The sequence below is a fragment of the Dasypus novemcinctus genome, chromosome 14 (assembly GCF_030445035.2).
Source record: "Dasypus novemcinctus isolate mDasNov1 chromosome 14, mDasNov1.1.hap2, whole genome shotgun sequence".
Taxonomy (NCBI): Eukaryota; Metazoa; Chordata; class Mammalia; order Cingulata; family Dasypodidae; genus Dasypus; species Dasypus novemcinctus.
The window spans coordinates 20,831,983-20,904,071 of NC_080686.1; the positions used below are offsets into that span (position 1 = coordinate 20,831,983).

Consider the following 72,089-nt stretch of genomic DNA (forward strand, 5'->3'; position numbering starts at 1 on the left):
GCTCCTCAACTTCTGGAGGCCTCTCTCCATCTCTGCTGCTTTTTCCTTCTATTTGCTGCTTTTAGTCCTCCGTTTATAAAGGACTCCAGCAAGAGGATTAAGACCCACCCTGGGTCATGCAATCTAATCAAGGGCCCTTAACAGAAATAATTTAATCACAAGTTCCCACCTATAACAGGTTTGCATGCACAGGAATGGGTTCACTGTAAGGGCATGTTCTTTTTTGGGATCCACTGAAAGCTTCTAACTATTACAACCACCCTATTATTAACACCTTGCATTGGTATGAAACATTTGTTACAATAGATGAAAGCCCATTTTTATCATTTTAGTATTAAATGTACAGGAACAAGTCCATGGTTTAACTTAGGGTTCACTGTGTAGTGTAGTTCCATGGATTTTTAAAAAATTTTTTATTTTATTACCATATATACAATCTAGCATTTCCCCTTTTTTTTTATAAAGATTTATTTATTTCTCTCCCCTTCTCCCCTCCCCGCCCCCCCACCCCGGTTGTCTTTTCTCTGTGTCTATTTGCTGTGTGTTCTTCTTTGTTCGCTTCTGTTGTTGTCAGTGGCACGGGAATCTGTGTTCCCTCCTGTTGGAGTCATCCTGTTGTGTCAGCTCTCCACATGGGTAGCACCATTCCTGGGCAGGCTGCTCCCTCCTTCGCGCTGTGCGGCTCTCCTTATGGGGCGCACTCCTTGCGCGTGGGGCTCCCCTACACGGGGGACACCCCTGCGTTGCACCGCACTCCCTGCGCGCATCAGCACTGCGCATGGGCCAGCTCCACACAGGTCAAGGAGGCCCGGGGTTTGAACCATGGATCTCCCATGTGATAGACAGATGCCCTAACCACTGGGCCAAGTCTGCTTCCCACATTTCCCCTTCTAATCACATTAGTATATATGTTTCAGTGCTGTTAATTACATCCACAATGTTGTGCTACCATCACCACCATCCATTACCAAAACATTTCCATCATTCCAATAGGAACCCTGTACATTTTAAGCCTTAACTTTTCATTCCCTATCTGCATCCTGTCCACTAATAACCTATTAGTCTAGATGTGGACTTTCATATAAGTGAGATCAAATAGTAGCATTACTTGTAATTTTGGAATGTATGTCTCTAAATTTCTTCAAAAGTGCAATGATATCACCACCTAAATGGATGATTAGGAAGTATATTAGCAATCAAACAATTAAGAGTTGTGAGATTTCTTAGCATGTAGCCACTTCTGTCCCAAGTCCCTATACAGTTGAAGAAACAGAGGCCTAGAGAAGTGAAGTTACTTGTTCAAAGTTCATCATGTTAGCATCAAAAATCAAGCAGCGTTTAGATTCTGATCCACAGCTCAACACCAGCACCACCTAGCCTGCCTTTCCTTTCATATTCACTACAGCCAGCCAACTAGCAATCAGTCTCCTACTTTGTCTTCAACAACCAGTAGTTTACATCCCATGTCAGTGGTTCCATCACCACTCAACACCATGAGAGCAACTCTCCATTCTTTTTTCATAAGTACTCTTCTGCTTTCATCCTGGTAGAAAATGCTAGTGTTCACCTGTATCCTTGCTATGCCCTTTTTTTTCCTGGACACTCAACTGGAATGCATTATCTAGCCTCTACTTCAAGTAGGTGGGCAATGGGTCATGGGTTCTGGCCAGTGGAATGTGATGTGTCCCACTTCCAGGCCAGGCGCATAGAATTTTCCTACTTCCAGTTATTACGATTTCCTACCCATCAGCTAAAGGGAAAAAAAACCTGAGGACCTAGAAGGGGGTAGATCCATACAAAGATACAAAAGAAGGTGTCTCGGTCCTTGAGTGATGCTTAGAGCACAGCATCGTCACCCCATCACCTCTCCCTTACACCCAAACCCTCCTGAGTGACATTGGAAAATATGAACAAAATTAAAATTTATTGGTTAAGCCATGGACATATGAGGATTTTTATATTCCAAATATTTCAGGATAGCACTGCTATTTGCTCCTTCCTTCCAAAATAGAATGAGATAGTCTTTTATAATCAAAGCTTCTTTCATCTACCGTCTGAAAGAGACACATGTGTTGTGAAGACTTAGCATTTCAAGTAAATCACGAGAATGCAGGGCAGGGCCAGCTCCAGAATTTCTCCCTCTGAGGGCATTAGGAGAGGGCAATACAGTGGAAGCTGATCTAGGGAATTGTATGGAATGCTGGCACTCATTTTAAGATGTTCCCTTGGAGTGGCTTAGTTGGGAGAGGCCACAGATACCAGCCACTAGGACAGTCTTTGAGGAGTAAGGCTTTTGAATAACTTGAGACTCCAAAGAAATGGCACCTTTTGCAATCAGAATATCTGGAAAGAGCAAATAGCCTACAGAGAAAAAACACCAGTTGCTTTGAAAATGCTGACAAAGAGAAATTTCTGTGCACTGCTGATAGAGACTGAACTTCTATACATACATAAATATCTATTAAAATTTGACCACAATAATTTCATACCTTTTGATTTGGTGATTCCAAGTTCAGACTCTACAGATAGAAACAAATATTTCAGTACTTATGGACGTGTGTACAAAGAATATTTTTCACTATTGTTTGTAGAGGCAAAGAAAAGAAGACTATAAAGCTTCCCAAATGTATATCACTAGGAGAATGATTGAATATTTTATGGCACATAAGTAATGTTCATGATATATTATTAAGTGAAAAAAAGGAAGTTGTGATGTAATGTGCATTTTATCATCTTATTTTGGAAAATCAAAAAAAGAAACAAAATCCCTCTACATGGAAGAGGGAATAAAAATGTTGTGGAAGGAGGTGGACCTACCTGTTGTCATGGGTTGACTTAGACAAATGGTATATTGTGGAGAGATTGGGGGTAATATTGATATCTTCTTTATATATTTCAGAGGTTTTTTTTTAACTTTAAAAAATTATGCTTTCTGTCTTTAAAAGCTACTAGTTTGGAGAGACACTCAAACTTGGTGGCTAAGAGCAAGTTGTCTGGAACCAGGCTGCCCAAATCATTTCTCAGCTCCACCCATTACTAGTTGTAGAGCCTCAGACAAGACAATTCACCTCTTTAGTCCCAGTTTCCTCACCTATAAAGTGGAGATAATAATAGAACTATATCACAGAGTTGCCATGAGCGCTGAACCATTTAATCCATATGTGAAGCTCTCAGACATGCGTGGCCCATAGGAACTGCTCTGTTAGTAGGTTAGCAGTCATTTAAAAAGTGGGAAACTCTCAAGGGCCCACTTGTATTGTTTCATTAGGTGATAACCCCTGTGATAATTAAACTGAGGTGTACTCTCTTGGTGACTGATTACTAAGTCTTTTGCTAAGACTAGTTAGTTGCCCTGTCCTTTTTGATTTTTGTTGTTGTTGTTGTTTACCAAATATTCTGAGAATCGATATGTGAAGGGGGAAAGAAATTAGTCTATTATCTACTAACAGTGACCAGTGAGTTTTATTAGTTAATATCATTTCCCTGTCTTCCTTTCTTTAAAAAAACTCTACAGTGATGCTGGTTGAGTCAGTTCTTGGGAGCAGAGTCTTGAGTTTTGTGGGTGATAGAAGAACTAAATGCTTTGAGGGTGGCTTCACTTCTGAGTCTTGCTTCTAGTCTCAGTGCAGAATGAAGGAAACCCAAACACTTGAGTTCATCATAAACAAATCGTAAGCAATATGCATCTCTCTGCTTTCATCTCTGCCTATCTGACTCTCTCTGTCTTGCACCCCCACCCACCCCCCCACACACGTAAGTCTCTGCATTCATTAGTTATATTCTGCATGCATTTCTTCCCCTCACCTACATTTCCACAGGCAAGGCTTGAAGTATAGGTGCCATTACCTTACACTTGAGGCCTCTCTGATCTGACTATAAACCACTCCTACCTGAGGTAGAAAAGAGATGGCTTTTGTAACTTGATAATACAAAGCCGCTCCTCCTGGAGCAAAGCTTATCCTACAGCTCAAAGAGAACTGTGATTCCTTAAAATACCACAAAGGAAACTGACTGGAACTTCTAGTTTGCCCCAAGGCTTTTGTCTGCAAGGATATAATAGACCCAGGATGTTATTTATCCCAAGGGTAAGTGGCACAATCAGTTCCTCAGGAACCGCAGTCCTCTTCACTCATAAATGGCAATGGAATTCCAGCACATCTAATCACGGGGTCGCGTATTGGAAGTACCAGTTGAGCTTCTTATGGCTCAGGTACGACAGTACCAGTGTTGCTTCCTTCATATCCTTCCTCCAAATCTCCATCCTCAGTCTCATTGTTCTCATGAATACAGCTCATTCTTCACTGAAAAAAATTCGAATTTCTTATCTGTTTTGTGATTAGTGGCCATTAAGGGAAATGAACCTGAACTGGGCACAGTTCTTGTTTTCAAGGAGCTTAAAATCCACCTCTTACCAACCTGCTTTCCTTTTAAAATGACAAAACTATCCCAGAACATTACATGCATCATTTGCATTCAATCCAGGAATATTTATTCTAATTTATAATAACCAAAAGTGCCTTGGAAAATAAAGAGGACAGTTGTCCGTAAAGCTTTAGAATGTGAGCATCATCAAAGAGTGAGTAGGTAGGTCAGTACGCGTTCCTTTGTGCCTGTACCCAAATGTAAAGAAACCACAAATACTGCAGCAAATGTGTGTCAGACTGACTCATAGCGTATGTCATAAAAAATAACCCTGTGAAAATAGGACATCTTCTGACAAAATGGAGGTGACATAAAATAATTCGTATTTTACTTTAATTTCTCCGTGCTCTCTAAGGCATTTTAGAATATAGCACACAGAAAAGATGCTTAGTAAAGCAAATGTTTAACAGTATGAAATCTGAAACTAGTTTTTTCTCGTTCAGAACTCTGAAGTTGTCTTTTCACGTATGCAATGTTCTTACCCTTTGCCACTCTATCTCTGACTGCCTCTATTGAGCACAAGGAAGAAATGGAAGGGTCCTCTAATGGTTTCTTCTACACTTTTGTCTTAGTGTTTTTTTTATCCTTCTATATTTATGATGATTGCCCAATCTTGCATTTCTCTAATAATATTCTTTCAGATCCCTTTGATTTTACTTCTGATCTGGGCTTCTGTTAGGTTGACATGGAAGCTAGTTTCTGTCAACAAAGTAACTATCGCTGATGGTGTATCCATTGGTAAGGGAGCAGCCCGAGTTTGGCAGGTTGCACTATTGTGGGGCTGAACCGACCTAGAAGTGAGAAAACATCCCCGAACCCTGAGACAGAAATCTGAGTTTCTGCCCAAAGGTTATAAGGTTCACCTTGGCCCCTGATGAGGACGTTTTTCAATTTACTAAAGCACCAACTGGCCTTATCGCCATAACAAAAACAAAGGGAAGAATCAAGGCCACCATCTGAATGCTCCAGATAGCATTTTAAGGAGTTCCAACAATTAAATAAAGGAAATGAAAATAAAGTCCCTGGCCAGCCTCCCAGAGACATTTTGAAGACAGAAGAAATAATAACTGTGAAGGCTTGAAATCACATTGGAGGCAAAGGTTCTTTATATAAATTGTGAGCACAATTTATCTTATTTTTTTAATCATCACGTTGTTTACATGATAATTATATCTTAGCTCTGTTGGCCTTTGTCATGATTGCTCTTAAATTTTCTCTTCGCAAAGCATTCACTTTGCCTGTGCTTTTCTGTTATTTTTATTATTCTTAGAACATGCTTATGTATCATTTATTTAACATGTATTTCAGGAGTGCTGCTTATGTTCCAGGCACTGCTCTAGTAAAATCCAATGATCTGCCCTTGGAGAGTTTATAATCTAATGGGGGTGCCAAAAGATAAATAAGTTGTTTTCTTTAAAAGCACATTAGATAGCAATAAATGCTAAGAAGAGAAAGAAAAGCAAGGGAGGGAGCTAGGAAGTATTGGACAAGGGTTAGTGATTTTAGGTGGAATGGCTGGGAAAGACCTCACTGAGAATGTGGCATTTGAGTTAACACTTGAGGGAACAAGGGAGCCCGTTATGAAGATAGCAGGGGAAGAGCATTCCAAGAAGGAACAGCCAGTTGAGGGGCAACTGCAAGGAAACTGGAGTGGCAGGAGTGGAGGGAGAGCAGGGGAGAGTGACAGGAGATGAAGCCAGGGAGGCTACCAGCGGCTGGGATGCCTAAAGCTGAGTGTGATGGGAAGCCACTGCAGTATTTTGAGCAGAGGCATGATATTGCCTGAATTGTGACAGAAGAGACTGCCCTTATGAACAGAGCAAAAGGGTAAGGGTAGAAGCAGGAAACCCTTTAAAAAGTCACTGCAATGGTCCAGGTGTAAAATGAAGGTGGCTTGGACCTTCGCCGAGGTGACTTGATGAGAAATGGTTGGATTCTGAGGGTATTTTGAATGGAGAACCAGCAGAACTGGCTGAGGGATTGGATGTGAGATGTAAAAGGAGGAGGAGACAAAGGAGACTCCAAGGATTTCGACAGGAACAACTGCAAGGTTAGTAATGGTGTTAAATCAGAAGCAGGCTTGGGGGGTGAAACTCAAGAGTTCAGTTGTGAACATGTTAAGTTTGAGATGCCAGTAAGTAGACGAGTTGAATAAGCAGCTGAATATATAGTTTAGAATGCATGGGGGAGATATGGGCTATAGCTATAAATGTGGGGGTCATTGGAAAGAGATAGAATTTAAAGCCATGAGACCAGATGAGATCTCAAAGGGAATAAGTGAAGACAGAGAAGAGATCTGGGGTGCTCCATCCTTATGAAAGAGGACGTAAAACCAGCAAAGAAGGCCAAGAAAGAGAGGACAGAAAACCAGGCCTGTCATGTCCTAGAAGCCAATGAAGAATGTATTTCAAGAAAGACAGTGATCACTGTGACAACTGCTCCTGCAAGGTCAAGAGGACTGACCACTAGATTTAACAACATAGAAGTCACAGGCAATGTCGATGAGTAATTACAAAAGCATGGTAGAGGCAAAAGCCTCATTGGAATAGGTTCAAGGAGGAATGATGGGAGAAAAACTGGAGCGTCTAAGTTTCTCAACTGCTTTGAGGAATTTTGCTGTAAAAAGAAGGGTGGTAGCGAAGGGGGATATAGAGTTATGGAGTTTTCTTTTTTTTATGATAGGAGAAATAACAGCATGTTTATAAAGTGTATTAGTTTCCTGTAGCTGCTGTAACATATTGCCACAAAGTCGATAGCTTAAAACAACAGAAATGTCTTCTCACAGAAATGTATTCTCCCACAACTCTGGAGGATTGATGTCCGACATCCACGTTTCAGCAGGGCCACACTTACTCCAAAGGCTCTTGGGGACAACCCATTACTTGCCTCTTCCAGCTTCTGGTGGCTGCTGACATCCCTTACGTGCGTCCACACCTCTCTAATGTGGTCACGTTGCTTTCTCCTTTTCTGTATGTCTCAAATCCCCTTGTTCTTATTAGGATATTTGTGATTGCATTTAGTGCCAATCTAGAAAGTCCAAGATAATCTTCCCATCTCAAAATGTTTTTTTAAAAATAATTAGAATTTTACTTTGTTTCAGAATAAGTTTATAGTTGAAAAAATATCTTTACTAAACCTACAAAATTATTCACATAGACAAAATTGTAGAGCAAAACCTTGATATATGAGCATTAGGAATTTGAATACAATATGGATATAGCAGGTATTTAAAAAGCAGAAATGATGTAATTGGGCACAATATAGATGCTTGCATTGGGTCTGCAGGCATTATACTATAGTTCATTACATGTGATCCAAGAAGTTGTGGATTTTTCAGCACTATGGATTGAAAAGATCCAAAGGAATATCCTAGTTTCTCTTTGGTTGGAAAAATGCATATACTATCAAGACTACAAAATAGCTGCAGGTAGCCAAACCAACAAACACTTCTTCTAAAACCTAAAGAATTAATACAGCTCTGATTTTTTCATGTTCATTTTTGAGACTGGTTAGCAAGTCTGGTAGGTGGAGAAGAAGAATTTAGTCTATGATAGAACATTAAAGATGACATTGACAAGGCATCTTATATTAACAAGTTCCAAATTGGAAAGCAAAATTGAGCATGATTTTAGAGCAAATTTGAGAGATATTTTGTTGGTATCAAAGAAACAGCTTCCTCCCATCAATCATTTGGCATCAAAATCTCTAGGCATAAAAGTAAGTTTTACAAATGTCATGGAAAAAATTTGATTAGTAATCAAATTTACTTTTGATTTTCAGTACTATGAAGAACATAAGTCTTCCAAGGACTAAGAAGCTAAATGTAGACCCTAATACGGAATTTTCTTATGTTTTTTAAAAAGTGTGGGTTGAAATAGGTATTCATGCTGACATTGTATTCATGCTGATAAAGGTGAACATGTGGTGAGAAATAAGGAAAAATCATACATTTTTCAAGGCACACTGTTTAACTGAAACCAACCAAAATCAGGTCTCTTTGCCTGACACGTTTCATAATGACCAATTCCTGAGACATCAGGGTTTCAAAGAGGAGAAGAGTTTTACTGCGAGCTCATAGCAAGGAGCTCAGATGGCCTAACAGCCTAAAATCTGTCTCCTTGAACTGCAGGAATTCTGATAGTTTTAAAGTGTCTGAAGATGGGCAGGTTTGTACTACTGAGTAATTGGGGTGGGGCTGGCTCATGTTCCCTCGTTAGTAAGCATTAGGGGGCTGTCTAATGATCATAAGACTTTAAAGTTGTAAAAGAGGATGGGGTCAGTCAAACCACTAAAGTTTTACAATCATTATCAGAGATCTAGGCATCTGGACTCTAGTTCTACAAGTTTCAGTAATTTCAGGTATTTACTTTTGGTTCTTCTACAATATACCAGAAAGTAAAAAGTTATCTATATAATGATTCAGTAATCACAATCATTTGTTAATTCTTAATTCTCAGTTACTTTACTACATCATAATGAAGTGATCTAAAAGGTAAAAATGTACATCTTAGATTCTCAAATATTTTTAAATTTTCTACTAGCAATTAAACAGTGTGAAAGCAATTCATGCAAAATTTTTCACCTATCACTTACTGTGGTAATGATATGAGGGGAAAATAATTTCCCCCTTTAAATCTGTAATGCTCACAAGTCATCATGTGGGATTAAAATCATATGCAAAGGCAAGTCATGAAGAAACATTAAATACTTCCAAATACCCACTAAAGCATGTCAGAAATGACACTGTTTCTATAGCAAAGCATTACTGGAGACCTAAACCAAAGCAATATAGGTGCTACAGCAACTTCAAGGTCTTTGTGACAGTCTGAAATTCTTTTATGAATGCCAAAAAGAAAAAGATTATGTTCTTGCACTAATTGATTCCTGTGGGTGTGGGACTCTTTAATTACAATAATTCATCTGAGGATCCTTTGATTAGATTGCTTGAAAAGATCACTTTAGGATTTTTCATTGGACTAAATCCATGAGGCATGAGCCCACTTGGGTCTCCACCTTTTTGCTGAAAAAAGCAAAATGGAGGCAGAGGAAAAGCAAGCGCCATATTGATCCTGCCATTCGAGAGAGAGGACTACAGGAAAAGAAAGATACTTCGAAGGCTGAGAGAGGTCCCCAAGTTTGGAACCAGCAGAGCACAGAGGCATGTAAAGAGGCCCCCAAAGGGCTGTGCCCATGAAGCACCCCAAGGCTCGGGAGATGAGCCCTTCCATTTGCCTGATAACTCACGGCTAAACTTGGGAAGAAAGCGGAGCAGCAGGAACTGAAAGTGGAGGCCAGAAAAAGACAAGCCCTATACCTAGTTGCTCATGGCTAAGCTCCTGGAGCTGGGGTCTGAGAGATGGTGAGCCTGGAAGGGAAGGCTGAGACCTTGGCAGTGATCGCCCACCCTCTTGCTTCACCACATGGCAGCTGACCTTGGTGAGAAAGCATCTCTAAAGGTACCTTGATTTAGACATTTCATGACCTTGAAATCATAAGCTTTTACCCTAAATAAAAGTTCCCACTATAAAAGCCACTTCATTTTTGGTACTTTGCATCAGCAGCCCTGTGGAAAACTAATATCATCTTTATTGCTGCTTCTTTAAAATTTTTGTTTTATATGGGGGAATTCAGCAGGTCAGAGGAGTTGGTCACCTGGAGGTTAGCCCACAATTTCCAGTAATCAACTTGGATCCATCCCATGATGTTTTGAACTGTTCAGGAATGGGAAATTCTCTATAATCACCATCCTAAGGGATAAGTATTTTCATTTCAGTTGATTTGACAGTTACAATCTTATAGGCTAAGATGTCTTCACTGAGGTATATGTGACATCCTTCTGTCTTATTAATGGAAATTGTTGTCACTTTCCCATTACCTAAATTTGAATGTCCTTGGAATTGATCACTTCCACAATTCCCATCACACTATCAAATATAAGGCCAAACTTCTTAGAGTTGTCAATTGTATTGGAATTTATTTTTCCTTTCAACTGTAGAGTAGTAGATTTGCTGCATTTGAAATTGGAAGCCACTTGTTGCAGCTCAGTGCCTGAAATTACAGAAGCCATTCTTGTCCCCTTGGTACTTCACTCTCTCCATTGCTTTCCTTCCAACTCAAACACAGGAGCCTGTTTCTGTGGCAGATGGGATTTCGGGGAAGTAGAGCCTGGAGAAGGACTTCTGACTGGAGATCAAACCTGTCCTCCTTGAGCAATCAGGATGGGATTTTTGCATGTCTTCTGGTCATCTCTGACAGGCCAGAGCCCTTTTGTAATTGTTTCTACCTGGCTGAATAGAGCAAGTAAAGCTAAATGTGAAAGAAAAGACTCCTCCTTTCTGCTATCATTATCAAAAAGTGGCAGTGATCTTGGGATAGGCAGAGGAAGAGGGGGTGGAGAAGGCCAGGCCCAGGTGAGAGGACAGACAATGAAAGCTGATGCTTCTGGACCTGTTTTGCTCCAGGGAAGGCCTGTGGTGTGATGTTCCTTGATGTATGCTTGAAGTTCAATCCAGATGTTCAAATATGACTTCACGCAATCCACACGGTCTAAGTCACTGTGCTTGTAGTCCTTTAAGGCCCTGTTATAGGTGGTGGCCTAATTCATTTCTTAGACGTAAGGACCAGGCTTGGGGGCCACAGCTATCTACCCAAGAGCAGGGATATTTCATTGGCAGCCATGGGATGATTAAGTATTTGTATTTCCCTAGTTCTTCTCTCTGAAAGTTTGTATTTCCCAAATGTTTTCAAATATTGGTTTCAGAAATGCAGCCACATCTTTCTTTTGAGGTTGTTAAGAATGAGATGACATCATAAGGAAAGCCGACAGGACCTAGAAAGTGCTCTGCACCGTTTTGGCTTAGAGTTAATGGCTTCTACAATTACTCATAAAGACGGATCTCTCAAAATCTTTAACTTAATCAGATCTGCAAAGAATCATTTTGCAAATAAGGTAACAGTCACAGGTTCTGGAGATTAGGATGTGGACATATCTCTGGGAGTTATTATCAGAATCAGATGGCAATTCTCCAACCAAGAGTGTAAAAATGATAAGGCAGGAGAGGGGAAAATTCAACTGAAACAATGCCCTCTAGTGGGCCAGGAGGGATTGGAACTAGTAAAACAGTACAGGGTTAACCTTACCTAGGGGCATGGGCAATTTATCAATAATATCATTAGTAACATAATTTTAGTTAAGTTAGTTCAGAAGAATTTATCTAAATTAAGTGCATGCTTTGGTCTCTCATTGTATTAGTTTTCTATTGTTGCTTTAAAAATTATACAGATTTAGTAGCTTAGAACAGCACACATACATTAATACGATCTCATAACTTATGTCAGTCAGGATTCTGGGCATAGCTAAACTGGTCTCTTTGCTGCAGGGTCTCTCCAAGTTGCAATCCAGGCATCAGCAGAGGCTCACTGGGGAAAGAGCTACTTCCAAGCTCCCTCAAGCTATTGGCAGAATTCGTTTCCTTGAGGCTCTGGTTTCTTGCTGGAGGCTGCCCTTAGCATCGAGAGCTGACCACAGTCTCTTGTCACATGTGCTTCCCCAATGTGGTCACGTACTTTACGGCAACTTGCTTCTTCAAGACCAGTGGGAGGGTCTTTCTAACACACCTGCTAGCAGCACAAGGTCTTATGTACATTGTAACTCCCATTTCTTTGTCATCCAGGGCATAACCACATCACGGGAGTGCCAACCCATCACGTTTGCCATATTCTATTGCCTCAGTGCAAGTCTCAGGCCCTGCCCGCAGTCAGTGGAGGGAATTACACAGGTCATGAACACCAGGGATAGGCCTCATCAGGCGTCTGTCCACCACATTCATGATCAAGGATGAAATGGGGTAAAATACATGTGGTGTTTTGGAGTTATATACCCCACAAAACATGTTCTTAAACTCAATCCATTCCTGTGGGTGTGAACCTATTGTAAGGAGGACCTTTTGATGAGGCGACTTCAGTTAAGGGGTGACCCACCTCAGTCAGGATGGGTCTTGATCCTATTACTGGAGTCCTTTGTAAACAGAGGGAAATTTAGGCAGATTGTAGAAAGCCATGGGAAGCCAGAAGTGGAAGGTCAGAGCAACCTGGAAGAGAAGGGAGAGGCCAGGAGAGGTTGTCCTGTGAGTTACTGTGTGACACTGGAGCCAAGGACCAAAGATCAGCAGCCAGCCCCTGAATGCCAGTCTTCAGGAAAAAAGCATCACCTTGATTTAGACGTTTCCCAACCTCAAAAACATCAGCCAATAAATCCCCTTTGTTTAAACCAAACCATTGCATAATTGCACGGCATTTGCTCGATCAACCAAGAAAACTAAAACAATATGCCAGAGTCATAGATTTAGCTAACTCTGCCATCTCTAGTCATTAAAAGGGAAAGCAGGGAAGTGGACTTGGCCCAGTGGTTAGGGCGTCCGTCTACCACATGGGAGGTCCACGGTTCAAACCCCGGGCCTCCTTGACCCGTGTGGAGCTGGCCCATGTGCAGTGCTGATGCGCACAAGGAGTGCCGTGCCACACAGGGGTGTCCCCCCCGTAGGGGAGCCCCATGCACAAGGAGTGCGCCCCATAAGGAGAGCTACCCAGCGCGAAAGGAAGTACAGCCTGCCCAGGAATGGCGCCGTACACACGAAGAGCTGACACAACAAGATGATGCAGCAAAAAGAAACACAGATTCCCGTGCCGCTGACAACAACAGAAACAGACAAAGAAGAACACGCAGCAAATAGACACAGAGAACAGACAACAGGGGAGTTAGGGGGAGAAGGGGAGAGAAATAAATTTTAAAAAACATATATATATATAAAGGAAAGCGGACAAGGAGAATAATATTACAAGGCAATTTGGGGTAAATGAAGATTCTCAACTTTTACACAATTTGAGCATGGGCTTAGAAAAAAGAAATGAAAGGGAAAAAATGAGGCAGAGCCACTTTAAAATACTTATATGAAAAAATTTAAAATCAGCAAGATTCTCCCTCAAAAATCATATTTGGTACAATTTTCTTATTCTCATCACATGCCCAAGAATTAGTGCTCTAAATAAACTTACTGCATTGAAGTAAGAAAACAATTCTGGTTTTTGTTGCTGCTTATTTTTACTTGGTCAGACTATCTTCTCAAAGCCTGTTTATCTAACTGCAATTGGGGATAATAATGGTTTCCACCCCATAACATTCTTGTGAGAGTTAAATGAGATAATCCATTTTTAATAATTATCAAAATGTCTGGCAGATAGTAAGAACTCTATACATATTGACTATGTTTATTATTATTACCTAATTCAGTCCACGGTAGGAATTCAACACACCCATAAAAACAAGAACATCTGTAAAAATAGGCTAGGCATCCAACTGATCTTTCTGTTGAAGCTGTTGTTTAATAGTTATATTATCTTATAGATACATCCCACCATAAGAATGTCAAATGGCACAAAGCAGAGTAGTTAAGATCCAAGATTCTGAATTTTGCCTGCTTTCAAATTGTTTCACCATTTAAATGCTGTGTAGCCTTGGGGAGTTTCATTTCCCTGTGACTCAGTTCCCTTATCTATAAAATGAGGATAATTGTGGTATTGCCTTACAGGATGTGGTTAAGATTAGATATGATAATTCATGTAAAGCAATTAAACCAGTGCCTGGCACAGATCTGTATTCAGCATACGGTAACCAGAAGCCGCAAATCATATAATGAATGATTACCCAGATCCTTAGGCACATCAGTAAGAAAGTTTTACCTATTTTAATACATGTGGGTATTTCTTCCATGTGTTTCATTAGTTATTTATGATTGTGAGAATATCAGTATTGATATTCCAATTTTGGGACTTTTTTTTTAATGAGTTTAGAGCCTGAAATTTTTTTGTTTTGTTTTTAATTTTGCTAAATAAGAAAAAACAATCACATTTCCTAGATCCAAAATTTGGAAAGGCATAATTGCTACTTAGAGGCCAGTCTTTCCAATTGAATGCATTTGGTTTTCTGAAAACTCATTTATTTTCTTCAAGGATTTGTGTAAACTTTATCTTAAACCAATACTGCCTGCAAGCCAGTGATTACGAAATACAAGGCTACAACAAATTTAATTTTTAGAGACAAACTAAGGATTAATAAGTGGAAATGTAGGGAGAATGTCACATTTCCAGCTGAAAATGGGAAAAACTTGCTCTAGGGCCCTTCGTGGTGATACTGCAAAAAACATGCGCTAATGACTGGGAGGGAAAAAAGGTCCTACGTAAATCATGAGCCTAATTACTCATATTCATTGTCATCATATTTTTTATATTCTTTTGCTTTTGAGAGATATAATCATCTTTGAAAACTTCTTTAAGAATAATCCCAGCATATTCTCAGTCTCTTACCCTTTGCCCCTATATACTTTTCATAACGAGGAGGTTCCCAAACCTGACTTGTGAAGGCTTTAATTCAGAGTTTAGCATTTGAATATATGCAGTTGAGGTGCACTCCAGGAGCTTTAATTTTTCAGTGTGCTTTTGGCAGCTTTAGAAAGTTAATGGGAAGTGAATTATATTTAATTCCATTTAAAGAAGAAGTCATTTTCTTCAAGGATATGTGCTTCCTAAAAAATTTCTAATGATAAGCACTTCAACATCAAGTTTCTTAGAAATACGTATATAAAATGAATTCAATTACATCCCTTCACATTTCAAACTTATGTCGTAAACAAAGGCAGATCCTGCCATAAGCAGTTTCCTTTTAATTCATTTTGTGCATGCCGGGTCAGATTCTCTAATAATTAGAGGGCTTATCTGGGCCAAATAGAGGAAGAAAATTGAAAGACTGGATATTGTTTATGTGAGATGTGAAATGGGTTGAAGCATTAGGTGATACTCTTATCACATAAGGGAGCACAGTATCACACCAAGGCTTTTGAAAATTTTTGGTATGAAAATCAGGGCTTTTGTGAAAATTTGGAAACTTCATTTTACAAAGAAAATCTCATTTTAAGAGTGAAGATTAGAGGTCTTTGCTCTCAAAGCTGAACACACCGTCTTTAACGAGTTCACTATTGACAGTTTTCCATCCAAATTTAAGAGGAAAACGTACAGCAGTGACACGAAGATTAACTTTCTATGAAGGAAAATTGACAGAGGACCATTCAAAATACATTCTCTGAACTCAACCAAGAGTTTGCAATTGGGCTATCTACCGCAAAAGAGGGCTTTTCTTGACAGGAAATTATAGAAACTGAAGGAATGAATTCAGAATAGGAAACCAAGGGCATTTACTTTTCCTTGGTCTTTCTTAGTAATGTATAGATACTAGAAAAGAAATGTAAAATGTCAATTTTCTAAGATCTGAGCCCAGTGAACCAAATATCAAAGGAATGGGTTTCAGTGGAAAAGTGCAAAAGAGAAAAGGGGAAATATTCAAATGCCCCTTATTTTCAATTCACCTTGTAGGCTCTTTCCATAAAGAAGATAGGAAAATATAACAGTGACTTTGTCCTTGCCCCTAAAATTGTTACTGAAAATAGCTGTCTATAATTACTTTGTAGTGTTTTCGTTTTTAGCTTCAAGTCCATAAGTACAGCCTTGAACTCAAGATTAGAGTTTAGCAAAATACTTCCACTTTTAGCTCTGATATGTAAGGAGCTTGGAAGTCATCATCCCCATCCTTAGAACAAAAAAAGTGAGAATAAACTGAAAACCAGTGACTTTCCTTGGACCCATCCGGTCACTGAGATGGCAGGACAAATCACCACCCACTCCAAAATCTGAAAGACAGGTGTCACATCTGTTTGCCTAGAATTGACGTCTCTGTAGCCAAAAACCGGTAGGAACACTAAGTTTAGCAAATTTCTGAAGGCTGAATGTGAACTAGAGTGAAGGTGAGGATCTCTTGAGGACCTCAGTCTTAGCAGAGCCCCACATGTTTGGGGTTTTACCTATAGGAAGCCCACAAGGTTGTCAGATCCAAGAATAGTCCCTGGTGGCTCTGAAAGGGGGAGGGAAAAATAACTATTATGAAATAAATCTAGAGCATTCTCTTGACGAATGTCTAGTTTCCTGAGGAAAAGACTCTAACAGAGCCTTTATCATCAGGTAGCTGAAGGGCAATTACCAAACTTCAATCCTTTCTAGGCTTCCTATCTCACCTAAGAAGGGGGGAAAGAAGGAAAGAAGGGGAAGAAGAAAAGAAGGGAGGCAGAGAAGAAGAAAAGGGAAGGGGAGGGAAAACAATTGTTAAAGTATCATCTTAGGAACATGGGTACAGTAAAAGACAGACTTAACCATAAGATTATACAACCCTTTCCCTTCTCAGACCTTACCACCACACCAACAGGGCTCCAGTGCAGTAACAGAGGACTACTGCAGAAAGAGCTGTGGGAGGCAGTCTCCCTCTGAGGAGGAGTCCTGGGGGAAGCCCAAAGTCAACAAAGGAGACAAAAACAAAAGCAGTAGAGAAATTTGAAACCTCTCACAACAACATTAAACAAACAACATTAAACCCAACTCCTAGCCATGTTAACTTAAATCCTCACACTTTATGGTCCCTAAAAAGAACTACTTATCTCAAGTCCCATTACCCAATACCTCATGTCGGGCTTTGAACAAAAATTTCAAGTCATGCTAAAACGCAAGAAAAACCGCAGTCTGACAAAGCAAACTTCATCTGGGGCATCTGGGACTGGCTGCTGGTGATCTTGGGGCTCCTTGGCTTTTCTGTCACATGGCGATGTCCTCTCCTTTCTCCTCCAGGTTTCATTGACTTCTGGCTTCTTATTTCTCCTGTGACTTTTTCCTTTTTCCTTCTCTATGAGGCCTCCAATGATAACATTAAGACCCATCCTGGGGAAGTGGACTTGGCCCAGTGGTTAGGGCGTCCGTCTACCACATGGGAGGTCCACGGTTCAAACCCCGGGCCTCCTTGACCCGTGTGGAGCTGACCATGTGCAGTGCTGATGCGCGCAAGGAGTGCCCTGCCACACAGGGGTGTCCCCTCGTAGGGGAGCCCCACGCGCAAGGAGTGCGCCCCATAAGGAGAGCCACCCAGCGCGAAAGAAAGTGCAGCCTGCCCAGGAATGGTGCCGCACACACGGAGAGCTGACACAGCAAGATGATGCAACAACAACAACAACGACAAAGAAACACAGATTCCCGTGCGGCTGACAACAACAGAAGTGGACAAAAAGAACACACAGCAAATGGACACAGAGAACTGACAACTGGGGTGGGGGAGGGGGAGAAGGGAAGAGAAATAAATAAAATAAATCTTTAAAAAAAAAAAAGACCCATCCTGATTCAGTGGGCCACCGCTTAACTAAAAATAACCTCTTCAAAGGTTCACCACACACCTACAGGACTAGGGGTTGGGTCCTGAACTTGCCTTTTGTGACAAGTTAATCCCCAACAATGTCCAAAGAGATAAGCACATGGTAATAGTCAAAGGATGCACTCAGGGCTGTTCAAGTCACCATGGGCCCAAATAACAGCCCTTGTCTTCTGTGAGAATCCTAGTAATCGTCTTTGGAAACCTCTGATTTTTTTTTTTTTAAGATTTATTTCTCTCCCCTGCCCCCACTCAGTTGTCTGTTCTCTGTGTCCATTTGCTGTGTGTTCTTCTTTGTCCGCTTCTGTTGTTGTCAGCAGCACAGGAATCTGTGTTTCTTTTTGTTGCGTCATCTTGTTGTGTCAGCTGTCCATGTGTGCGTCAGGGTGCACTTTCTTTTGCACTGGGCGGTTCTCCTTATGGGGCACACTCCTTGCACGTGGGGCTCCCCTATGCGGGGACACCCCTGCGTGGCACGGCACTCCTTGCGCGCATCAGCACTGCACATGGGCCAGCTCCACACGGGTCAAGGAGGCCCGGGGTTTGAACCACGGACCTCCCATGTGGTAGACGGACATCCTATCCATTGGACCAAGTCCATGTCCCATCTCTGATTTTTAATTCAGAAGAAGTACCTGCTGAGGAAACTAGGTGACATTGTGAGAGAAGTCTGTAACTTTTAAGTAAGTTTGTAATTATTTTTATTGTCTTTATTTTGAAGAATCCGGAAATCATATTGCTGGTGTATCTCCATTTAAACTATTTCTGATATTTTTTCAGACCCTTTTAAAGAACTATATACTAAATGAAATTTAGTCTTTTGTTTTATCGTGTTGTTCTTTTGAAAGAAAAATTAAATCAATATTTCCTACCCTGCATTTTGTCATTCGTAACAACAAAGCTCAAGAATTTCTTTGAGCTTAAAAATATCTGCAAAGGTAAAATTCATATTGAATTGGATAAACACAGATAATATTACATGCATTTACCCACTTATAATTCTCCACAGTCCTTAGAGGTATTTAAAACATTTTTTATGTTTGCCTTTCTGTTATTTCATCATTTTGTGTCACTTATTTTTGCCCTGCCTATCTCTGACCAAGATGATTTCAAACTTAATCATTGTCACAAAAATGTATTTTTAAATAATTTAAATACAAAAAGAACGAGTAATTGCACAGATGTATACTCTTATATCCCTCTGGTTCTGAGACTTGGAATGGGCATATATGATCCTAAAATAAGAATTTGTCCCAGAAGCTACTACTTGATAGTGTGGAAAATGTCAGAATAATAATAATAAATGTCGGGAAACGGACTTTAGCCCAGTGGTTAGGGCGTCCGTCTACCACATGGGAGGTCCGCGGTTCAAACCCCGGGCCTCCTTGACCCGTGTGGAGCTGGCCATGCGCAGTGCTGATGCGCGCAAGGAGTGCCGTGCCACACAAGGGTGTCCCCCGCGTGGGGGAGCCCCACACGCAAGGAGTGCGCCCCGTAAGGAGAGCAGCCCAGCGCGAAAGAAAGTGCAGCCTGCCCAGGAATGGCACCGCCCACACTTCCCGTGCCGCTGACGACAACAGAAGCGGACAAAGAAACAAGACATAGCAAAAAGACACAGAAAACAGACAACTGGGGGAGGGGAGGGGAATTAAATAAATTTAAAAAAATAAATAAATCTTTAAAAATAAAAAAAATAATAATAATAATAAATGTAATAAATGTCTTATTAGAGTCACTGTGTCCCTCTTTCCTCTATCCCAGTTCTCTCTCTTTTAAATTGTTACCTACTAATTGGACAGAGTATGGCTGTGGTCAAGCAGTCAAGAGTTGACTTTACTTTTTTTAAGCAAAAGTATACTGAGAACTTTAAAACATAGCACGTTGAACAGTCCCCTGAGGCCCTGAGTGCCTCTTTAAGCATTTCTTTCATGATCTCTATTTTGGAGCAGGAGTAAGTTACTTGGTGTCTCTGGGGCTCGATTACATTGGCTGAATAAAGCAGTCTATGATTCCATTTGATAGTGCGTAGAATATAATATCCTATATCGACCAGGGCCTTTGAAAGCTGGAAGTCCAGATTTTTTCATATTTCTTAGCTAAGAGACAACCCTGATAGAAGAAATGCTTGGGGAGGGGAGGAGCTGCCGAGAAGGGGAGAAAGATTTTGAAAAGGAAACCTTAATTTGCTGCTACGTGAGCCATCCTTTTGTTTTTATGTCGTTGCAAGAGAATACCACCGACTTTACCTAGCCCTGCCAATTTGCTGTTGAAAAAGCAAATCCCATTCTATTCAATGTGCACAACAAACCAAGCCCTTCATTTTCTTAAGTGTTTTTTTTTTCAGTTTCACAGGAATAACTTATCAGGTTTTCTCTCACTGAGTTTAGTATTCCAAGGTTTTCTTTCATTTCCTCCCTGATGTTTTCCAGGGAACCACCCTGCAATGTTATCTTTGGGAGTTAAGCACAAAGCAACAGAGACATACTGAACATATTGATTACCAAGTAAAATGGTTTCCCTGGCAACCATAACCCAATGAAATCCCTCAGATCTGCCTTCCTTTGCACATGATTTTTTTTCTTTAATGATTACAGACATCGCAGATGGCAGAAACAGATAAAAAATACCTGCTCCTAAAGTGTTGCTGCAAAATTAAAGCTGATTCAGGGAGATGGACTTCACATTCTTCTAGGGTAAAATAATATATTTCTCATTTGGCGTATAAGTTTTCAATACCTTTGAAATGAATCCATTCCTTTGTGCATTACAAAATGTGAGTGGGATTATGGTAATGACTTGCCCCAAACTCAGTGACTTAAAATAACACAAATTTTAATATCTTACTGTTTTGGAGCTCACAAGTCTGACATGGGTCTCGCAGGTCTAAACTCAAGATGTTAGCAGGGACGTGTTCCTTTCTGGAGGCTCTAAGGAGAATCATTTTCCTGTCCTTTTTTCAGCTTCTAGGAGCTGCCTGCATTCTTTGGTGCATGACCTCCTTCTTCTCTTTTCAAAGCTAACAATATTACACCCCTCTGATCCTTCCTCCATCATCACATCTCTCTCTGATCTAGCTAGGAAAGACACTTGCTTTTAAGGACCCATGTGATTAGATTGGACCTACACAAATAATCCAGGATAATCTCTCTGTGGTGGTTTGAAGCTGTATGTACCCCAGAAAATCAAGTTCTTAAAGCTAACCCATTCCTGTATTAGAACCCATTGTCAGCAGGACCTTTGGATGCAGTTATTTAGTTAAGGTGTGGCCCGGGGTAAGTCTTAATCCTCTTACAGGAGTCCTTTATAAGAGAATTACACTCAGACAAAGAGAAAGAATGTCATGGAAGCAAGAAGCTGAAAGCAGTAAAACCCAGAAGAGAAGTGAGAGACCAACAAACACCGCATGTGCCTTGCCATGTAGCAGAGAAGCCAAGGATTGCAGGCAGCTGGTCTATAGGAAGAAAGCATCGCCTTGATGATGCCTTGATTTGGACAATTTTCTCAGCCTCAAAAATGTAAGTTAATAAATTCCCATTGTTCATGCCAACCCATCTTATGGTGTTTGCTTTCAACAATAAGCAAAGTAAAACATTCCCCATCTCAAGATCTGTATTCTTAATCACATCTGAAAAATTCCTTTTGCCATGTAAATAGCATAACTACTAGGCCCATGATTAGGCCAAGGATACCTTTTTTTTTTATAATTGAGTTTTATAAAAATTTTTTAAAAGATTTATTTATTTTATTTATTTCTCTCCCCTTTCCCCCACCCCTGCCCCAGTTGTCTGTTCTCTGTGTCTATTTGCTGCGTGTTCTTCTTTGCCCATTTCTGTTGTTCTCAGCAGCACGGGAATCTGTGTTTCTTTTTGTTGTGTCATCTTGCTGTGTCAGCTCTGTGTGTGTGTGGCGCCATTCTTGGGCAGGCTGTACTTTCTTTTGCACTGGTGGCTCTCCTTACAGGGCGCACTCCTTGTGCGTGGGGCTCCCCTATGCGAGGACACCCCTGCACGGCAGGGCACTCCTTGCGCTTATCAGCTCTGAGCATGGGCCAGCTCCACATGGGTCAAGGAGACCCGGGGTTTGAACTGCGGACCTCCTATGTGGTAGACAGATGCCCTAACCACTGGGCTAAGTCTGCTTCCCTAAGGATACCTTTTTGGGACCATTATTCTGCCTACCACAGTGAGTCTTTTTGTTCAGCATACTAAAAAAAAATTTTTTTAAATACACTTCTCAAGGAATTGATGTGCAATGGAGTATGCATTTGAATTGCTTCTTTTAAGTATTGGCAATTATTTCACATTGATCTAAATAAGTCCACAAACTTTTTCTATAAATGTCCAGACACTCTATATATTAGATTTTGCCAGCTATATTTGTCACAACTACTCGATTCTGCCATTTTACTGTGAAAGCTGCCATTGACAAGGTATAAATGAATGAGCTTGAATGAGTTCCAATAAAATTTATGTACAAAAATAGGCAGCAGGCCAGATTTGTTTGTCAGCTATAGTTTGCTGACTCCTAAACCACAGCTATGAAATTCTTAATTCCATAAGTAATATCCAATACTCATGGTCAATACTGAGACTTTTTTTTTTTTTTTTTGGATATAGAACATAGTGAAATTAAAAGTCTACATGTGGCCTCTTTAACAGTAGATCATGAAGAACTGTAGCATTCTTTAACACCATTATACCTTGTGGAGTGCCAGGGAATAAAACTACAAATAGCTAGAGAACAGAGTGTCTGACCTAAAGGAATTTGTAATATACTTCAACAGGTCACATATATTCATTAAAAGATAACATATACAGAAGTGGATGTGGCTCAAGCGGTGGGCTCCCACCTACCATAGGGGAAGTCCCAGGTTTGGTTCTTGTTACCTCCTAAAAGAGAAGATGAGCAAACACAGAGAGCACACAGTGCATGGGCAGAGAGAGCAGACAGCAAGGGCAAACTGTGTGTGTGTGTGTGTGTGTGTGAAATAAATAAATCTTGGGAAAAAAAGGTAACATATATTTGACCCACATGTTTATTTGGACATATATTTAATAATGGTCCCAAGGGAGCATTATTAAAAATTATATAATGGGAGTTCCATTCTGGGCTGAATTTCTTGCAGATAACAATAATAAACTGGACAAAATATAAAAAATAAAAGCTATCTGTAGGTGGTAGAGAGTGACCAAAAGCAAGTAGAAACTGGAGAGCAGGACAGACTTATCCTTGAAAGAAGACAAATGTGCTGGATAAAAACTTATGCTTAAATGGCTCTTTTTTTAAGAGCACAACCTAATCTCAGTGGCATAAGGGAGGAACAACTGAAACAGAAATGTCTTATTGGCTTGAGAATTCAGAGTATGGAATTGACAACTGCTAGAGATAGTAGGGAATGAATAGGAAAATCCCAGAATTATGGAGCCACCAAAGGGGAGCCCTCAAAACAGCACATAAATTTTCTCCATACCGTTGGCCCTGAAGTTTGCATGCACTAGAGACACACCAAGTTTCCAGATGAAAAGCAATAGCTGGAAGGTTGAAAGAACTAAGCATTTTCAGCTGCTGCCTATTCCCAGGGAGATATCATTCGGTGTTTGATTTCAAAACACTGAACCTCCTGCAAGAACAAAAGCAAAAAAAAAAAAAAAATTTATGAGAAGGATAACAAGACCCAAAGTCTCTGTCTACAAAATGAATGTGCCATTAAAACTGTCTAAGACACAATTAAAAATATTAGATATGGAAAGAAATAGGAAAATGGGACCAAGAATTATGAGAAAGGTGGCCCATAGAAATAGACACCAAGATGACACCAATTTTGGGAAAAATAGCCACGGATTTTAAAGCAGTTATATAATATACTCAATTATTTAAAAGAGAACATGGCTTAACTAAATGAATACAAGGGGGAAATCTGCAGAGTAATGGAAACTATAAAAAGAAAATCAAATGGATATGCTGGGAGAGGAAAGCAAAATATAAATTAAAAATATTCACTGGATGGGCTTGCCAGCATGGTACAGATGGCAGAAGAAAGAACCTGTGAGCTTAAAGATAGATCAAGTTGAAAAGGGGTGAAAAAATATTGAAAAATTATAAACAGAGCCTCAGGGTACAATATCAGTTGATGAACATGCTTGTACTTGGCAACTTAGAAAAAGAGGAGGAAGAAAATATGGCAGAACAAAATTTGAAGAAATAATTTCAAATTTAGTGAAACCAACAACAACAAAGAAGCTCTACAAACCATAAGGACAATAAAGAAATGGAGAAAATACCCACCATATTTTAGTTGAAACTGCTGATGCTGGAGAGTAAATATAAAATCTAAAAATCAGCCAGAGAAAGATGACATATTGCATATAAGAAAACAATATTAGGAATTATCACAAAAAACACAGAAAAGGAGGCATAGAGGAACAAAACACATGAGACAAAGATCAAATGAATGGCAAAATTATAGATATCAATTCAAACCTGTCAATAATAACATTGCCTATAAATAGATTAAGCACTCCCAGTGAGAAGCATAAACTACCAACTGAATAAAAATACTGTCTATGAGAGATGCACCTTACATATAAAGACAAAACTAGATTGAAATTTAAAAGATAGAGAAAGATGGAAAGGGAAATGGCAGTAAGCACAAGAAATCCTTGTGGCTAAGTTAATACAGAAAAATTTGGCCTCAACAGAAGGATTATTACCAGAGACTAAGAGAGAAATTTCATGGTGATAAATGGTCCATTCACCAGAAAGACACAATGATCATAGAGTTTGTGCAATAACACAATATAGCAAGCACTGACAGAATTTAATGGAGAAATAAATCCATTTTCATAGCTGGAGATTTTAGTGTCTTCCTCAGTAATTGCTTGAACTACTCAGGGCATCTGAAGACCACTATCAATGAAGATATACAGAGAGCACAGCATCCAGCAACTGCAGAATATACATTTTTTTCAAGTATACATGGAGGGTTAACCAAAATAGATCATAACCTAGGCCATAAAGTAAGTGTCAATGAATTTGAGAGGTTTGAAATTTTACAGATTATTTTTTCTGATCACATAAAATTAAATTAGAAACGAATAATAATAAGATATCTTAAAGTCCTCAGCTACTTGGAAATCAAATAACATAATTCTGAATAATGCATAGGACAAAGAAGAAATCTTAAAGAAAATTAGAAAATAGTGGGAACTAAATACTAATAAAAATAAAATTTGCCTGCTTATAAACCTCCATTTAGGATGTAGAAAGTCACAAAAGAGTGTTACTTTCATGGCAGCAATGAGAAAAATTAGAAAAATCTAAGAAATCGTAATTGTTCAGCCTATTAGAGAGTTGAGGCTGGAACCAAATTAACTGAATGCCTAAGAGCAGCTATACCTTTGCAAAGAGACAGGCTACATGAACTGTTTTATCTTTGGATGAGCACCACGGGTCTTACATGAGTGTAAAGTGATGATTAGCTGCCATTGGAGACAGGTACGAAACCCACCCACAACTCAGAATCCTCTCAGCTACAAGGCAATGCCGTTCTGCTGCTGGGAGAAAGGCAGAAGACCTGCCCATGTACCTGATAACAGTATACTTTTGCACAAGTCAAAAACCATCTGCACTTAGAAAGGGGCAGGAAACATTTCTGCTCCCTGTTCACTGCCATGATACTAGGTAAAGGTTAGATTTCCACAGGGGAAGCAGAAAAAACACTTCCTCCACACTGCAATGACACTAGGCAAAAGCCATCTGCCAGTGGGGAAGGAATAGGAAATTCATTTGTATCCTTGCACATCCACTGATGCAAGGCAGAATTTGGCTTCCATGGGGCTGGGGGAACTAGGTTAGAGGCAGAGGCCAGTTGCCACTGGAAGAAGGCCTGAGAAAGCCCCAGTACTGAAGCTAAAGCATACAGGAATTGTACAAAACTAAAATGGGAGCAGAAAAACACCTGCCCCTCACCCACCCACACCATGAGTGTTCAGCCACAGCAGAGTACCACTGGGGAAGAGGCAAAATACAGAGTGACCCTTTCCTAGAGCCCAGGAATAATGAGGGTAGAATAATAAGGCTGAGAAAATCGCTTTGTCACTCAAGGCGTCATACTCACTCTAGGCCACATAATAAGCACAAGGTCCAGAAGTCCACCAGTGGAGTAAATTGAAGCCTTGGTGTAATAAAGGTAACTATTATAATGGCAAAACCCAAACCCAGCCCTACTATTGCCTAGATTGACTGAGCCTTCCACACTAACAGCCTATAGAAGAAGAGTCATGCACATTTCTAGGTATAAATATTATTTATTTATTAATATCTCAATTTCTAATTTACTTGTAGAGAAAATGTCTGGCAGTCAATGAAAAATTATGAGGCATACAAAAAAAAAGCAAGAATGACCACTCTAAAGAACAAAAGATGGCCCGAATGTTTTTACTCTGAGAGAGCAATTTAAAAATTATATGCTAAAGTTTATAGCGCTTTCAACAAATAAATAGAAAATACAAAAGAGGGACAAAAATAGAAATGAAAACCATGATATCATAGATGAAAATTTCCTTTTACGTGTTTATGATCAGACCAAACACAGTAGAGAAAATAAGCAGTAAACTTCAAGTAAGTCAATAGAAATTACTCACCAAAAACATAAAGCAAAAGAAAAGGAAGAGCAAGAATCCAGTAAACATGGTATCCACATTCATTGTATATCTAATCGGAGTCCCAGAAGAGGGAAGAGAAGGCAGAAGAAATATTTCAAGAGATAACAGCTGCAAATTTTCCAAAATTATCCAACAACAACAAATTAGAGATCCAAGAAATTCAGAGAACCTCAAACAAGGATAAATACAAAGAAAACATATCTAGACACATCAGAGTTTGACTTTTGAAAACAAAATGTACTGAGAATAGTCTTGAAGGGAGCCAAATTTCTGACAAGAAATTTCTTAGCAGAATCTATTGAAGCAGAAAGAAAATGAAACTACATGTTTAAAGTACTGAAAGAAAAAAATTGTTGACCAAACATTCTACATCCAGCAAAAATATATTTTAGAAATTGAAAGCAAAAAAAATTTTTGACATAAGCAAAGCTATTAGAACTATCAAATAAATTTATTGCAAAACTACTATAAAGGTTTGAGTTGATATAAGTACATAGCACTGAATAAAGCAGGTATTTTAGTTTTTAAAACGAATCAAGATTGTGTTTTCACAGTTTGTCAAGTGAGTTCTGTGTTTTAATGTTGTTTGTAAGTCAATATAAGTACAAAGCATTGAATAAAGCATGTATTTTACTTAGTTACCAAAACTAAAAAAATATATTAAAGGAATTTCTTTACACATAAAGCAAATGATAGCAGGTGGAAATCGGATCTGTTAAAATAAATAAAGAGCTCTGAAATGGTTTAAAATGTCAGTAAATATAGTATATATACTTTTCTCATTTTAATTCCTTTAAAAAACAATTCGTGCCTCAAAATAACAATGTAAGGGGGTCTATTATATACATAGAATTTAAAAATGACAATGTTACAAAGGACAATAGGTGGAAGGAAATGAAATTATACTATTGAAAAGTTTTTACAGTGATATAATATGAAGTAATATATTTGTATGATATTTGAAGTCATATAATATTTGAAGGAAAATAACATGAAGTGATATAATATTGCTTGAGGCAGAGAATGATAAGTTAAAGAGGTATGTCATATAATCTAGAGGATTATATATATAAAATTAGGAGTATTGCTAATAATCCAGATGTAGTAGAATAATAATCTCAACCAAAATAAAACAGAAAAGTAATTAAAAGGAAAAAAATTAAGTATGATAGAAAGTAGAAAGATTATAGTTTTTTAAACCAAACCATATTGATAATTACATTATATGTAAATGACCTAAATACTCCAATTGAAAGGAAAAGACTGTCAGATTGGATAAAAAAGCAAGAATTAACAATACGCTATCTACAAGAAACTTTACATATGAAAATACAGATAGGCTAAAAGTAAAATGATGAAAAGATATATAACATGCCAACATTAATCAAAGAAAGCTGGAGTCATTTTATTAGAAACAAAGTAAACTTCAGAACAAAAAATATTATCATGGATAAAGTAGGATTTTTCATAATGATAAATGGGTCAAGGATTAAAAAAAATAAAGTAATTCTAAATGGGCCATGAGAGAAAAATTCCAAATTAAGAAATTCCAAAGTAAGAAATAAGGAATGAAATAGTGGAGATAAAAGTAGAAATCAATAAAATAAAAATGGAAAAATAATGGAGAAAATCAATGAAACTAAAACTGGTTCTCTGGGAAAAAATAAAACAATTAACCAAACTCTAGCCAGAATGATCAGGGGGGGAAAAAGTAGACAGAATTGCCAATATCAGGAATGAAAGAAGAAACAGGAATACTGATCCAAGACACTAACAAGATAAGAAGGTATATTAAGAATACTATAGAAAATAGCATTGAAGACTCTGACTCCATTTTTTGATGTTTGCTGACAGCTTCTAAGTCTCATTCCTCCCTCTTCCATTTCTGTTCCACATCTGGGCAATCTGATAAAAAAAAAGTCCCAGGTGCTCCCTCTTTGGGCCCCAGCAGGAGAGTCAAACCATGCAAGACCATGATCACATGTGAAAATCTTCACACCAGCTCTATTCCCTAACTACCATGAGATCCCCAACCAGTTACCACTTCCTGCTTTCTCCAGCCATTTTGGATCTGCTTAGGGGACCTGCTCTACTCTCTCTAGAAAGTCTCCTTAGAATAGTAAACCTTTCCAAATATGATTTTGGTGTATGTATAGCATCATCACTTGATATCTGAACCAAAGTTTTGGTGGGAGTGAAGTGTCCTCTTTAACATGTCCACAACTCCATTAAATTCAATAACTCTGATAAAATGGACAAATTCCTTGAAAAATGCAAATTATCAGTGCCTTTCTCAGGATGAAATAGATCATCTGAAGAGCCCTCATGAATATCCCTCATGAATATTGACATATGTTTTCACATGAATATAGACATAACCACCATTAACAAATCTTAACAAATCAAACCTGGTAATAAATAATAAATCAAGTGAGATTTATCTCAGGAACATAAGACTGCTTCAGTTTGAAAACCAATCTATGTATCATCCATACCAATCTTTTAAAAAGAGAAACTATATGCTCATTTCAATAATGAAGAGAAGGCATTTGACAAAACTCATCTAGTCATAATAAAAACATAACAAACTGCTTGTAGAAGAAAACATCCTCCAACTGATAAAGGGCAGTTTTAGAAATCCTATATCATACTTAGTGGTAAAATTAATAAAACAATATTATTATAAATTTCATAAATTTATAAATAAATTTAATGAAACATGCAAAGTCATCTGTATTAAAACTATTTATAAAATGTTCTAGAACAGGAAAAACTTTCTTTTAAAAAAAAATCAGAAAATGCGTTGTCTCTGGGAGGGGAAGATTCACCTGGAAGTGGCCCAAAAGACCTTTTTGGGGTAGTGAAATGATTCTTTTGATAGAGGAGAGTGGTACACAGATATATGAAATTTAAAAACTCATAAAAGTGTACACCAAGATTTGTGCATTTCACTATTGTGACAATTTGAAGTTCTTTCATGAATCCTCAAAAGAAAAAGATTATGTTTTTTAACTAACCATTCCTGTGGGTGTGAGACCCTTTTGATTAGATTCAAAAGACTCATGTTGTGTCTCTGCCCTCTTGCTGGGTCTTATATAGATGGAGACACAGAGAGAGACACACACAGGAAACGGAAGTTCTGCCATTTTTAAAAAAAGGATTTATTTTATTTATTTATTCCCCTCCCCTTTGTTGTTTTGCACTTGCTGTCTGCTCTCTGAGTCCATTCTCTCTGTGCTCTCTGTGTCTGTCTTCTCTTCTCATCTTCTCTTTAGGAGGCACCCAGAACCAATCCTGGGACCTCCGATGTGGGAGAGAGGCACTCAATCACTGGAGGCACCTCAGCTCCCTGGTCTGTTGTGACTTTCATTGTCTCTCCTCTGCCTCTTTTTGTTGCACCAGCTCTCCACAGGAGCCAGCTTGCCTTCACCAGGAGGACCCTGGAAATGAAACTGGGACCTCTCATATGATAGATGGGAGCCCAATTGCTTGAGCCACATCCGCTTCCTTCGTTTTAGATCCTGCCATGTGATAGAAGACTCAAGGGTCACTAACAGTCAAAGCTTAAGATGAAGCCGCCAAGAGGCTGGGCTCACAGAGCAAGGCTGAAGAGCTGACTTTAGTGAGAAAGTATCTCTGCTGATGCCTTGATGTGGATTTTTCACAGCCTCAAACCTCTAAGTTTTTACCATAAATAAAATTTCTGTTATAAAAGCCATCCCATTTCTGATACTTTACATTGGCATCCCTGTGGCAAACTAAGACAACTATACATAAATTTAACATGAAAGAAAGCCTGTAAATAAAAATTAAACGCTGGCTAGTAAATCTACTTTCAACAGTCGTGTGGTTATTCTAGTATTCTAGTATATTCTAGTATTGAGAAAATTGAGGAATATTTGAGTATATGGGAGCCAGGTTTCCACTACTTCAGAAGGGAGTTAAAAATATAGAAAGGTGAGGACTAGAATATATCTTCTGTTGTTTTATGCTATAGTGGAACTGAATGTTTCAGTATAAACTCATACTCCTGACTCTCCATATAAAATTTTTACCTTTCCTTCCCAACCTCTCAATATATATACATACACACACATACACACACACACGTATTATATTAAAGATGCACATATATACATACATACATACATATTTCCTAGGTCTGTCTGCTCAGAAGCCCTAAAAATCATTATAATACTAATGTAATGAGCACATCTGGCACTCCCATCTTGATTTCTGAGCACTATTGTCTACTTTCTTAAAGAAGCCAGTCCTTCTCGAGAAAACTCTGATTCCAGGCCTCTGCAAGGAAACTACAAGATGGAATGGCAACAGCTTGTGTCAGAAAGTAAGTGTGATGATCTGTTTTATGTGTCAATCTATCTGGGCTCTAGACCCCAGTTATTCAATCACACACTAGGTGTTGCTGTGAAAGTATTTTGCAGATGCGATTAAAGCCCAAAATCTGTTGACTTTTAGTAAGGGAGATTATCCTGGTTAATTTAGGTGGGTCTCATCCAATCACTTGAAAGGCCTTAAAAGCATAACTAAGGTTTCCCTGAAGAGAAGGAAATCCTGCCCATGGACTGCTCAGTTCAGCTTGCGCTTACTGCTGGCCTCCCTTATAGATTTGGGACTTGTCAGTTGCCAAAATCACGCAAACCAATTCTTTGCAATAAATACCTTTATATATATATATATATATTTATCACCTCCTACTTGTTCTGCTTCTGTGGCAGAACCCTGACTGATACAATAAGGGAGTATAAGATGATGGCAATTCAACAAAAAGATTGAGTAACTAGCTAACTATATTACCCAATACAGGAAAATGTTGGCATCAAAATAAATAATGATCTATAACCCAGTGTGTAAACTAAGAATCTATGTATCTTTACTGACATTAATTAATGGGAAAGTGAGAAACTCTTCCATATAGTAGAATGTCAACTAATGAATATAAAAACAATGGGATAATTAGAAAATCACCAATGGATGCTAAAACCTATTTGGAAAAGTTGATGAGAAACAGGGTATTTTTGTGGTCTCCAAGTACCTCTTTGCAGATTGTTTATTAATTACAGAGAAAAATAGTAACTTCACAGTGGAGGACAATGAACCACATCATCATGATCAAGGATTCAACATTGACATCATCAATATTGTAATAAACCAAACTCATATGGCTCTAATTTGATGCACTCAGAAGGACACAATATCACTTCTGTCATATACCTGCCTAAATATATCACAAGAATCTAATATGAGGAAATAACCAAGCCCAAAATGAGGAACATTCATAAAATAAATGCCTGTTCTCCTTCAAGATGTCAGTGTCCAGAAGGATGAAAGAAGTCTGGGGGACTGTTTTGGATAGAAGGAGACAAAAGCAGCATTATAACAAAGTTCAGTCCTGGATTGTCTACTGTACCAGGATTAAAATTAGCTATAAAGGACATTCTTGGTCTAATTGACAAAATTTGTTTGTGTGTCACATAAGAGTAATCAATGTTAAATTCCCAATTTTGGTAAGTCTGTGGTTTTATAAGAGAATTAAGAGAATATCAGGAAATGGCTGTGGCTCAAGCAATTGGGCTCCCATCTACCACACAGGAGGTCCAGGGTTTGATGCCCAGGGCCTGGGTGAAGGAGAGCTGGCCCGTGTGGTGAGCCAGCCCACGCAGAGTGCCAGCCCACATGCAAGTGCTGCCCGTGCAAGAGTGACACCCAAGCAGGAATGCACAGGTGTGTCAGCTGACACAGAGAGCTGGCACAGCAAGGTGACACAACAAAAAGAGACAGAGAAGAGAGACAATAAGAAGCATAGCAGAACAGGGACCTGAGGTGGCACAAGAGAATCTCCCACTCCAGACAGTCCCAGGATCAGTTCCCAGAGCCACCTAATGAGAATATAAGTAGACACAGAAGAACACACAGTGAATGGACACAGAGAGCAGACAATGGGGGGGGGGGGGTAAATAAATAAATCTTTAAAATTAAAAATAAAGAGAATATCATTGGGGAGCAGATATGCCTCAAGCCTGCCTCCTATGTGGGAGGTCCTGGGTTTGCTTCCTGGTACCTCCTAAAGAAAACAAATGAGGAGCAGACAACAAGCAGCCAATAAGCCAAACCAATGAGCAAGACAAAGAGCAAAAAAGCAAACAAGTAGGGAGCAGATGTGACTCAAGCAGTTGAGCACCTGCCTTCCACATGGGAGGTCCCGGGTTCAGTTCCCAGTGCTGCTTAAAGGAAAAAAAGGAGGGGAGCAGATGTGGTTCAAGCAGTTGCATGCCTGCCTTGCACATGGGAGGTCCTGGGTTCGGTTCCCAGTGCCTCCTAAAGAAGACAAGTTGATGCAATGAGCAGATGCAACAAGCTGATGTAACAAGAAAAATGAAAATTAGCAAATACAATGATCAGACACAATGAGTTGGGAGCGGATATGCCTCAAGCAGTTGGACACTCACCTCCCACATGGGAGGTCCCCGGTTTGGTTCCTGGTGCCTCCTAAAGAAGACAAGCAGACACAGAGAGCAGACTATGAGCAGACAGACAAGGGAGCCATCTAAGGGGGAAAAATCAAACAGGCAATGAGCAGAAAACAAGCAGACAACAAACACAAAACAACAAGCAAACAGATGAGGGAGCTATGGGGGTGGGGAGAATATGTTTGTTCTCAGAAAATATGCTCTGAAGTATTAAGGGTAAACAATTTCAATGTCTCCATATAACTCAAAAAAATCAGAAAAATATGCATACAGAAATAAATACATAGGGAAAGAAGGATCAACCAAATGGGACAAAGTGTAGAAAACTGGTGAATCTGGGTAAAAGAATAGGAGAGTTCCCTGGACTATTCTTGCAACTTGTAAGTTTGAAATTACAGCAAAATGCATAAACCAAACAAATAAAAAATATATAAAGGAAAGTTATGACACCAAGATTACATTTTCCAGTAACAACCACTTGGGCATAAAGAAAAATAAATTTGAGATATTATTTCCACTGAAAAATAATCAGTAAATATGGCTAAATATCAAAAGCAAACACAAAGTTAGTTTTTGCTATAGAATGTTAACTGGAATATGAGACCAAAATTTTGTTTCCTGACTCTGTAAAACTTCATTACTTCTCTCTTTTCATTTTTTGCTTTGCTTTCCAGGCTCTCATGACTAGAATTACCCAAACCATTGGTTCAAACTAGATAATTCTCCCGTAATGGTCTCAAAGTTAAAGAAGTATCTCTTTTCATTAACCTAAACAGAAGATAATCAAGTATTTGTCATAGTTAAATCACAAAATATACAACATGAAAAAATGCCTGTTCATCTGGGTTCCATCTTTCTTGTGTGACTTTGGGTATTATAGCCTAAATAACTTTAGAAAGAGTTCTCATCTCAAATTAGCAAGTAAATGATTTCTGGCTTAATTTATTGTAAGGAAATACTATATTTGTATTTTGAGAAAGGAAAAAAAAAGACGATTATATTCCTGTGTAGGCTGAATAGGAGGAGGATTGACTTAAATCCCTAATGTGAGTTGAACGTTTCCCAGTTGTAGAGACCTCTTTTGTGGAATTAAATGGGTTTTATGAGGTTTTTTTTACTACCCCACCCCCACCCCAACCCTGGGTTCTCCAATCTCAAATGATTTTTTTTTTTTTGGAAACTGCGATTACGGAGATTTTAAATAATGTGAAGCATCACAGCTGGCCCTGGTCTATTTCCAACACGTAATCACCTGTCGTGAGCACTAATTCCTGCCAATGATTAAACCCCTTTATTCACAGTAGGGTCTGACAGCTCTATTGTTTAAAATGTCACCCAGTAATAGAACAGGCATGGGCTTGTCTGTACTCCAACTAGTTTCTTTGCAAATTTTCTATGTCAGCTTCGGGTAAGCTGTTGTACTGCATAGTTGAAGAGTGATCACTTTTCCCGCAGCCTGATATTGTCGATAAAAGATTGACATGTGAGACCACAACTTAGTTTGATATAAACATGGGTTCAAACAAAGCCTTCTAGAAAACATGGGAAAGAGAATTTAGTGGGCTCCAGACTACAGGAATAGACAGAGCTGTTTTGGTTTCTTCTAAGGAAAAAATGCCAAAGCTTGAACATGGCAGTAATAACATTTTCCCTTGTTTTGGGAAAACATACTTATGGCTGATTCTGTACAAAATTTTCCACTAAAAATATATTGAGCAGTAATATTACTGATAATTAAGAGAATCTTTTCAAAATCTTTTTATTCTTTTTATAAAACCCAACTCTTACTACTAATTAAATATGCCCAATCTTATGAAACAGAAAAGAGTTATAGAGTCCACTTCAACTAAGAATGCAAATACCTTCTACAGGTGATCTTGGAAAATGAGAAACTACAAGTGCTTATTCTGTTTTTTTAACTGAAAATTTTGTGTGATCCTAAAGAGCCCCATTGAGAAAAATTGGCACAGCCCTAAAGTGGCCCAAATGGAGATGCCAGAAGGAATAAGGAAAGCTTTGTGTTAATGCTTAAGTTAAATTTTATCTCCCAACTCGGCTTATTCAAATTCATGCATGCTTTGCTAATATCTTTCACCTGCTACCGTTTGCATTTGTGGTTGCAACTAGATTACTCCAGTCCTTCATCAAATAGTAGGCTTGTTCTGGCAGAGACCATTTCCGTTGTCTAGTATTTGCCTAAAGTTTGATCACAGACCATAGCAAGTTACAGTGATTGTGCAGAGTTGTCTGAGAAGACTGCCATTCCAGATTCAGCTGGTCCACCAGCTGCAAAGAAAGGTAGTATCAGAACTCTCAGCCCTGACATTTCCATCCTGCCCACCCTGGGGCAGGGCTCTCCTGATTCTTGGCTCAAGGTCTTCACGTGTTGCATTTCCTCAATAAGCCCTAATCCACCCCATACATAAAGGAAAGACATTGTTCCTAAAGGATCGAAGAGCTTTAAAGTTCAGCCAAATATCACATACCCAACCAACAGGAGGTAGCAGATCCGTATTTTTAAGAATATTTTTCTGGTGTCCTCAGATCAACATCCTATTTGTCTGGAAGAAGAAATGTTTAAATGGAAAGGCTTTGGTAGCTCTACCAGGTAGACTCTGGAAAGAACTGACACTTTGGGGAAATGATTTGAAGAGTGGGGGTGGTTCTAAACAAGGTCTCAGAATTCTCCCTTGTGATCATACGATACAAGGCTGTTGACACATCTTACTTTTTACTCTGCAAAAGCACTAGATGAATGAGTGTAGAAAGAGCAATTACATGCACACATCATGTAGGGATTCTGTCCTCAAAAAATTTTCCCCTTTCCCTCCTCCTCCTGCTCTGACCCCAACCTGTTGCCAAAGGACAACTACAGTGAGGACAGATCAATTTCATTACTTGTGGAAACTAAGCAAGTATGTAGATAGCAGAAGAAATTGGTGCTTAGACTCTGCCAAGTTTCTAAAAATAACAACAGTAATAATTACCACTGCAACTGCTTGTTAAAATGTCTAAAACTCCTTCAAAAATAATAGTTAGGAATACCATTGAATCACTAATTATTTTTTAAAGCCACCTGTTAATTGCTATAAAACCTATACTCTGACATAGTTTGTTGTACTTATTCCTTCTGTTACAGATGTAACTCACTCTTACATAGTTTATTTCTGAAAAATGCTTAGAAATAAAATTTTGTAAATTGCATAACATTTAAGATATGCTGGGAGAACTTTCTATCTGAAAGGAAGCCATGCTAAATCCATGAGAAATTGGGGAAAGAGGGTTTAAGATTCTAAATGGGAACTAACTCTTTCAGCAGCTCAGTATATTTAATATTTTGTTCTTTAGAATTTTTTGAAGCTAGTTACATCTATACAGAATAATATAACCTTTTCAGGATGCATGTATATATTGAGTATGTATATAGTATAACCATTTATTAGAATCTCATAGTAAAGTACACCTGTTTAAATAGATTCCAAGTCAGGTCATGTTTCCCCATAAAAAGCAATCAAATATGCTTTATATATGGATATATAAAAACGTGATATGACTTGAAGCAGCATAAAAATCTTTAAGAATCTGGGCTCTGGAGTCAGTCAGAAATGTGTTAGATTCCCACCTCTTCCAGCAGCCTTGGGAGTTTACAGATTCTAAGACTCAGTTTCCTCAACTGCAAAATGGAGGATAATAATAGGCATATCTTCAAAGGCATGGAATTAAAAATACTTTGCCAAGAGTGAGTTAATCAAGACCTTAATGGTACCACATGAGTCAGTTCCTTGCTGAAATAATGCTGTGTAACAACTTCAAAATCTCAGAGCTTCACAAGAACAAAGGCTTACTTGTTCACATTATATGTCAGGAGCTGGTTGACAATAGCATTGTGGTTCAGTTGGTGTGCTGCAGGCAAGAGCCGAATGTGGGTCTGCTCTTCACGTCTTATTCTTGGAGCCAGGCCATAACATGGACCCCATTTTGGTACATATTATTCTCATGGCGGAGGGCAGAAGCTCAAGAGTAGTGGTGGAACTATGCAGCAGCTCCTGAAGAGTCTGCTCAAGCTGCAACCCCCTCCTTTTCTTCTCCCACTACTTTTGGTCAGAGTGGGATGCATGGCTATGCCCAAGGTCAGGGGGGCAGGGCTACATAACCTTCCACCTACCTGGGAAGCAGGCAAGCCACTTGGCAAAGGGTATGGATAAATATTTTATTCAAAGGAGGGAGTGAATAGTTACTATATAATTTACTACCCATACCCATACAATATAATTTACTACCCATACCAAACTGCTCAACGCAGTTTGGAAAAAGAGTAATTTGTTAAAAAAGATTGTATTAGGGAATCTCATATAATCAAAGAAAGGATGGACAACTAAATCATGGGCAGGACAGCTACATATCCAGAATTCAAGAACAGTGGGAAACACTTGATGCAGCCAGCACTCTGCATCTCTCACACACCTATGGGTGTTGGATTTATATTTTTCCCAAATAAGATTGGATTCTATCACATGGTAGAAAATATGGCAGCCTCTAGCTCCAAAGTCTCACTTGCTGTAACTTTCCCCAGCAAGGAAGGACTCCCTCTCTGTGATGGTTAGGTTCATGTATCAACTTGGACAGGTAATGGTGTCCAGGTGTTTGGTCAAGCAAGCACTGGCCTGACTGATACTGTGAGTTACATTTCATGGACTTAAATCATCAGTACATTGATTTCATCTATGGGTGATTACATCTTCAATCAACTGAGGAGATAGCCTTCAACAATGAGAGAAGTCTTGTCCCATCAATTGAAGGCTTTAAAAGGAGAAGTGGTGATTTCAACTATCAGAAGAGAATTTCCATCTCTGCTTCAGCCAGCCAGCTTCTCCTAGGGAATTCATCAGAACCCTTCATTGGAATTTCCAGCTTGCAGCCTGCCCTACAGAATTTAGACTTGTTCATACATAATCACAGGAGACAAATTTTATAAAAATCTCATAATATTTGCAGATATATCCAGTCAGTTCTGTTTCCCCAGAGAACCCTGACTAATACATTCTCTTTACCAGTTCTGGTTAGAAAATTCCTGGAGCATACTGATTGAATCAAATATCTGGCCTTTGGCCCAACCTGAATAAGACATTCAACTATTAGACCGAGCTAGGGCCATTTTCCACAGAAGTACATGATGGAGAGGGCTATAAAGGGACAGAATGAGAAGGGTTCACCTTACCAGGACATGCTGCACAGATATATTCTGAGATGGGACATTATTTCTAAACTGGTAATATTTTCTTTATACCTTTGTGTATTTAGTATAAGTCTATAGGGCAAATTTCAGTTGCACAAGATTAAATTTCCACATGCAATTCTGCATGAACTTTGGAGCCTGGTGTTGAAAAGTGGCATGGCATAATGAAAAGGATATCCGATGGGGGTCAGAAGATTTAGGACAGAGGGCTGTGTCAACACTAACTTGTATTGGACAAGTTGTTTAAACTTTGCTCACCTCAAACTTCCTCCAGAATTAAGTCCAAAGTAATTAGCAAGCCAATTATAATAAATCCCCCGAGACATTCTTGCATCAACAGTCTTTACACACTCATTTCCCCTCCCTTCTTCCTCCCCCATCTCACGTCCTTTATTCCAACCCCAACTGTACTTCTTAGCCTTGGCAATAAATATGTCCATCCCTCTTGCTGTTGGTTTCTCTAGATTTTTAGGCCTGACTTGATTCAAAAAAAGAGGTTTCAGCAGAAGCGTACATGGGGCTTTGCATCTGCAGAAGTCAGCTCAGGAGTCAGGTCTGTGCTGGCAGCTGGTCCTCCATCCCGCTTGCACAGCCTTGGCCCTGGCTGGGAGCCCTGCCTGAAAAGGATATTGTGTCGATCGCCAGCACCTTTCTGCTTCCGCATCCTACCTTGTGGTTGCAGCTTTTCTACACTCCTATATGCGTGCCTGAAGGCAGGTGGGGAAAGCGCAAGGAAGTTTCTAAAGTGAAAGTCAAACCCAAGTGGAGTGGTGGGTAAGGGTGCAGGCTCAGGGGAGCAGATGGAGCTCAAGTGGTTGAGCACCTGCTTCCCACGTACGAGGTCCTCGGTTCGATCCCCAGCACCTCCTAAAAACAAAAGAGAAAAAGAGTGAAGCGTCATAAGAAAATCTGGTTTCCAGTCGATGGGTTATCAGCTCTGTGAAGTGGCGCAGGGTGCTTCCCCTCTGGTTTTTCAATGTCCTCATCTGAGAAATGGGGGTGGATGTGGTACCATGTCAAAGAGCTTTTGTGATCGTTACACACGTTAACACGTTCAAAGTGTTTGAACAGCGCTGGGTACCTAGCAAATGCTTGGCGAAAGTTTAATTCTTAGTTTTTCTAGGCTAGTGTAGAGTGGAAACAAGCATGCATATGTTTATAGTAGATGCATATGTATGCATACATGTATACACACACAGAGACATACCTACAAGGAAAGATTCAGTCTCTGGCAAAGGAGCAAGGCCCCTCTGAGATGACCTTGTGCTTCATTACTGCAGTATTTCCTGGTCATGCAGCTCCTTACTGGGGCAGGCGGCACCTAAGGGATGTCCCTGGTAGGCGTGGACAGATGGCTGCTCTGCTGACGGTACAGATGGCTTCTCTACAGTCCTCCTGTGGGGAAATTCTTGGTTAACCTTGAAGTGAGCACAGCAACGCCACTCTCTTGGCAGCCCCCAGATCTGAGAACTTGCGGAAGACTGCAGAACCACTGGTGGGGGTGGGGAGGCTGCCAGGGGAGCGCGCCTGCACTCCTCATCCTCAGATAAACTGGCTTCTTGCCTCCCCATAATTCTCAAAGTGTCTACCATCTGTTTGACCCCTCTGAAACAGTTTTGAAATGTGAACATTGTGAACTAAGATATGGAAACAGAGGGGAAAGAAGGAGAGATTTCTGAGGTTTTTAACATCGATTGAATGTTTTAAATCCCTGACGACATTTCATGATTTAGATAAAACTCTATTTCGTTGACATTGTTTAAGGCAAAAAAGAGAGTAACTTTTCAAAGGAGAAGACTTCATGTTAAAATAATTCATGAGGCAATCCATCTTCATGTTACCAGTAGCTCATTCTTAGATTATTTACATACTTTGTGTTTTAAATATAGAGATAGAAAAAGAGCCACAAATAAGCCTGAATTCAGAGGGTGGTAATGTAGCATAATGGTAAAGAGAATAGACTTCAGCATAAATTAGAAATAGTTTTTTTTAAAAAAATGGATCTGCTATATATTTTTTTAATTTATTTTTGCTTAATTTGACACACAGCAGTTTTTTTTTTTTTCTGGCTCCAATTATTTTTTTAAAACATTGGAAATGTTCAGACATACCCAAAATAAAATGATACAATAAATGCCTGTGTTCCATACTAGTAAGCACCTCTTAAAACACAGGGACTTTTAAAAAAATTCAGTCACAAAGTCACTATCATCCCTTTAAAAAGCAACAATTCCTTGCTGTCATTTAATATGGATTCCATAGTTACATTTCCTCAGAAGTCTCAAAAATATCTTTTCACAGTTGGGTTGTTTAAATCACAATTGAATCAGAGAACACACAGTGCATTTGGTCATATCTTGTGAATCAAATCTCTTTTTATTTTTAGTTTACATACAGTAAAAGCACCTTTTTGTTGTACAGTTCCATGAGTTTTGACAAACAAATAGATTCATGTAACCACCACTGTAATCAAGATAGAGAATAGTTCCATACAAAAATAATTCCCTCTTGCTGCCTCATTGTAGTGAAACCCTCTTTCCAATCCTTCCTTGCAGCTACTGAGCTATTCTCCATCCCTTTAATTTTGCCTTTTCCAAAATGTCATTTAAAAGGAATTCTACATTGCATAGGCTTTTGAGTCTAGCTTCTTTCACTAATCATAATGCATCTGAGATTCCTATGTAGTGTTTTATGTATCAGTAGTCTGTTCCTTTTTAGTCTTTGGTAGTATCTATCATATGGTTGTACCTCAATTTGTTTATCCATTAACCAATTGAAGCACATTTGGGTTGTGTATTATTCTGCCAAAGGGATGCCGTGCAAAGCTCCAAAAATCGGTTGGCTTTTATAAAGGGTATTTATTTGGAGTAAAAGCCTACAGTAACAATACCCTAAAGAGTACGACTCAAGGTTGCTTTCTCACCACAGTCAGCTGCAAGGGTGGAAGTAGGGGGTTGCTGCTCTCTGCCTGCTCTCTCCTCCTGCGCTTCCTCTTCCTCTTAAGGCTCCGTGGGCCCACCTCCTCCCAGGCTCAGCTACAGGCTGGCCAAGGTGCGTCTCTCAGGGCTTCCAATATCAGTCTCTGCCACTGGGCTCATTTCTTTCCACGCCTTCTCAGCTGCTCAGCTGCTCTGTTCTCATCACAAGGTCAGCTGCAAACTAACAGGCAAATGGCTCGTCTCTCCCCAGGGCCCCAGGATCGAACATGACAGAGCTCTCTCTCTTCCCATGTGTCTTCTTGAGTGAGTGTCCGTTTATATTGGCCCACCAAGGGGGCAAAGACTCAACCTGAATCATGCCTGACTGACATGGTCAAATTAAAGCCCTAATCTTACAGGTAAATTAATCAAGGACACCGCCACTGAATCTAATGCAATCAAAGGGTATCACACCCAGAGGAATAGGTTAATTTACAAACGTAATCTTTCTCTTTTTCAGATTCATAAATAATCTCAAACTGTCACAGGTTGTTTATAGTTATGAATAAAGCTGCTATAACCCTTCACATGTGGGTTGTGGTAGGCTAATTTATGTACCTTGACTTTGACATGTTCTTAATCTTAGTACAACCCTTGGACCTTCTGAAGATGTTCTTTTTTGTTAAGGTGTAGTGGATTGAACTGGGGTGGAGGCTTATAACAAGACAGCTACACAGAGAAGCAGGAAACCAGCAGGAACCCAGAAGGAAAGGAGAGGACCTGACAGTGTGCTGGGAAAGCCGAAGAACGCCAGGGACTGCCAGCAGCCAGCACCAGAATGCTACGATTTTCAGGTAAAAAGCAAGACTTCTAGCCTGCAAACCATGAGATAAAAAATTCACGTTATTTAAGCCAAAGCCAGTTTGTGGGATTTGCAATAGCAGCTCAGGCAAACCTAAAACACAGGTTTGTATGTAAACAGTTTCATTTCTTGGGTCAATACCTAATAGTAGGATTGCTGGCTCATTTTGTAAATGTATGTTTAATATTATAAGAAACAACCAAACTGTTTACCAAATATGCCATTTTTTCATTTCTATTGGAGATATGTGAGTGTTCCAGTTACTTTGCATTTTATGTTGTTACCATTTCTTATTTTAGCTATTCTGCTAGGAGTGTAGTGAAATTTCACTGTGGTTTTAGTTTACATATTATTGATCATTAAATTAGGTTGAAGATAATTTTATGTGTCTATTTCCCTACTGTGACAGTTTGAAGCTTTTTTTGGATCCCAGAAATAAAATTAAAACTATCTCTTCCTCTGGGCATGAGGTCCTTTGATTGATTACTTCACTGAGGAAACACCCAGAGTAGGTCTTGGTCCTCTTGCCGGAGTCCTTTATAAATGTGAGAAACATGCAGAGACACATAGAAAAACGTGACAGAAACAGAGAAACCCTGAAAGGCTGAGAGAGAAGGACCCAGATGCCAGAGGCTGGAGTCGGCAGAACAAAGAGACATGGAAAGAGACCCCCCAAGAGGCTGAAAGAGATATGGCTCAGAGGAGAGTGGAGAGACAAGTCATGTGTCTGATTGCCCACAGCTGAGCTCAAGGAGGAAGCAAGCCTAGAGTAGAAAGTAGCATCCCAGGCCAGAATGCTGCCATTGTGTCTTGCCACGTGGTAGGAGTCTATATGGTAGGTAGGCACTCAACTGCTTGAGTCACATCTGCTTGCCCCAGTTTCACTTTTAAGCTTGGATGTCCAATTGTTTGATACCATTTGTTGAAAAGACTATACTTATGAAATACACCACCTTTTGAGTAGTTGTACTTATTACATGAGTATGACTAGTAGTTATCAACTTAAGCACTTTTGCTAAAAATCATTATATGAATTGTTGAGAATACGATAAACAAAGACAATTTTTTGCTAATTGAGAAACCTAAGTGCTTATTTTTCTTTTTTTATTAAGGTATATTTGTCAAATTTAAGTGTGTAGATCAAATTTGGTAATTTTATATAGTTGTGTAAGCACCATCAAAATCAAGTTCTAGAACCAAGAACTCACAACTGAAATGCACCTTAACTTTTTATTGTCTATTTACAATTAACAATGTGCTACTTCATGTAATAACTGTTATCTGTAATACAGTTGCATACTTTATAAACCCTACAAGATTATATTTTTGTTTATTTGGTTCAATTTTAATAAATAAATTGGAAGGAAGGGGAGGAATAGTGTTTTGCATCACTCAGATATTTCCAATGCTCTTTTTTTTTCTGAGTATCCGAGTGTCCATCTGATGTCATTATCCTCCAATGAGCAAAATATCTTTTAGCTTTCTTTTTATCTTAAAGTGTCTTTATTTGACCTCATTCCTTTTAATACTGCATATGTGGGATATAGGTTAAGTAGACACCTTGAGCCTTGCCTTGTTTTTTCAATCCTTCTTAATGATGTAACTGAAATGACATTGTGTTTTGCTTGTGTTTTTTTTTTTCTCTCTATACGGGAAGCCCTTTCTCCTCTCCCTTCCCCCTTCTTTGAATGGCAATTTTACCCTCTTACTTTGACAGACAATTTTATCCTCTTACTTTAACATGCATTCAGATATCACCTCTCTGTGAAGTCTTCTTCATTATCTTGAGAAAAGTTTGCCACGTTACCCTTTGTGCTAGTCTTCCTGTTTCTACAACATATTTTAAATCTCAAATAAGAAAAGACCAAACCATAAGGCAAGTGGTGAGGGTGTCTTAAGTAAGAGCTTATCTTATCTGAAATTTTACTTTCACTTTCAGCAAGCAACTATGTTTTTCTTTTGTTTATTGATCCAATTATATGACTCCCCACACTGATGCATTTTTCATGTGAATTCTCATGTTGTCACTACAAGGTCTTTGATTACAAATCTGTTGCATTCTTTTATCTTTCCTGTAATTACAAGTGTAGTCCTATCTCTTCCCTTACTTTAGTTAGCTGGTGCTAGATAATAGCACCAGCTATTGGTTCTTCACCCAGGACAATCTCAATAACAGAATTTCCAGTGGAATTGGAAAGTCTTCAGGAGAATTTCACAACACTGCCATATTATCCCTGAAGCAACATCTGGTATCTGGCCCCAGGCACAGAGGCTCCCAAGTAGGTCTGATAGAGTCTAAATTTACTCCTGCTCTGGGCAATTGCCATCATTCTTAAAGAATATTTTCACTAGGTATAGAATTCTGGATTGAACTGTTTTTCTTTCAGTATTTTCAAAAGTCATTCCATTCTCTTCTGCCCTTCATTGTTTCCAAGGAGAAGTTGGCTGTTTAATCATCGTTTTCCTATATGAACTATATAATATGCGCCCTAGCTTTGGCTTCTTTGTGTTCAGTGTGGTTGTTATTTTCATAGCATTGTTAATCTGAAAATATCTTTCATGAAATGGAAGAATGTTCAGCAATTACTTCTCAACTTTTTCTGTCCCCTTCTCTCTTCTGGTATTCCAGTAAAATGTATGTTTGAATGTTTATATAACCTAACAGGACATTGAGGCTCTGTTCATTTTTTAAAAGTATTTTTTCCTATATATTCTTTTCCTTGGATACTTTCTATTGCTCTTCTTTGAGTTTGCTTTGTTCACATAACTCTGTCATGCCTATTTGGCTATTACTCTAGCCACTGAATTTTCCCATCATAAATTGTAATTTTCAGTTATATAATTTATATTTCCTTCTTATTTTATTGTTTCTGTTTCTCTCCTGAGAGTTTCCATTTCTCTGCTGATATTTCACTGAGATCATGTTTTGTTTTACTTTGTTGACTATTGTTATACTAGCTACTTTAAAGTCCTTCTTTTTAGTTTCAACATCTGGTTCATCTCAAGGTCAGAATCAATTGATAGTCTTTTCTCTTGAGAATATGTGCCATTTTCTTGGATCTTGGTATGTTCAAAATTTTCGAATATATCTTAGACATTTTGTTGGCTAAGTTAACAGATCCTGCATACTGTTATTTTTCTCTGATAAGTGTTGCTGCCTTTGTTTTAGCAAGTAATTTTCTTGTCTGGTTTTGAACAAAAACTCTATTTCATGGATGGCAGTTCAGTTCCAGGTCACATCTTTGTCTTTAGCTGAGCTTCTTTGAGTCTCTTCCATGTATTCATGGTTCTAGGGACAGAGATGTAGGTGTACAAAAACTGAGGATCGCCTCACTGCCTCATTCCCTTCTGGGATTCCTTCTCTCTCTTCAGCATTCATAGTTTTCTGATTTCTCAGTACTGAAAGACATATTTTGTTCATAGGTGCCCCTGTCACTCTTGTGCGAGCCATGCAGACTTCAGTTAGCTTCAGGCTAAAAGATATGGAGGTGGAAATTTATTCGTAGAGGTCCACGTGTCTCTCCTTCAAGCAAGTGTGCCTTCCCAATCAGAGTCGGCTGCTTCTCTTCACTCTCCGGTATTACCAGGTGGGGGTCTTTTTATTATGCACATTTTTCAGAAATGTTTTCACAGGGGAGAGGAATCATAGAGGAAGATCTTGGCGGTGGACTTGGCCCAGTGGTTAGGGTGTCCATCTACCACACAGGAGGTCCACAGTTCAAACTCCGGGCCCCCTTGACCCGTGTGGATCTGGCCCACAAGCAGTTCTGATGCGCGCAAGGAGTGCTGTGCCATGCAGGGGTGTCCCCCGTGTAGGGGAGCCCCACGCGCAAGGAGTGCACCCCGTAAGGAGAGCCGCCCAGCATGAAAGAAAGTGCAGCCTACCCAGGAATGGTGCTGCCCACACGGAGAGCTGACACAACAAGATGATGCAACCAAAAGAAACACAGATTCCCATGCTGCTGACAACAACAGAAGTGGACAAAGACGACGCAACAAATAGACACAGAGAACAGACAACTGGGGTGGGGGGGAAGGGGAGAGAAATAAATAAATAAATCTTAAAAAAAAAAGGAAGATCTTATCTATCAAATTCATAGGAGGAATTTTTTTTAAATAAATCTGTACACAGATGAAAAGTTCTATTGGAGGTAATTAAAAAAAACTTTTATAATCGAAATGGAATGGAAGCAAGGAGTTTAAAAAGCTATCTTATTCACTTGCTGAAATACATCCAAAAAGAAACCAAATCAATCAATAAATGCTTGGGAGGTGAAATCTCATCCCTGCTTATACCTTAAAATGGAAGTAAAAGAGAATAATACAAAAAAAAGCAAAGATTTTTTGAGTGCTCACATTTAATCATCAGAAGAGCATGATGATTTAGGTACTATTTTCATCCCTGTTTTATAGCTAAGGAAATTGAGGTGTAAAAAGGTAAATAATTTGACCAAGGTCACATTGTGAAGGAGACTGGACATTTAAAGGAATCCAAAAATAGTTGGTGCTTGTATCCTCTAGGCTTAGTTGGAAAAGACAACCAATGGCCCATCACAGTACCAAATCTAAGAGGCACATGTGGTGGTTTAAAGCTGTATGTAACCCAGAAAAACTTGTTCTTAAATTTAATCCATTCCTATGGGTGTGAACCCATTGTAAGTAGGACATTTTGATGAGAGTACTTCAGTTAAGGTGTGGCCCAACTCAATCAAATTGGGTCTTAATCCTATTGTTGGAGTCCTTTATAAGTCGAATGAAATTCAGATACAGAAAAAGAAAGGTGAAATTCAATAGAAGGTGGGAAAGAAGGGGGAGGAGAGAGGCTGCCATATGCATTGCCATGTGACAGAGGAGCCAGCCAAGGATTAAGGATCGCTGGCAGCCAGCCCCAGAATGCCACAGTCTTCAGGAAGAAAGCTTCACCTTGGTGATGCCTTGATTTGGACTTTCTCTTAGCCTCAAAACCGTGCGCTAATGAACTCCCATTGTTCAACCCAACCCATTTCATAGTATTTGTTTGAGAAGCCTAGGACACTAAAACAGCAGAGCACAAGGAGAAAATTAGAGATGGCATATGGAGGTACCTGATGCAGGCTCAGAGCATCATCCAGTTTTGCAGGGAGCAAAGAACATCATCCAGGGTCCCCTCAACTCACTCAGGAGAGAGGTGCAGATGTCTCGGGAAGAGCCTGGGTTGGATAGGAGGCTGAGAGTGAAGGGACCTCACCAGCTGGGGCAATACAGGAAGATGGGCAGTGGCAAGCACCAGCACAATGCTTAAACTGAGAGAAGGGTCAGCCACACCTCGGTGGACACCAGCGCAGGAAGTCAAGGGGATTGTCCCACGTAGGGCAAGGAGCTGTGTACGGCAACAGCTTCCGGCTGAACTGATAGGAATACTTCAGGCCAAGAGTTACGACTTGGACAAGTCTTTCTTGGAAAGTAATGAGCATTTATTTAAGGGGCTTACATGGGGTCCTCATCCTCATCCTGGCGGCAGGAAGAGAGGCAGCATTTTCCTACCTCAGTCATCCACAATTACCACCAGACGAGAGGGCTCTTTCTGGGGCTCTGGGGTCTTTTACTGGGCGTGTTGACGTGCAGCTGAGGGGAGCTGCCTGCTAAAGAATGCAGTGTTGCTCAAAAACCAAAGACTTGACAATAATTATCAAGGCGGGCGGGGGATGCATGTGACTTTTACCGGAAACAGATCCTAAAGAAGCAGTTGTTTTCAACAGAGCAGAAGTTCTACATTGGTGGAGAGGTTTATTGATATAAGGGTGATCAGGCAGTTTGAAAAAACAGGTACCCAGGCTTCCAGAAAAACAGGTTAAATGTTCTAGTACAAGATCTGTTGATCAGTCATGGGTTACAGGGGCTTGCTGTTTGTCTCCTTACTCTTTGGAGTGAGGGAAAGAGCTGGAAGGGTTGGGGGGGCGGGGGGGATGCAAAGCCATCTATGCCACAGATGTCATCAAGGAGCAAAGGCCTTGAGCCAGGAAACCTTGAAAGAGGAGAGGCAGCTCTGAAGGGAGTTTGAGCTCTGACTTGACTGAAGCTTATTGAAAGATGTGAAGGCAAGAGATCTCATGATTTGTGCAAATTCAAGTAAACTGCTATCACTAGAATCTTCAGGGTAATGAGGAAATTAGAGATGATGGTAGAAGTCAGCAAGAGGTGTGTCACAAAGATAATATGTGCTCAGTTCTGCATAAATTAAATGAATTTCCATAATCGCCCATAAAATACAACAGGATTATTATGAAACTAGAAGAGCTGTTTTTCAAAGTTAATAATGAAAAATATCAGGCAAGAAAATCTGGAAATTTATGAAAAAAAGAGTAATAAGGGACCACTTGTTATGATATGTTATTAACTATTATATTTTAAAGATGTGATCTTAGTGCATTGACAGATCATTCAAGGAAACAGAACTGAAGGTTCAGAAATAGACTCAAATACATATGGGAATTCAGTATCTGACAAAGGTAGCACTGGTGTTTGAGCATTCCAGTGGCCATGTGGAAAATAATAATAATAGAGTTGGACCCATTCCCTACAATTTGTGCCAAAATAAATTCCAGAATTTCAGATGATAAAAGTTCTGTCATAAATGAAAGCATTCAAGTTCTAGAAGTCATGAGTTTTTTTTTGAAAAGGTAATCTCAGAATGGAGGCTCTTTCTCAATATAACACAAAGCTCAGATGCCGAAACACTTGATAAATTTGATGACATAAAAATATTCCTCTTTGAGTAAACTTCCATAAGCAAAGTTGAGACAAATGATAAACTAAAAAAAAAAAAAAAAATCCCCTCATATCACAAAGGGTAGGTTCTTTAACACATAAAGAGAAAGACGACCATGTAATTGATAATGGGCAAAAGACAAAATGCACTAGTTCTCAGAAGAGTAAATATAAATACTGTTAAACATAAGAAAACTTGCTTGACTTCACTTATAATAAGAAAAGTACATATTAGCACTACCAAGACACACCAGTTTTCACTTCTCAGGTGACAAAAGTCCAAGAGCAGGAGCCACCTGTGCTCTCAGGGGTGGAAGGAAACATGCATGTCCTTCCCGGCGGTTGTGATCTGAGCCAATCTCGAAGGGAGTGCTCACCCTTGCACATTAAAATCCCCTGGGAACCTTTGAAAATTCCCAGTGCTGAAGCAATGATGTCAGAATCTTTGGGATGGGACCCAGGCATCAGTATTTCCAGCCCTGTGGGTGATTCCAATGTAGAGTCAAGATTGAGAATCACTGCTCTGAGGAATTTAAGGATTTATCCTGCAGCCATACTCACCTAGGTATAAAAAGCTATCAGAAAGAGAATCGTCTTTGAAACACTGTTCGCAGAAGCAAAGGATAGGCAACAAGGTCAATATCCATCCACGAGGGACTGGCTAGATGATTCGTGTGTTTCCGTGCAATGGAATGCTAAGCAGACAGCAGTTCTGTACATGCTGACAAGGAGCAATTGCCTCAATATTAGTATTTTAAGTGAAATAGGTGAGGTGTAAAAAGTGTGTCTAGAATATCACCGTTTGGGTGAAAATAAAGAATATCTACACATCAGCTCGTGTATGTACAGAAGAACTCTGAAAGGTGGAGGAGACTGCTAACAGGGATTTTCTGGGGCGGAGGCACTGTGTGGCCAGGGAACAGGCGTGGCAGGGAGGCTTCGTTTTCACTATGTAAGCTTTTGTTCCTTTTGGCTTTTGAGGCATGTACACTGTGTGAACTATTTTTTAAAAATATATATTTATATTAAAGAGCAGATGTGGACCCAATCACCAAGGCAGATAGTTTGTCCTGCACAGGCTTTTTAAGTTTTCTGAAGCAGCTATCTATCCTTGAAACTCAATAGCTATACATAAAAATCCAGATTTTTAAATTTTCCTTCAAAACTCAGAAAACCTAGTAGCATCAGGTCTATGTTGCCACAGAAAATCCACCTGATATCTCTCCCAGAGAGGGAAAGATGCTCCCTCTGGCGAAAGCACCTTCTACATCAAGTCTTCTCCAAGCAGGAATTCTCTTTTGTTCATTTTAATCTCTTAGGAAAGCATCCAGGACATAGTAAGTACTCAGTAATGTTTCCTTTAGAACAGAGCCAAAATTTCCATGTTAGGTACAAACTGTGGTCTACTGGCACAAAAGAAGAAAATGGGTGAGGGCTGGCTGATGCAATAACATCTTTCTCATTCTATCCTGAAATGACTGCTACTCATAGGCAACGACATATGCACTGTATTAAGAGAAAGTCCACTTAGTCTTAATTTTGCAGAAGCTAACAAATATAGAAAAATACAAAGACACGTGAAGAGTAGAAATGAATATTTTAAGATCAATGTTTCTGGAAAAATGGACATCTTTTTCAGAAAGACTTTGTTTATTTAAGGATACATTACAGAGAAACTAATTTGTACTCTGGTCAGTGTGTGCTTAGGAGTTAATACATTCATTTATCTCTCACTAGAAAAAAAAATTGCCCATCATCTAGTATGCAATTCAGAGGAGAATCGAAATTGGCCCAGGAACTAATTACAGCTTACAAAGGAAAAAAATCTGTTATTTTGATGAATATGTGTTTTCTAGCATTTCTGCTATTTCCGTTGGTAACTGCAGAAACAAGTTTTAGTGGGGACAATTGTTATGGTTCTGTATGTATTTCTAATCTCTGTTATGAATGAGGCAGTGTTCCTGGCAAATATTTTGAGATCTGTCTGGCAAGAGGGAATGATGAAAACTCCAGGAAGATAAGCTTTTGTTGTTTTAGTGCCTCTCCTATTTTTATCTATTAAAGAAAAAATATATATGATGGGCATTATGGGACTCACAAAATTGCATTTATGCTTTTGGTTTTGAATGAACAGAAATCTATTTAGTACAAAATATCTATTTGAAGGAAAGGAACACACAAAAAAAGCCAGAAAAATCATGTAATTGAGATCTGTTGGCTACAGGTTAGAATCAATTTAGAAAGTTGAGCCTACAACCAGCTGTTTCATTTTGAAAGGCATTAGGGGCATTTTCTGGCAGACTGCATTTTGAAATTTTAAAAAAATCCTATTCCAAGCTATTATGGAGTCCTGGAATTTACTGTTGTTCAGATGTTAGGATGAGGAACTCAATGGGTCCAAGGAATGTGAAAACAGAAGAATTAATACATAAAAGAAACATTCATTTTAAAATAGCGTGAAAGTGCCAGTATTTTTATAGATTTATAAACCTGAATTTCCAAATAAATTTCACAAGGTGTTCTATAATGAGTTTAAAATCCTGCTTGCTGGGGGCGTGCATTTCGAATCTGAAACACATTTTCCCACTCAACTAATGTAATTAATGAGTTCAGGGGAGCCCCAAACCCACAATTCCTCAAAATACTCAGAATATTGCCTATTTTAAATGAAACTAAAAAACAAGAGAAAACAAAAAACTGAATTTATATTTGAAATAGATTAATATTTATTATAAATGCTGATTCTTAGAAAATGCTGGCTCTTGAAGAAACCAGTCAGAGGTAGTGAAACATATTTTTAAGAAAATTAGGAAGGTCTCTTTAGTCAGTGCCAGGGGCTTCAAGGTTATTTTTTCCCCTAATTGTATCTAGATTTCCTGTCCCTTGACTTAGGTGGATTCACAACTGCCATTCTTAACGTTTATCAACAGTAGAGGGGCCTTGAGCGGGAGAGAATATCTACGTTTTTGTAAATAAAGTAAAAACCTTCAGTGAAACAGCTTGAGTTGATGAGACAAAACTGGAAGCACTGAATGGGCACACTCAAGAGAAAAGAAAGGAGGTGGCCCTCTGAAGAGGGAGTTGTTTTTCTGCAGAGCAAAGACAGTATTATTTGCTAGTACTTCATGAAACGATGACCCCACTGGTGTTTCTTAGCCTCTCTCACCAGGGCTTAACCCAGAGCCCAACATGTAGTGGAACCAATGAGTGCATGATCTAATGAATGGGCAAGGGCATAGTGAGCCCCAGGAGTCTGGGTGTCACTAGACACATGCACGCCTACCTTCCCAGAGTGTGGGGCTGGAAGCTTGTGCCCTGGAGCCAGGTGGCGCAGCCCCACGCCCTGGCTGTCAGGCCTTGTGGGATCTCAGGGACTTCTGTCTGGGCCTCCTCTGTGCTACAGCTTCCTCCTCTGTAAAACGAGGTCAGAGGAGGACTACCTCGTGTGACTTCACGGAAGGTACACAAGCTACTATAAGCAAGGTCCCTTCAATACCGCCTGGCCCTTCACAAGTTCTCAGTCATCCTATCAACCATTTATTCATTCAAAACTTATCTCCTGAAGGCCTACCAGGGTTGGGACACTGCTCTAGACTTAGGCCTCCAACCTCAGCCTGGCAAAGTCTCCTCAGCCACGAGCAGTTATGGCTCCTACGGAATGTACATTTCTGGTGGGTGTGAGCTTCCCACAGCTTGGCTTGTAAGAAATACCAAATCTTTCTTTTTACTAAACAGAAATATATCAAATCCAAATACTCATTTATCAAGGTACCAAGAAATCAAATCTTGTATGTTTCCCAACCTACCAGAATCCAAGGGGCTAAGATGGAGCCTGCAGAAGTGGGGCTGGGGCCCATGGCCCAAGCAACAGGGTTCGTCAGAAGGCCGGGTACTCCAACACCATAGGAGCCTGTGGCCCAGAGGTCCCTCGGTGAGGATGCTTGGCAAGAACCCCAAGACCTCAGGCTCACCCCTTTCCCTCTTTGGGGAGATGACATTGCATGTTGGGAGGCTAAGGAGCCAGCCAAGCTACAAGGCAGGAGAATGGCATTCCAGGCAGGGCCTGAGAAGAGGGTGTACACCCAGAAGAAACTTGGGGCTCCCAGAAAGTGCAGAGCGGCTAGAAATCTGTATGTAACTTTTGTGTTGATGTGTCACACAATCAGGTTTGACCCCCTTCCAAAACTCCCAACTCCAGTGATTTGTCCCAATCCCCTGAATCCCCCAACCCAAGCAGCCCTGGCTCCCGGCAGAGGGAACCGGAAGCACAAGACCCTAAAGCAAAAACGAGATGAGATGGGAGAACTGGACTCCCATGCTCAGGGGTGGCGGAAGGAGAGTGAGTGCAGGCCAGTGGCTTGAAAAGTCTCTGAACACATGCAAGATCACACAAGGACGTCACTGAGAGGTTCCAAGCAGGGTTTCGATGGACTCCATACCCATCCTTGGGAATGTGCTTGTGGCTTTAGCCTCGGTGCTTTCCCCAGTTTTGTCTCTCTGAATGCTTCCAAGGGGTTTGCCAAGCTTTATCCTTGTACCTGAAGGTGAGATAGAACAGCTAAGAAAGGTCAGACCCAAAGGACCCAGCAAGAACTGATCTCTGACCCATCTGGGGCTACAAAAGAATGACTGAGTCAATCATGGTTAATATTTGTATTTTCTTCCCATCATTTGCATATAATCTAATTTTCTTTTTCTTTTTACATAGCCTTGGTAGTAGGCAATAAACTAGGGTCTTGTTTGGCAAGAAAGGCTTTCCCACAGCCATTTTGCAGAGGAGCAACTTGAGAATGAGTGGTTACTCACCTGCTCAGGGAGAATAAGTGGGGGGGTCGCCCGGCGCCCTCTGGATAACAGTTGATCATGAACCTGACAACAGGGATCTAACTGAATTTTTTTTAAGGTTGAAAAACTTTTTCTTAGAATTAACCAGCCAGACTCAGTTTAGATAATCCCAGTTTTGTTGGCAACATCCAAAACATCATAGTCAGGAGTTAGTTGAACATTTGCCACCTTCTCTCCATCAGGCCGTATCAGATGTTGACCTTGGCCACATCAGTGTCCCAGAGCTTTTTCACAGCCTGTTTCATCTGGTGCTTGTTGGCCTTGACATCCACAATGAACACAAGTGTGTTGTTGTCTTCAGTCTTCCACATGGCTTACCCAGTGGGCAGGGGAACTTGCTGATGCCAGAGTGGTCAGGCTGGTTTCTCCTGGGGGAGCTCTTCCAAGGATATTTGGGCTGAATTCTGAGATGCAGTGTCTTGGGCTGCTGGGAGGTGGGTGATGTGCGGATCTTCTCTACTTTGTGGCTGTGGACATCTTTTAGCACTGCCTTCCTGGCTTTCAAAGCCTTGGCTTTGGCTTTGGTTTTGGGAGGGGCAGGGGCTTCCTTCTTTGCTTTCAGCGCCATCTTCGTGAGAAAGCCCTCGTTGATTTTTTTTTCATTGTAGGCAGAGCATCTGCACCTGGATCTCAGCTTCCACGGCCCTTGTTCTCCCACAGCTGGTCTCCTGAAACCCACTTGTAAACATAGTCTCTCCTTGGGTCTCCAAGACCAATCCTGCCTAAGGCAGGAACATCTGGGACTTTTCTGTTTGACCACCCCCAGCTTTGCCCTGCATCACCTTGTGGTCAGCCCAGGGTCTGCCTCATTCTTGAGTCCCAGTCACCCCCAGGACTAGGTTCTCCTGACTATGCTTTTGTTAGTCGTCTCCCAAAAGTCCTCGATGGCATTGCTACTACCTCCCCATGAACCTGCCATGACTCTTACCACCTGACCCACTCTCTTCTGACGCCTTTCCTCCCCCACTCATTACTGCACACTTTTTCACCTCAGATATTTTTCTGCTCACTGTTCCCTGGACTTAGTATTATCTCATTTTTTTTCAGCATGGCTTGAGCACCTACTATGTGTGGGCATGTGTTAGTTGTGAGGCTTCAGCAACAAACAAGTCTGAGCCCTTGCCTTGATGGGGCTTACAATCTTCAGGGAAGAGCGACCTCAGACACACAATGACGAATATGACAATCCTCGCAAAATGGGGACCATGGGTACTAAGAGAGCCTGATCTGGTCTGGGCATGGTCAGTCCAAGCCTCCTGAGAAACTTTTGGATAATATTGTGGACACTGTCATTTGCACACCAATTGGAATCTCTATACCTGCAGCTTGATCAGTTTTTCCAACTTCTATCCTCCTTCTGGTCTTGTCTGAGGCCCAGACCTATATCAGATTCCACCGATCATCAAGGTATAACACAAATAATATCTTATAAATACATTCCATATTTGTAGTGTGCCATTTGTTTAAACTGGAAAAAAAAAGAACTTTTTTTTCAGGTTTTACCATTAATTCAAACCTTAAAAACTCATGCCCTTTATCATATACCATCCACTAGACATGAGCATCATATAAATGTGTCACCTAGCAGCAAACTGGCATGCAACAAAGCTTACCCAAGCATAAAAGGACAGGTTCAGGAATATATTACTGGTCGACAGTTAATTCCATTTTTAAAATGTGGCTTGCCCATATGAGCTGTGTTTCAGCATGAGTCCATTCCTGCGCTTCAAGGGGCACTTTAAAAATTACCAAATCTCCCTCTCCCCACAGAGCTCTCCATAACCTGGCTCCTCTGTAGCTTAGACAAATCCGTAGAACCGTGCTGATCATAGAAAGACATGGTGAGGGAAAGCATCTCTGCAAATTCCCACATGCTTCTGCCAGGGGAACAGGGAGTCACTCGTGGGGTAGGTCTGGGTAGGTATAGGAAGAAGGCAGATGAAAAAAAAAAAAAAGAATCTGCTTCTATGACAGTTCAAAACCATAGTTTTGGCTTTCAGCCAATGACAAGAGCAAGTCTGATTACATTGCATATTTTAGGATTCTCTTTCTATTCCACTGAAAATGAGGAGTCAAAAGCTTCTCTTTGTCATAAAAAAAATCAATTTCTTAGCTGCCATTTCTGCTTAGCAAAAGGTTTTTCTGTCATATCCTTTAAAATGCCATTTGTTAGTGTGATTACGGAATGAGTTCCAATCTATGTTTAATCCCATAAAATATCATCTTTTGCTTTTAGAGGGTATAAGAAAGCATACGAATGAGCATATTAATCACAGCTACTATTTCCAGGGCCTGAGTGAAAAGAAGTATTTCTGTCTGCATATGTGACTGGGCATACAAGTCTAGAAATATTCCCAATAACCAAAATTATCACTTTTGCTGCAACAAAAATGTAACTAAAAGAATAAATTACATTACCACAAACCCCATCCAGGTTACCTTTCTCGATTAAATAGGTGCTCTTTGAATGGGGGCTACAGAATGTATTTTGCTAACCATGACCCTTAGGCTATGATTGAACCAGCCAAAATGTTTAGCCACATTACTTGGCTCTGCCTCAGAATTAATTCAGAAAGTCCCAAATGCATCCAGTGGGCTCCCTAGAGCCTCAAACCTTATGAAATTGCTCCTTATTCACTTAAGTAAAATCTGGTGCCATTAGTGCCTTCGCTGAAAATGGGCACTCCTTATTCATAGCACGCTGTCTATTACACACATGGTTGCCAAATATTGTGCAGTGATAAATATAACAATTTAAAAGCTGCTGTACACCTTTTCAGGGCACTGGGTCCTTGAAGGGTATTTTAAAGCCAATGGAGAGGAAGTCTCAGGAAGGATAAACTAGTCGGCATGATACCTCAAACACACATTAAACAGGATGAGGTGGTCTCAGACTTCTTGTCCACTCTCTCTCCTCCCCTGAAGTAGGACACATTCTTCCCATCACCCGTGAAAAGGATGCTCAGAGCAACACAGAGTTTCCAGAGTAAAGAGCGATTCAACTATTAATTCCGGATTACAATCATGAAAACAAAGGACTTTTTAGTCAATTGAAGAAACAGTGGATACAACTAAAATGTATTTCCCATCAGTCAAGATAATAGAGAAGCACTGATTGCCTCTATCTGGCATTGAAGGAATAAGACACCTGTTACCACCTCCAGGGGAGGGGTCTCACCCGGTGGTGGGGAGCAGGAGCCCACCTACCATCAAAAACACCTGCGCCCCAGCCCACTCCCCGCTTTGCAGGTGTTGAGGTCACCAGCAAAAGCCCGACTCACCCAGGCCCTGGGTGGAGCAACGTTTACGCACGTAAAGAAGAGACCGAGCAAAACCAGTTTCACTAGTGGCATCAGTTCCCATGACCACAGGGTCTCAATCCACGGCCACGCAGGCTTGAACTACGCCTGCCCTTCTTTTGAGCCACAAAATAAAGGACCCTGCTCCCTCCCCACCTGACACAGCAGCAGGGGTGGGCCAGGTGCCATAAAATGTACCTGCTTTAGCCAAGCTGTCTCCGGTGGAAGTTTACATCTGCTGGGGGCAAATAGGGAAGGAAAGTGTAGGCAGATCACCATCTGCGAGGGGATGAGTTTTACCTCTCGAGAAGGAGGTCACACACACCACCCACCCTAGGCCCCAGCACAGGGTTCATCTGTGGGTCCCAGGGAAAGGTGGCAGGCTGCCCTCGGACTCACCCCTACCACACTAGCGACGACCAGCTCAGGGCCACCGGGGCCCAAGAGTGTATCAGTACCTGGGAGTCCGCTTATGCCGCTGCTGCTAGATTTTATTCAGAGCAACACAAATTAGAGAAAATTCCTGAGAAGAAAGCATGGTCTGCAGCATGTGCCATGCTACTGCGTAGTTCATAGTTCCAAACTTCCCATCTCGTGCAGGCATTTTCTCAGTTCATCAGAATAAAATGTTGCTAAGGATGGAGACCCAAACACGTAGTTCCATATTGCTAAGCAGGGTTTCTACCAGCACTGTGTGGATGGACAGATGCAAAGAAGGAAGGTAAATGGGAAGTTGTGGAAATATCACCCATCAGGACAGTTGCTGCACAGCTCACCCAGCATCCCAGGCTGGCAGTAATTGGGAGAACAGTAGTTATTGCCTCCTCACCGGAAAACCAAACCAAGAGGCATAGCAACATGGCTAATGATTGTCTTCTTCCTCATAGCCAATTGCGTGCTGTATCTGTGTTCATTGATTCAATACTAATAGCACCTATGTTAGCTTCAAGATGGGATTAGATCTGCAAGAGATTTACTGGGGAAAATCAGCTGCAAGGGGAAATGGGGAGGGCCCTGGAAGAGGCGAGGAGAGCCTTTAGGCCAGGTCTAAGCAACCACTTGGGCAAAGAGGAGGAGGAGGGAAGTTGGGCGGGGAAAAGCGACTACAGCACAGTTTTAAGAAAGTCTATGGGGAGTGGTTTCCTGGAGCCAAAGGAGCCCCACATCAACTGAAAACAAGCCTGCCTTGTTTGCACCGACTGTGAGCAGCTGTGGAAGCATGACCTTGGCGAGCATGCCCTTGGCATGAGCTTGGTGACAGGGCACAGCCGCTGGAGCCGTCAGCTAAGCATGCTTCCAGTTGTTCCAGATCTGAGATGGGAAGGTGTGATTCCATACGCTACCAGGCTGGGTCCCATCTGGAAACAGAAGCCACCTCAAGAGTTAAACAAGAGCTGTTTCCTATGAAGAATTACTCATTTCTGATATAAAGTGATTACAAAATATCAGGGTACTCTATATGGCCCCCTAGGGCTGCAGGAGAGAACTGAAGGATGGACAAACTCGGCAGACGACTGTGGTAGATTAAAGCATGGGAAGCGGGCTTGGCCCAGTGGTCAGGGCGTCCGTCCACTGCATGGGAGGTCCGCGGTTCAAACTCTGGGCCTCATGACCCGCGTGGAGCTGGCCCATGCGCAGTGCTGATGCGCGCAAGGAGTGCCCTGCCACACAGGAGTGTCCCCCGCGTAGGGGAGCCCCATGCGTAAGGAGTGAGCCCCGTAAGGAGAGCCGCCCAGCGCAAAAGAAAGTGCAGCCTGCCCAGGAATGACGCCCCACACACGGAGAGCTGACACAGCAAGATGACGCAGCAAAAAAAAACTGAGACAGATTCCAGGTGCCGCTGACACAAGCAGACAGAAGAACACAGAGCTAGTGGACACAGAGAGCAGACAACGAGGGAAGGGGAGAGAAATACAAAATAAATCCTAAAAAAAAAAAAAAAAGCGCGTTTCCCACCAGGACATGCTAGTCCTGAGCTGCGAACACTGGAAGAGGGATCTTGGAGGACCCCGTTAGGATGAGGTGAAACTGAATCAGGGCGGGCCGTAATCCGAGGGCCGTAAGAGCAGAGGAAAGTTGTGTCCCTGGAAGTACAAGGCCCTGGAGGAGACAGTGACAGGTGGCCCTGCGAGGAGGCAGGCACACCTCCTGGAGAAGGTGCAGCTCAGCCCGCTGGAGAACAGGGGTGTGCTGGTCCGCAGGCCCTGGCAAGCAGAACGCGGGCGGGCGAGCGAGGACGCGGGCGCCGGGCACCCGCCTCCAGCGGCCTGGGCCTGCGGAGGGAGCGGCTGGCCCGGCAGCGCCGCCAGGGCCCCGGGAGGGCGGAGGGCGCAGGGCCCTGGCGGGCCGGGGCCTTCAGATGCTGGTCCCCAGGCCTGGTCCAGGCCGCGAGGTCGCTGAGGGACCGCGAGTTCGAGGCGCGCGGCTGGGCGCAGGGCGCCACCACGTGTCCTCGGTGCGCCGAAAGCCATTCCTCGGCCCTGCCCCTCCAGCGCGCTCCCTGAGGAAGTTCCCGTCGGTGCGCCTGGCAAAGGCGAGATGCTTCCAGGAATCCTCTCCCTTGAGGCACAGCCTATAAGGAAGGGTGAACCCGGAGCTGGGAGGCTGCCGAGTTGTTGAACCGCACACGTGGTCACCTCGCGAACCTGCGTGGCTGGTACTTGAATTGTCCCTTTTTGTGGAGGAGAAAACTGAGGTTTGGGGAGATTAAGTAACTTTCCGGAGTGGAGGAACGGGAATTTCATTCTGTGGGCTTCCAGCACTGGGGTTCTTAACCACCATCCTGTGCTACTGGGACTCATCTCAGAAGACCCTAGAATCCTTTCTAAAGCCCCTGCTGATGACGGTTTCCAGTGGTAAGCCCTGGGATTTGTTAGATTACCATCGAAATAAGATTTTTTTTTCAGACTAGAGAGGACAACTTGCCCTTATATGCTATGACAGTTTGACTCTCCCAAGAGTCTAATCGGTGGTTATTTAAAAACAGATGTGGAAATGAATCAGCCTCATATAAAAGAGCCGGAAATGACAAAGCAATGGAGATGGGGGTCCGTGAGGAAATGTTGGAGAATCTCACTCCTTGGGGAAAACCTGAGAGGGAGTGTTGATTCTGATGCTCAGGTAGGGAAAGGTTTTCTCACTTGAGAGACGCGTCGTGTCTTTCCCTTTCCCCTAAGGTCTGAATATGAGGAAAGCCAGACAGATTTCTGTTGAATGCAAGGAAGAACTTCTTAACCATTAGGATGCTGAAAGAATAAAGTTTTTTATCAAGTGTTAAAGCCCTCATCCTGGAGATAGGAAAAAAGAAAAGCAAAACTATTATGAGTGATCTTGACGTTCCTAGACGACAGCAGGGCCTCTCAAGGTCTCCCCGTGCCCACGAGTCCTGCGTGCTCAGCCATCTTTAGTTCTCCCATGCCGCTGGCTATCAGTGCCTCCTTTAGGGGGTTGAATCATGTCTCCCACAAAAGGCATGTTCAAGAACCGAGCCCCGATGTGGTGGGTGTGGACCCACTGGAAAGAAGAGCTCCTCAAGACGTTACTTCAGTTAAGGCGTCGCACGGGGGATTCAGGTTGAGCTTTAATCTGGATTACTGGGATCCTTTGTAAGCAGAGTGAAAGTCAGGGGGAGAGAAAACCCCAGGGAGCAGCCAGAAGCTGGACGTCAACAGAACCTGGATGATAAGGGGGAAGAAGTCGCCATGTGCACTGCCATGTGACGGAAAAGCCAAGGAACTCCAAAGATGGCTGGCTAGCCAGAAGACACCAGCCCTGGGAAGAAGCAAGCCTTCTCACCTCTGAAACTGGAAGCCAAAAAATTGCTGTTGCTAAGCCAACTCCTTTTACGCTATTTGTTTTAGCAGCTAGGAAACTAAAACAAGGGCCAGTATTAATAATAGTTTGTTGAGGGAAGCCGATGTGGCTCAACCAGTTGGGCTCCCATCTGCCATACGGGAGGTCCAGGGTTTGATGCCTTCTGGTGAAGGCGAGCTGGCTCGTGTGACGAGCTGGCCCATGTGGAGTGCTGGCCCATGTAGAGAGCTGGCGCAGCAAGATGACACAACAAAAGAGACACAGAGGACAGATATTGAGACACGCGGCAGATCAGGGAGCTGAGATGGCACAAGTGAATGATCGCCTCTCTCCTTCTCTGGAAGGTCCCAGGCTCAGTTCCCGGAGTTGCCTAATGAGAAGACAAGCAGACACAGAGCAGAAAATGGAGGGAGGGGTGAGAAGTACAAAAATAAATCTTTAAAAAAATAATACTTTTTTGTGGGCCCATGTTCACCAAGAGAATTATGCATATTGCCTCTCATTTTTACAACATGACAAGATAAGCATTATTTCCAATTTAAAGATTAGCGTTGTGAGGCTCAGAGAAGTCAGTAACTTATCAAAGGTCACACAGCAAAGAAACAGCAGCAAAATTCTAACAGAGATTTGTCTAGGTACAAGTCTGAGTGACCTCATGGATAAACTGGGCCTTTTTACTCTTTCAACAGTCATAATTTGAGAACTCTCCAATTCCTTTGCAACTCTCTGAGACATCTTCAAAATCTGCCAGGTCTAATGTATACAAACCAACTAACCCTGCATGCCTATAAAATTAGCCACACATGGAAAGAGAAAGAAACTTGATAAAGATAGATAAAGTAGACATGAAAGGTTAAAGGTTAAATGTACATGGTATCTCTGCTGCCCAGCCTTTCATGAGATAGCAAAGAATTGACTCGGTTCACAAAACTAATTTGAAGGAAGAAATGAATGAGACGGCCTTCTTCGAACACGAGCAAACTCCCCCCTCTTATGTGTGCAGTGGGAAATTGTGAAAACAGCCCCACTTGAATGTGCATTGCTTTACTGTGCTTGCAGAAATGGAGCCAGCTGAAAGACATGTGTTCCTCCAAAGGCTTGGCTTATTGCTTTTTGACAGTGAATGATTCCTTCTTTCTTCCCTTGTTAATCCTTTGCATCTCTGGTCACAGGATGAAAGAGTAAATCCCTTTAAGGCAGGTGCTCCATTGGGATAACTTCACCTATTGAGAGCTGAAGTGGGGTTGCCTGGTACCTTTCCTCAAAATGAGAGCCCATGGGGACCGCCCCAGCTCACCAGCTGCCTGGCCCGGCTCCTGTTCCTCCCTCTTTCCGATGGCTTCAGGTTGGAAGTTACATTGCATGAAATTCTATTTCCCAAAACACTCTTCATTTGCCTTGAAAGAATTTTTTTTTTTTTTACAAAACTCTCTTATAGGTTTTTACCAAGAGAACATTGCCTCTGCTGTGCATCTGTTTCAGCATTAAACTATTTTTTGAGCACCCACTATGTACTGGGTATTTTGATACAAAAATGAATGAGAGTTTTTCCCTGCCTTCAAGGAGTTCACAGTAGTATAGAAGATGAAGGTGACAATACCCACACAATGATGTGGGCGCTGATAATAAGTACCCGTGCATAGGGAGAGGAAAGGCACCTGGCCTGGGCAGCTGCTTCCCAGTGAAGCCAGCTAGTAAGATAGGGAATCAATAGATGGATCTGATCCGTGTGGACAACAACCCCCAAGATGGCTGCAGGAAGACCTCCCCAAGATTCTGTCGTTCAGAACTAGATTTCCTCTGGACGTCAGGAAAAGCCCCGGATATTCACCAAGGACTTGATCACTGGGCCCTCATGGGGGATTGATGGGTGGGACAATCAAACAAAACAGCAAACAGCTGGAACCCCTCCCCTGCCATTAGCAGAGGGGTGGAATAATGAAAAGTTCAACAAGCAGGCGCAAGGCCTGACTTTGCTCTCTCGCCTTTGGACCCCAAATCTGGCTGCCTCCTGCCCCCCTTGAATCACTACACAAGTAATCATGGGGATTTATAATCTATAATGGGGAATTGTAGTCTGTAAATCAGCCTGCTTTATCAATCTTCAGCCCCTTCCTCTCTCCCTGGGAACCATGGTCTGTTATTTTCTTCCGTTTCTCTTCCCCCGCTACCTGAATAAATTACTGGCCTAACTCACCCGACGTGCTCTTGAAATTCATTTCTGCAGCATAGTCAAGAACCTAAATAAAATCCGGTAACACCAGAGAATCGAGGTTTAAATTTCAAGGTGTCAAGAATGAGAGGAGCTGGCCAGGTCAGGGCGGGGAGGGCATCCCAGGGTGGTAGGTTGAATCATGTACCCTAAAAAAAGACATTTCTTTTTTTTGTAATTTTTTTAGTTTATTTTTTAATTCATTTTTTTTAATATTACATTCAAAAAATATGAGGTCCCCATGTACCCCCCCACCGCCCTCACCCCACTACTCCCCCCATAGCAACATTCTCCTCCATCGTCATGAGACATTCACTTCATTTGGTGAACACATCTCTGAGCACCGCTGCACCTCATGGTCAATGGTCCACATCATAGCCCACACTCTCCCACGTTCCATCCAGCGGGCCATGGGAGGACATACAATGTCTGGTAATTGTCCCTGCAGCACCACCCAGGACAACTCCAAGTCCTAAAAACGCTTCCACATCTCATGCTTCCTGTGGATGCAAACTCATTTGTAAATAGGACTCTTTAGAAGCTGTATCATCTGTTAAGGTGTGGACTTGTTTGCGGAAATGCGGGTCTTCTAAGATCCTATTTTGGTGTGGCCAAATTGAATGAGAGCAAGCCTTAATCAGTATGCCTGGAGGCCTCCTTAAGAGAGGAAATTCAGCCGCATCCCAGAGGAGTGAGAGGCGGGAAGTCAGTGAAGCCAGAGGAGCAGACACAAGGGGAGAGAGGCAGAGATGCTAGCCAAGGAAACTCAAGACTGCAGCACAGGGCAGCCCAAGGCTATATGCTTGGGGGAGAAAGCATGGGCTTGCCACCGCCCTGATTTTGGACATCTAGCTTCCAAAACCGTGTCAACCAATTCCTGTTGTCTAGCTAACTTGTGTGTGGTATTTGTCATAGCAGCCCCCGCCAACTAAGGATATTTGGGGTTTCAGAAAGTGGGGTGCTACTATTACAAAATACCTAAAAATGTGAAAGCAACTTTGGAATTGGGTAATGAATAGAGGTTGAAAGAATTTTGAGGTCCTCAATAGAAAAAGCCTAAATTGCTTTGAAGACAGCCATAAGCGATATTAAAGGATATTAAAGGCATTTCTGGTAAGGACTCAGAAATGTGAGATTTAGAAAGTTTGTAACATCTTAGAGGATATTTATATCATCATTAACAGAATGTTGGTAGAAATGTGGATGGCAAAAGTGCTTCCAGGAAGGCCTTACAGAGACCCTGCTGAACTGCTAAAAATAGGGAAGCAGACTTGGCCCAGTGGTTAGGGCATCCACCTACCACACCGGGAGATCCGTGGTTCAAACCCTGGGCCTCCTTGACCTGTGTGGAGCTGGCCCATGCGCAGTGCTGATGTGCGCAAGGAGTGCCCTGCCACGCAGGGGTGTCCCCGCATAGGGGAGCCCCATGCGCAAGGAGTATGCCCCATAAGGAGAGCCGCCCAGCCTGAAGGAGGGTGCATCCTGCCCAAGAATGGTACCGTTTAGCAGGGTCTTTGTTTTAGTTTGTCAGGGCTACCATGACACCATGTTTTAGTTTGTTTCAGTTTGTCAGGGCTACCATGACACCATGCCAGGATAACGGTGTACAGGTTCTGAGGAAAAGGCTAGATGTGGCATGTTAGGGGAATGGAGGAAAGTCCATTGTAGCTGAGCCAGGGAGAATGTGGCAAAGAGTAGGGATCAGATCATGGAAAATCTTGGTTGTTTTCTAACATGTGTACTTTACCATGTGGGCAAATTTTTTAAGGACTTTTCATAGAGGAATTGAACAGATTTGCATTTAGGGGAAAAATAAAAACACACACAACAGTTGGTCCACAGTTGGAGAATAAACAGTGGAAGGAGAGAATTGAGCTTTGCAAGTCAACCCATGGACACTGTAATAATTCCAGGAAAGAAGGTGTGGGGTTTTGCTAAGGCACTAGTAACACTGAACAGAGGATGAAGAAATGGATTTTGAGAAATATTTAGAAAACAGAATAATAGGACTGATAGTGAGCATTGAGTGGGGAAGGGAAAAAAAGTGAAGGAGGACTGTAGCTCTCTGGAATGGGTGCCTGAGCTGTTTAGGTTTCTGTATGATCTCTGCAGGTGACTCAGAACTACATACTTGGCTTTGGTGGTTGTTGCTTTTTTTGTTTTCCCGGTTCACCCTTCAGCCCTTCCCATAACACAGAGCTAGGCCTAGTATATAGATGAAAGAGTAAAGATGATATGATACAAGCTTACTGCTTACTAAAGGTGGAACATTTTGTGAAATAAGCAATATCACAATTTCAAGACCACATGTGAAAATTATGCATCGTGTATGTATTTTATTAGCTATGGCATTTATGGTGATAATAGGAGTTATACACCCACACAGATTTTATGCAGCCCTAGAAAACCCATGGGCTCAGATACATTGATAATTTTTCTAATCATATTACTCTAGACCAGAGCTGCCAAATAGATATGTAATGCAAGCCACAAATGTAAATTATATATGTACTTTCAAATTTTCTAGTACCAACACTCAAAAGAAACAGGCAAAATTCACTTTTATTAGCTAGTTTACTTAACCCAATATATCAAAATATTATCATTTCAGCATGTAATTGGTATAAAACTATTAATGAGCTATTTTACATTTTTGTTATACTTTGTCTCCAAAATCCATTTCCTACTTTACACTTATAGATTCAGGTTAGTTATATTTCAAGTGTTCAGTAGGCACACAGAGCTAATAAATACTGTATTGGATGGTGCAAGTTGAGACCAAGAAATTTTCTTGACGCAAAGATTAAATATCAGAAACGTTTATTGCTCTAAAAAAAACCAGTAATTGTTTCAATATAAAACTATGAAACACTGGATATTTTTAAAAACATGTAACTATTTAGTTCTCCTTGTTTTCTATTTTAAATTCTAGCTTCCCAAAGCTCCATATCAAGCCAAAGTTTAATGGTCCTGTTTTGTAACTAAATTTTCTGACACGTCGCTTATAAAACCATCAGAGTCCATTTAGTCAGTGATTACCCAGAGGGGTATTTGATTAGACCATTTGCCTTGTCACTGAGATAAACAACAAGATGTCCTTTGTCCCCGGAGACTAGCCAGAGGACTTAGGGAATAAGAAAAAGTCTCCTCTTATTACATGCATAATCTCGTTATTGAAAGTAACCCGGGAGATTTGTAAGCATCATGGATATCTGATGCGTTGAAGCGGTAAATGTTAATTAGCTTGGTTTACCAATACTCATTTGTCACAATTATAATAATCCAGCTAAAAGCAACATTTGACAGTCATCCTAGGATTGTTATTACAAACACCATCTTAACCCTTTTTATACCAACTGAAATGATTTTCGGTGGGGAAGGGTTTTGAATTGTAGCCTCCATGATGAAACAATGGAATGAAAGCTAAATTTTTTTCTCTCGATATAAAGAAAGCAGAACGAGTTTCAAGTCAGGCCATTTGCTCCTGAGTCTGGGCAAATATATGATAACCTCAGGCAAAAATCTCCTTTCACACCCAGCTGACACCCAGGGACACTGCTTCCTTCCGTGCCTGCCTGAATGCATCTCCAATACAGCTGCCATCCGTTTCCCTTACCCCGACATTTTGAGCCAGTCTGTCCATGAATCAAGCTTGGACCTTTTCCTTCCCCACCAGCTGGTCATATGGGAGCCCTCACAGGATGATCTGTAGGAGCCGAGGGAGAAGTGATGGCATTGCAGTAGTGGATGACCTTGGGGGTCTGGGCTACCTGCCTCAACCAAGGTCCAGTAGCATTCCTAGAGCTGTTCATCAAAAGGTCTATAATTCTCTTCTGCACATGGCATGGCCTTGATCTAGAACCCTGGGCATCTGTGTAGTGATTCTCCCATGGGGACTTGCCAAAGATGCTACACAGCATCTCTTCCCATCTCTGATGATTTGGCTATGATAGGACAAGTCTGTTGGGTCATATGGCCAAAGGGGCAGGGCTGTATGTCGTACAGTCTGGGCTTGCTGCTCAGCTCTTGCTACGCCAGCCCCACTTGGGGCTAGTAGGGCCTGTGTCCCCTGGTACTTGGTTGGGTCAGTTTTCCCAGGTGTGGACTATGCCATCTCTAGAACCTGGCGAGGTCCACCAGGCACCATGCAGCCTTCCTAGAGGCAGGAGGTATAAGAGGCACTGTAGTTTCACTTACGTGATAAGTCAAATGTCCATGCTGTGCATGAGTCACCTCTGGGCTCTGCATTTGGTCCCATTGGTCTATCAACCCATCTCTGAACCAACTTACACTGTTCTAATTAAAGTGGCTTCATAAGTCTTGTTTTCTAATAGGATGAGTTCACCCACCTTATTCTTCTTCAACCATGGCTGGACTATTCTTGGCCATTTATACCTCAACATAAATTTTAGAACCAGCTTGTCAGATTACACACACACACACACACACACACACACACAAATTCACATACATGCTGTTGTTTTACTGGAATCACTTGACTCTGCAGACCAGTTTGGTAATAATTGGCATTTTTAAATATTGATTCTTTCACTTAGGCATTCTTTCATTTTTCTCAATATTTTAGTTTCTGCATAGAGGTCTTGCACTCATTTTACTATTTTTATCTTCAAGTATTTGATATTTTATGTTATTGCAAATGGTATCTTTTTAATATTTTAATTTCTTAGTGTTTGTTGCTGTATTAGTCAGCCAAAGGGGTGCTGATGCAAAATACCAGAAATTGGCTGGTTTTTATAAAGTGTTTTTATTTGGGGTAGGAGCTTACAGATACCAGGCCATAAAGCATAAGTTACTTTCCCTCACCAAAGTCTATTTTCACGTGTTGGAGCAAGATGGCTGCCAACATCTGCAAGTGTTCAGACTTCCTGGGTTCCTCTGGGCTCAGTTCCTCTTTTTCTCCACAAGTTCAGCTGTAGGCTATAAGGCTCTCTAGGCTTTGCCTCTCTCCATCAGGTCAGCTATTGACTATCAGGTGAACGACTCTATCTCTCTCCATGGGGCTCCAGCTTAAAACTTCAGCATCAAACTCCAACATCAAAACTCCAACATTAAAAGCCCCCCAACTCTGTCCTTTGCCATGCCTTTTATCTGGCACAAGAGGTTTACACAATTACTTAATCAAGTAAACCTTTGAATTCAATATAATCTAATATGCCCAGAGGAGAAGATCAGTTTATAATCCAACATTTCTTTTTGGAATTCATCAATAATACCAAACTGCTACAGTAGCCATTATGCAAAAATGCAGTTTTTGTATATTGATCTTATATCCAGAAATCTTGTTAAGTTTACTTGTTAATTCTACTATTTTATCATTATATTCTTTTGGATTTTCATGGTAATAATCATATAATCTGAGAAAAGTTATTTCTTCCTATCCAATCATTATACCTTTTATTTCATTAATTAAATTGGTTACTTATTTGCCTTCCTGCACTGATGAGAATCTCCAATGCACTGTTTTTAAAAGTGCTCATAGTGACTTTTGTGTTTTCTCCCCGTCTCAAAGAAAAAGCTTTTAACACGCCGCCACTAAGTATGATATTTGCCTTCTATTTTGTACATTCGAATTCAAAAAGCTCCCTTTTTGTCCTTGCTTGCTAAGAGCTTTGATCATAATTGAATGTTGAATTTTAACAAATGTTTATTTTCTGCATCTACAGAAATAATCGTTTGAATTTTACCTTTGTTCCTTTAATGTGATGAATTATTTTATTTTTAAATGTGAAATTAACCTTGCATTTTTGGAATAAATTCAACTTGATCTTGATAAATTTTTGTTTTTTATAGATTGTTTGATTCTGTTTGTTTTTTTTTAAAGATTTATTTTATTTATTTCTCTCCCCTTCCCCCCTGCCCAGCCCCAGTTTTCTGTTCTCTGTGTCCATTTGCTGCGTGTTCTTCTTTTTGTCTGCTTCTGTTGTTGTCAGCAGCATGGGAATCTGTGTTTCTTTTTGTTGCGTCATCTTGCTGCGTCAGCTCTCCGTGTGTGCGGTGCCATTCCTGGGCAGGCTGTACTTTTTCACGCTGGGCAGCTCTCCTTATGGGGCACAGTACTTGAGCGTGGGGCTCCCTTACGCGGGGGACACCCATGCATGGCAGGGCACTCCTTGTGCGCATCAGCACTGCGCATGGGCCAGCTCCACACTGGTCAAGGAGTCCCTGGGTTTGAACCGCAGACCTCCCATGTGGTAGACGGATGCCCTAACCACTGGACCAAGTCTGCTTCCCCTGGATTCTGTTTTGATTACCATTTCACATCTCTGCTCGTAATTGTTGACTTGTAATTTTTTATTATATGTTGTACATTTTTAGTATCTGTGTTATAATGGCCTCATATAGTATGTTGGAAAAGTCTCAGTTTTCTGTTTTCTCAAAGAATTTTTGTAAGATTGACATTAGTTTTTCCTTAACTAATTTATAGGATTTACCAGTAGAGCTTATAGGTCTGGAGTTTTCCTTGTGAGACTGTCTTTAATACAAATTCAGTTGTCTTTATAGAAATACAAGCATTTATGTTTTCAATTCCCTTAATGTGTCAGTTTTGGTCAGTTTATGATTCTAGAAATTTAATTGCATTTATTTTCCCATAATGTTTTCTCAAGTCCTTAATGAACCAGAGAATCTGTAAAGATGTCCACTTTTTCACTCTGACATTGTTACTTTTTATATTTTTCTTAATTAGCATAACCACTTGGAATCAATTTAACAAAGGATGTGCAAGACCTTGGAACTAAACACTACAAACCATCACAGAAAGAAAACTTGTAAAAAGATAAATTGTAAAAAGCAATATTTATTTAGAAATAGTCAGTGGTACTTCTAACTAAAAATGTTTGCTCCCTGAGAGACACCAGTAAATAATGAAAAGGCCAGCGACTGACTGGGAGAAAACTTACACACACATACACACACACACACACGTACACCACATATCACAGAATATGTTTCCAGAATATAAAAAGAGCTAAATATTGATAAAAGACAGCTTTATAAAAATGAGCAAAAGACTTAAATAATCAAGAAGAAAATACATGTAAATGTACAATTAATACATAAAAAGTCACTCAAGTTTAATAATAAAATAAACTCAAATTTACAGCACTGGAAAATAATGCTAAATATAAAATACCCAATAGAATGGTTCAAATTCCAAACTGAAGAGAAGGCCAGAGAAACAGGAACTCTGATATATGGAGGATGAGACTGTAAAATAGTATTGGGGAAATTTTTAGGCAATTCTTACAATGTTTAACATATACCTACCTTACAATCCAGCAATTCTAATCGAGGTATTTACCTCCCGAAAATGAAAATATAAGTCCATCAAAAAGCATTTACACAATAAGTTCAATGCAGCTTCATTCATATTAGCAAGATCTTGGAAACAAACACATCAAGTGTCTCTCTTAGCAGCAGAATGGTTAAACATTGTGTTATAGTCATACAATGCACAGTAGCCCAGCAATAAAATAACCTTCTGATAATTGCAACCACAAGGATGAATCTCTCAAACTTGTGTTCAGTGAAAGAAGCCAGATGTAAATTTTTACATTTATATAAATTTTTTTATCCACTCCCCCTTTGTGGCTTTTTGCATGGTGTCCGCTCTTTGTGTCCATTCGCTGTACATTCTTCTGTGTCTGTATTTATTTATTTATTTATGTCCCCTCCCCCCTTGCGGCTTGCTTGCTGTCTGCTCTCTGTGTCCATTCACTGCAGGCTCTTCTGTGTTCTCACTTCTCTCCCTGATTTTTGCTGCATCACCTTGCTGAGTCAGCTCTCTGTGGGCCAGGCAGCGCTCCAGCTCCACGGCATCTGCGGGCAGGCGGCTCTCTGCAGTGTGCGGGCGAGCCTGCCTTCACAAGGAGGCCTCAGGACATGAACTCAGGGCCTCCCATATGGTAGATGGGAGCCCTACTGGTTGAGCCACAGCCACTTCCCCATTTATATAAATTTTAAGAAAACAAAAACCTAATCTATGGGAATAGGAATGAATGTAGTGAGAAATCTATGGCACTTTCTAAAGTGATGGATATATTATTTATCTTTCATGAGAGACTGGTTTTACTAATGCATTCATTGGATAAAGCTCAAACTATATAATATTTGTGCAGTTTACTATATGTAATTATATCTCCAATTACAAAAAAAGCAAAAAGATAAAAAAAGAAGACTAGCTCCACATTCTTTGAAAGAGGCATGATGAAAACAGAAAATAGGGTTGGTGGATTTAAGACTAATTGTTCTCCAACTTTTCTAAATACTGTGGTCTTGAAAATGGGAAGACACAAAGGGGAAGAATTTATATAGGACATTATAAAAACAAGCTAGAGTTCATGGGCCTCTCCATGCTTTTAGCAGTTTGATATCATTCATGAATTCAAAAAAGAAATAAAGATTCTGTTTGTAAACTCGTCAGTTCTTCTGGCATGAATACCCTCTGACTATATTACATTCAGCTGAGACGTCTGATTAAACTATGGTAAGATTAGGGCTCTGATCCAACCACATCATTAGAGTGTAACTCAGTGTCCAGTCCCAGCCCCCTTAGGGATGAAACAGATGCTAATACGGAAGTAAATACACAGAGAAGGAGAACACAGAGAAGCCTACTCATAAGGAAGAGAGAAGGCTCCCTTAGGCACGGCAGAGGCCCTGGGAAAGAGCCTGATAGTCTACAGCTGACCTTGTAAAGAGATGAGAGCAGCCAAGCCAGGAAAGAACCAAGCCCCAGAGGAGAGGGACGAAGGATGGCTGAACCAGCCACCTTGCGGCAACATGTGGCAACAGACTTTGGGTGAGAAAGTACCTCTAATGGTACCCTGAGGTGGACTCTTTGGGGCCCGGTAACTGTAAGCTTCTGCCCCAAAGAAATATCCTTTATAAAAGCCAACAGAATTCTCGTACTTTGCATCAGAACCCCTTTAGCTGACTAATACAATGCTCAAGGAGTTTCTACAAATGGACTCAAGGAATTTGTGGATCTCTTTAATTTACATGACACATCAGCAACAAACAATTAGAAAACATAGTATTTTAAAGATACTATGCATTGTAACAGCAATACTTATAAAATACCTAGGAATAAATCTAATAAAAGATATTCTCGACCCACAGATAGAAAACTATAAAACTTTACTGAAAGGCCTTAATGAAGATGTAACAAATGAAGACATAGCTTGTGTTCATAAGTTGGAATATGTAATGTTGTAAGGAGATCACTTCACAAAATCATTCATAGAGACAATGAAATTCCAATTAAA

General features: G+C 40.7%; 2 pseudogenes; both read right to left on the minus strand.

The window, feature by feature from the left end:
- Positions 1–10,070: 10,070 nt before the first annotated feature.
- On the minus strand, positions 10,071–38,770 carry LOC139436379 (adenylyl cyclase-associated protein 2 pseudogene; annotated as a pseudogene).
- A 14,807-nt stretch (positions 38,771–53,577) lies between these two features.
- Positions 53,578–54,046, minus strand: LOC105745322 (large ribosomal subunit protein uL23-like; annotated as a pseudogene).
- Between the last annotated feature and the right edge of the window lie 18,043 nt (positions 54,047–72,089).